The sequence below is a fragment of the Saccostrea cucullata genome, unplaced genomic scaffold, assembly GCF_032062105.1.
Source record: "Saccostrea cucullata isolate Sc308-1 unplaced genomic scaffold, CSIRO_AGI_Scuc_v1 ctg1201, whole genome shotgun sequence".
Lineage (NCBI taxonomy): Eukaryota > Metazoa > Mollusca > Bivalvia > Ostreida > Ostreidae > Saccostrea > Saccostrea cuccullata.
The window spans coordinates 192713-254602 of NW_026932430.1; the positions used below are offsets into that span (position 1 = coordinate 192713).

General features: G+C 34.4%; 3 protein-coding genes and 1 long non-coding RNA gene across 5 annotated transcripts; 3 read left to right on the forward strand and 1 right to left on the reverse strand.

Moving 5' to 3' along the window:
- The first annotated feature begins 5328 nt into the window (after positions 1–5328).
- On the forward strand, positions 5329–21434 carry LOC134235096 (transcription elongation factor B polypeptide 3-like). The gene is made up of 9 exons (XM_062717186.1): positions 5329–5426; positions 6723–6779; positions 6985–8664; positions 16656–16884; positions 17235–17335; positions 17668–17769; positions 18304–18382; positions 19029–19199; positions 19479–21434. Exons 1-9 carry the CDS (start codon positions 5355–5357, stop codon positions 19541–19543), a joined length of 2556 nt encoding a protein of 851 aa, XP_062573170.1. The 5' UTR covers positions 5329–5354; the 3' UTR covers positions 19544–21434.
- LOC134235098 (uncharacterized) lies at positions 10121–13838 on the forward strand. Its single transcript, XR_009985330.1, has 3 exons — positions 10121–10259; positions 10378–10533; positions 11941–13838. It is a non-coding gene; the product is annotated as an uncharacterized LOC134235098 (long non-coding RNA).
- A 1333-nt stretch (positions 21435–22767) lies between the features above and the next one.
- On the reverse strand, positions 22768–23983 carry LOC134235126 (putative peptidyl-tRNA hydrolase PTRHD1). Its single transcript, XM_062717235.1, has 2 exons — positions 23741–23983; positions 22768–23013 (listed from the first exon to the last, which is right to left on the reverse strand). The coding sequence occupies exons 1-2, from the start codon at positions 23924–23926 to the stop codon at positions 22846–22848; spliced, it is 354 nt and encodes a 117-aa protein (XP_062573219.1). The 5' UTR covers positions 23927–23983; the 3' UTR covers positions 22768–22845.
- A 196-nt stretch (positions 23984–24179) lies between these two features.
- On the forward strand, positions 24180–53653 carry LOC134235099 (dyslexia-associated protein KIAA0319-like protein). Of its 2 annotated transcripts, XM_062717187.1 has the most exons (25): positions 24180–24258; positions 28436–28577; positions 32629–32937; positions 34404–34538; positions 36215–36409; positions 36821–37035; positions 37934–37976; positions 40738–40836; positions 41180–41280; positions 41441–41528; positions 42123–42212; positions 43316–43448; positions 43633–43697; positions 43895–44055; positions 44331–44454; positions 44937–45069; positions 45252–45403; positions 45679–45830; positions 46128–46266; positions 46490–46658; positions 46972–47120; positions 49296–49418; positions 52593–52689; positions 52818–52915; positions 53164–53653. In XM_062717187.1, exons 2-25 carry the CDS (start codon positions 28481–28483, stop codon positions 53307–53309), a joined length of 3213 nt encoding a protein of 1070 aa, XP_062573171.1. In that variant the 5' UTR covers positions 24180–24258; positions 28436–28480; the 3' UTR covers positions 53310–53653. The 2 variants fall into 2 exon arrangements, with proteins under 2 accessions (XP_062573171.1, XP_062573172.1); XM_062717188.1 differs by lacking the exons at positions 24180–24258; positions 28436–28577; positions 32629–32937; ... (1 more) ...; positions 36215–36409; positions 36821–37035 and adding an exon at positions 37267–37321.
- Positions 53654–61890: the final 8237 nt, after the last annotated feature.

Genomic DNA, 61890 nt, shown 5'->3' on the forward strand with positions numbered 1-61890 from the left:
GTCAATCAAGTTCCAGCATCCAATGATGGACCTTCACACACTTGATTGACAGGGCTACCCAGACCAGGTATTTTTGAAGGCGGTGCTTAAAATCTCTGCCTTTAACTACGATAGTTTGAATGGATGGCTATTTATCAACACTCCCAAGTACACAAACAGCCTTGCCCCAGGAATTTTGCCCTGAACCACTGTGTCCTTTTTATTAACAACCCTGACAGCCAGGTATGCTATTTCTTTTAATTCAATATTTCAACCATGATGGTTTACTACGAGGTTGTTGATTTTTCAGTCCTGATACATTGACTTAACCAAATCATTTAACTACTTGAATCACATAATAAATACAATTTTAATTTTAAAAGGAAAATCATATCGATGTATTAATTGTAGCATCCTTAATTTTATACACTGTATTTGTAAATTCACATAATTTGTTTCAAAATATTTAAATCTTTTTTACAGGATAGAAGCTGCGCGTGATCAGTTGTACTTGTCAGCAACTAATGTCTTGGACAAGTCAAAGAATTTTCTCCAGTCTTTCAGAGAAATGACAGTTGATGAAAGAATGGTGGCCACAAAGTAAAAGTGTTCAGGGGCGTGTTTCACAAACCTTTCCTAAGATATGTCGTAAGATATAACTTAAGATATGCCTAAGTTATGACTTAGGAAATTCTTAAGATTTGTCACAGCTGTTTCACGAAACAATCTTATCTTAAATTTTTCCTAAGTCATTTCTTAAGTTGTACCTTAATGAAACTAGAGGTACTGTGAGCAATGAGCTCACTAAATAATACCCTCGCCTCCCATATGTATAAAATGTCCATGTTTTGGTATGTGAAACACAAAATATGTGTCCGATCAAAAAGTAAAATAGGAGGTGCACAATGGCAATATGTAATAAAGATTCTGTGAAAGTTTCATCAAATTTCATTCAGTGGTATGAGAGGAGTTGCGGATAACAGATTTGTACCCCAAAGCGTAACAGACAGACTGACGGACGGACGTACAGACGGACGGAGGACGGACGGACATACCGATTACTATATACCCTCCCGCTTTTCGAGCGGGGGGTATAACTTCTCCGCTCTATTTACAACTCTCAGTAGATCAGTATGTTTTATATTTTTAGCTTCAAAAAAGGGAGGGGCGGGAGGACTAGGGTTTACCCCCACTATCAAAGGAATTTGACAGAAGTATGTTTTAACTTTTCGAAGTTTGCTGCCAGAACTAAGCATTCACAGACACACCCTTTCAAGCCCTCTTCCCTTCCGGGAACACGATATTTGTATTTTTTAAAATTTGTTCTACGCGTTATACGTTTACTTTATTTTGCTCTTTATAAGGTATCTATTTGTAAATGAAATTTAAAAATGATTGCTACGTAGCGAACACATGTGAGGGCATTTTGTAAAAAAAAAAAAAAAGTTCTTTGCCAATGACCACTCCACGTTAGTTCTGTGTAAAGCTTTCTCATGTATATAAAATCAGAATGCATGCCAGAAAAAAAATCCAAATTCGCGACTACAGATACGAAAATACTAAAAGAAGTAAAAAAAGGGAAATCTATTGAAACCTCATACATATATATAGCTATATATTGTATTAAGCGGAGGGGAAAACTGGTTGTAATTTCATGGCTGTAGGAACTGGAGGAGCACAGGAGGGGGGTTAATTTTACCGATGTATAGAATACAATAGTTAACAAAACTGCGTTATGCTTGTGTCCCCTCAATAAATACTTCATAGAGGAGATAAGATGCAACTATTCTTGAGAGTAACATCTATATTATCCGGAGCTTTGTTGGGGATTCATCAAGAATCCTGCATTTATAGAAAGTGCATGAACAAGTGTTTCCATTTATCTAAATTATCATTTTTAAAAATTCGAATTAAATATCGATTAAAATATTAGTAATATAAATAAATATACATGTACATGTAGATAAAAACATAATAATACTGTATACATGCATGTCTAATAATGGATCAAATCGTATGCTATTTTTTTTTTTTGTTTACAAAGGCGAGCTCTTCAAATAATGGGGAATTATTCCAGCATGTGTACATCTATTTCGCCAGCTTCAGTTTTGTGAACAGACATTTTTATATACCTTGGACTAATTTTGACACACGTTTGCCAGTTATTGAAATCTGAGTAATTCTAAGCTAAGTTGCAGTTTTAACATGGAGAGAACACAACCATCCATATACTAGTCGTCCATTGGAATTTCTCTCCCCAAACACATTCTTTCTCTCCATAAGAAATCTTGGATATGCAGCCGTAATATTAAGTTTCTTCCTAAGTCATCGATTAACCTGTCCTAAAGTTACGACATAACTTAGGAATATCCTAAGATAAGACGAGGTTAGTGAAACGGATAAGTAATGAACTTAGGAAAAAGTTCTTTCCTAAGATAGAACTTAGTCCTAAGTAGGCTTTGTGAAACGAGCCCCTGGTCTTCAACATTTTGTGGAAGATTAAATCAGTTTGATATGGAATTCAGCTTGCAATATTTCTGGATATGTATATTCGTGAGGAAAAAAAACCCATCAGATTTTCAACTTATTGACTTTTAAAACAGTAAACAGTAAATATTGCTATTGCCATCCATTATTGTTTTTCCCCTCCAAGATGACAAGTCAAGTCTTTATTGTACCCCTTAAACTCTGTCAAAAGAAAAAATCTTGTAATGAAATCAGTTAGTTTATTTTTTCTTGTTAGATGAAATCTATGAAAGAAAAGGTTCTTTTAATGGCATCAAGAAAATGTATTTGTTTTTTGTAAGTAATAAAAAGATTGTGTACAAGTTGTAGTTTACTGCTATGTATTTTCAGACAGACTTTTTAGCTCACCTGAGCCGAAGGCTCAAGTGAGCTTTTCTGATCACATTTTGTCCGGCGTCCGTCTGTCCGTCTGTCTGTCCGTCTGTCTGTCTGTAAACTTTTCACATTTTCGACTTCTTCTCAAGAACCGCTGGGCCAATTTCAACCAAACTTGCCACAAAGTATCCTTGGGTGAAGGGAATTCAAGTTTGTTCAAATGAAGGGCCACGCCCTTATTCAAGGGGAAATAATTCAGAAAAAGTGAAAATTTGGTGGTATATTTTTAAAATCTTCTTCTCAAGAACCACTGTCCCAGGAAAGATGAAACTTATGGGGAAACATGCTCAGGTAGTGTAGATTCAAGTTTGTTCAAATCATGACCCCCGGGGGTAGAGCGGGGCCAAAATGGCCGACCAAAGTTTTACATAGAAATATATAGGAAAATTCTTTATAAATCTTCTTCTCAAGAATGACAAAGCCATAATTCATCATATTTATATGGAAACATGCTCAGGTAGTGTAGATTCAAGTTTGTTCAAATCATGACCCCTGGGGGTAGGGCGGGGCCAAAATGGCCGACCAAAGTTTTACATAGAAATATATAGGAAAATTCTTTAAAAATCTTCTTCTCAAGAATGACAAAGCCATAATTCATCATATTTATATGGAAGCATGCTCAGGAAGTGTAGATTCAAATTTGTTCAAATCATGACCCCCGGGGGTAGGGCGGGGCCAAAATGGCCGACCAGTGTTTTACATAGAAATATATAGGAAAATTCTTTAAAAATCTTCTTCTCAAGAATGACAAAGCCATTATTCATCATATTTATATGGAAGCATGTTCAGGTAGTGTAGATTCAATTTTGTTCAAATTATGACCCCCGGGGGGTAGAGCGGGGCCAAAATGGCCGACCAAAGTTTTACATAGAAATATATAGGAAAATTCTTTAAAAATCTTCTTCTCAATCATTTTCTAAAAAATAGCAAATCCATGATTGGGCGTGGGACTACTTTTGGATTTAAACTTTACAATAAAAAGCCATTTTATACTAGTCCTACCCTTGGTGCTCAGGTGAGCGATGTGGCCCATGGGCCTCTTGTTTGTATTTTTTTTTTTTTTTTTGAGTGAAGAAAAAATTTAAAACCTGTATTAGCCACATCTTTCAGGAAATGTACAGAACCTGTGGGACTGTCACTTTAATTTGCTAGTAAATATGCATGATAAATTGGAACAAGGTTGCAGTTATGGAAAGTACTGTTTTTTTTAATTTACTTGATATTATGATTGTGATTTTTTATTTGAAATTAGAACACAAGAAACCATGCTTGCAAATTGTTCTTCAAATTTTTGACATTTTTTTTTTAATTACATGCATTGTCAATTTATTATTGCCTTTAAAGACCAAGTCAAATGTTTCTGTTCATAGTGATGGCATATCATTTAACATGAAGATTATGTGCACATAATGTGATCTAGAACCTATATTGCAGATAAAGACTTGCAAACTTCCTAACAAATAAACACTTTGTATAAATGCTCTTTATTTCTGAGTGATGCAAGCTCTGATTCAAGTTCAGGTGGCGTAAACAATCTCGACAGCATAATAGGCTAAGTTATTAATTATTGAACGAATCTCTAATTTTGCAGATAACAACACCTTTGAAAAGCAATATTAAAAAAAATATTTTAATTTTTGTCTACTTGACTTAATGATTAATCAAAATTCTAGTACAACATAAATATTTTGACTTAAGCTTAAGATGTTTCATGATCCTGGGGCCAGACTCCTTTGCTTGCAAATTTTGTTGTTCACCATTTTTTACGTTAACTATTAGATGATTTATCCATAATGATGCAGCATTTCATAATTGTTATGTACTTGCAATTTAAAACAGAATTCTGTACTGATATGACCTTGACCCCCCTAAGAACAGAAGTGTCAAGGTCAAAACTTAATTCAATAATGTTCTTTACATTATTTTGGCCAATATCTTACTTACAATATCATGGAATGTACAAAAAAGTGTCAGGAAGGAACAATAACAAACATACAATGTATACAGCCAAAAAATTGAAAACGTTGTTGCTTAGCAACCACTTAAAGTTCATTAAACAAATATTTGAACCAAAATGGTTATGGATCTTGCAGTTCTGATGCTTTCTTGAGAGTATATTGAAGAATTTTCTATTTCAGTATCCATTGTGTAAAATTTTAGCAAGAATATTGAAAAGTGCTGAAAAAGTTGATGAAATTACAAAATAAATAGGCCTATTTTTCGCTTTTTTACGCGAGACGATTGCGTTATCTCGAAGTGAATTGAACCCAAAATCCACGAAATACACTAAAATGAACCAGAAACCATATTTCGCTTGATTTAACATGATCATTTTGCAATTTTCCGGAAAATGTTATCCTTTCGATTTTGACTATTATGCTTAGTTTGCTTATTTCCGGTAATTTTTTTTAGGTCGGGTACAGAATGCAAGTGTCGTGAACGGTGAACGAGTGACAGCTGGTGGTTTTTCAGAGATGGCAGATGATGTCGAGAGTAAAGTTCTTCGATACAAGTCCCGATTACAAAACAGCACAGATGAAGAGAAGGTAGGCCTGGAATTAACTGATGACCTGTTGGTTTCGTTTACTGTGCACTTTGACTTTTCTATAGCTTTACTTGGCTAGATCATGGGAGTCGGCGTATTTATCAATACAGTGAAAAGAATGAAAAGCAATTAGAAAGCATAAATTCTACTAGTGAGCTGTAGCTATTAAAAGCTACGTAGGTAGAAATAGTATTTGGACAAGATCTGTCTGTAATGATAAGCTATATATGGTTGACTTCATTGGTTAGATCTCAGGCACTGGAAATTAGTGTAAGAAGAATATGTTTTTTAAGGTGTGTCTGTTTGGGCAAGTGCAGTCCTATACACAGCTTACAGTTGTATCGTTGATCTGCCTTTTCAAACGTCAAACCGCTGAGACACAGTCTAGCCTGTGACGTCACATGACGTTGAAATTTACGGAGACAGTCGAGTGGTTGAACAAGTCTACAGGTCTTGTGCAATATTGCAACTTTGTAGAGTACATGAAAATATTTTTTGTTTCATTTAATCTCTCTGCAAATAAAGAAAAGTATTAACATATTGAGGTAAAGAACAATCATTTTTGTTCTTTTGTATGTTTTGTAATAATTTCGCATGGAACCCTGGTAGTGAAGGAATTCTGGGAATGTTGCACAGGAGAATTTGCCTGACATATGTACAGATTTTATTCGGAATTTCCTCTGTTCTTACACATCATTCTATTGAGCTTTTATGTAGATATAAAAGGAAGAGTTGGATACCCTTTGTTAGGTTAATTTATGTTAACTTTTAGGTATTTTTATAATGGCCTGAAATGAAAATTGTTCCTTGTGCTCATACCTGACAATATCTGAATATGTACAGATAGACAATGGTATCTAAACACAAGCAAGACTATTGGAAATATCCAGTTGTCAAAGATGTAAAGATATAAAAGTTGAGACTTTACATCCAAGATTTCACTGCATAGCAAAATAAGGACTACAGATATTTTTTTGCACTTCATAAACTGACTAATTAACTATATTCACTATGTCAGTATTTGGCAACTTTTTTATTCAAATTAATATTTTAGTACTGGTGATAATTATTTGCATATTCTGATATTAGGTCAGGTCTAGTAAAGTTGAGTTCAGATCAAGAAAAATGTATAGTTTTTAAAAATTCACAAGTAATCAAGCCATACCAAAAAATGCTATTGAAAATCAAATGATTAGAAATGAAGGATTAATGGCTTCCTATTGACTGGGTCATGCTGAAGACATTCTTTGTGACTTATTTGTCTGATACCTTTATGACAATATTGTTCTACTTACAGTTACAAGAAACACTGTTTAAGATAGCAGACATTCCTATCACAGTGGATATCCTGCAGGTTTGTAGCACCAAACAATGTCTTTATTAGATGTATATATTTTGAGATTTCATTCAAGGTTTTATATTACTTAACAATTTTATTTCTCTGAATTTGCTTTTAAATAGTACATGCATGTACCTATATTTGAATAAGGATTAAAATCTAAAATCTTCATTTTAAGATGCTGAAATGAAAACAAATTTCTTTTATCAATGTTGAACAGAAAACAAAAATTGGAAAAGTTGTTAATGGACTCAGAAAAAAAGGTGGGGACTTGGGGATTCTTGCTAAGGACATTGTGACAGAATGGAAGGCCATGGTGGCTCGTGTACAGTCCCAGGAAGAAGAGGAGGAAAAAAATGATCACACCGAAAAGTCTCACTCCAGTCCTGAGGTGGAAAATAATGGAGAAAGCCCGGAGCACAATCACATAGAGAGGGATGATAGCCCAATAAAGGAAGAGGTAAGATCACCTCAGGAGAAAAGTCGAAGCAAAGACATCAAAAAACACAGAACAGATAGACATTCATCCCATCAACCCTCCTCACACAGCAAGGCTAAAGAAGAAAAACACCAAGAGTCAGAAAACAGGCATAGTTCTAAAGATAGTCGACATTCATCAAACCGAGAAAAAGTCAGAAAGGAGGAAAAGAAGAACGAGGAAAATAGAAAAAGTTCATCATCTGGAGATGGCAAAAAGTCTTCTAGCAATGATCATAAACAATCAAAGAGTGAGAGGAGCTCAAAATCTCATACTGAACACTCTAATATAAAAAGTGACAAGAGTGTGGAAAATCACAAGAGTCATAGATCTCATTCCAAGATGAAAGAGAGTCAACCTAGTAGTAAAAAGGAAAGTCAACACTCCGTGACTAAGCACTCTGAAAGCAGCAGATCTAGTAAAGACAGTATTAAACACTCTGATCATAAACATTCTTCAAGCCATAAAAGTGAAAGTAGAAAGTCTGGGAGTAGGCATTCCAATAGTGAGTCTGGAGGTAAGGACAGGAGTCACAGCAGGCATTCACACAGTGGTCACTCAGAAAGTCATGCCAAGCATTCTAGTAGTAGTAGCTCAAAAACTAAAAACCACAATGACAAGAAATCTTCAGATAACTGTGATAAAGTTATAAGTAATACAAAACATTCCAGTAGTAAATCTAGTGATAAAGGCTTTACAGGCATCAAAAGGTCAAAGCATACCTTGTCTGAGAGTGAGAGTGAGAATTCAGAGGAAGATAAGGAGGATAGGAATCAAAGTAAAGTGTTGGGTCATTGGGACGGGCTGAGCTCGGATGCGGAGATGGAGGAGGAACCAGGGGGGTTCTTTTTTAATGATGAATACGTGGACCATGAAGCCCTACTAAATGAGGCCCTCAATAAATATCACATGGGGCCTCCATCATTACCTCCTTCTAGCAGCTCAGACAAAAAGTCCCAGGAAAGATCAGAAAGGGAAGTGGGAAAAGATCATCCAAAGAAAGAGAAGCATTCAGATCCTAATAAGAAGAGGAAGGATTCTGATGAAAAAGAGAGGAAGGAAAAGAATAAGAAAGATGATTCCCACTCATCACATAAATCAAAGTCAAACTCGAGTTCAAAATCTAGCAGTCACAAGCATGATAGAGAAAACAGAAAACGTAAGCATGACCAGGATGGAAAACCAGAATCCAAAAAGTCCCGCTCCAATAGCACAGATGTTGCTTCTTTTGAGGAAAGCATCGCTATCCCTGTCAAAAAACCCAAAGCTGATCCAAATTATGAAAAACTTAAATCCAAGTTTAAGATAAAAAAGAAAGGAGAAGTACCCAAAGAACCAAAACCCAGAAATGAGAAGTTAGTGTGTGATACATCAGAGGCCGAGAGCAATAAGAAACTAAAGGTTCCTGTTCCAGGGTCAAAGGTCAGAACACTGAGTTAAAGATATACTTATAATCTGTTATCAGCTTTCCAGGTTAAAAATGCTATATCAGTCTTTTATTTTCCATGCCAATTGTCTTTAATATTTATAAATGAAGACTTTTCATGGAACCATTTAATATTGTAACGTTTTCGCCGTTACGAGTTCGTAAGATAGGATAAAATAATTATTTTATTAGAAAATTGGTATTTGTAATGTATATGCCTGGTCGCGGCTAATATCTGGTCTTATAATTTCTGGTAGCGAAATTATGAATAAACCTGGTAGCGGTCTTTTACTAAAGAAATAAACTCAAAGATAATAAAGTTTTCAAAAATTATATTCTGTTATTCCAAAATTTAATAATGATAGTCAATAAATTAACAAACAATTTATATTTCAAAAATATGGTCACACGCGTACAACGTCACTTGCTAGATTCAAATAATTCCCCAAATTTCAGATAAAGTTAAAGTAAATTTCTAATACGAAATTTCCTAAATACAATTAAATAAATTATCACAAATTCCAATTAAATTACCTGGACATTTCACAAATAGTCTGGTAGCGACCACAAAATAGGTAATATAAATCCACAAGGGCTGACACTTCAAAATAACTCTTAAAATATTTTTACGTCCGTCCACTAACATCTGAAAATCCCAACTCACTTCTAAAACTAAACGTTAACACAAAGTGACGTCGCACGACCTAACGTGACGTTATAAACCGCGAAATCGCGACACATTCTAGGTAAGACTTGTACATAATTTCCCGCGACCGGAAGTAATGGAAAACGAAAGTAAACATGTGAAATGACAGAATGACTTATAAATAAGGTAAAACAATGATGTACAACATGTTTAAATGTAATATAAACATACAATAATAATGAATGAATCTTCCGGTCGGAATAAATTAAAACCACAACATATTTCAATGTAGATAAACACACATTTCAAATATATACACAGTCAAAATCGTTACATCACCCCCTCACTACAAAAGATTCGTCCTCGAATCTTGGGGATAAAAAAAATGATTTTACACATTTAATAAATTCATCCATAAATACAATCTTCATAACATTTACAAATATGAATAATTTGTGTTACCATGAACCCAACTTACCAACTGTTCAACAAGAGTTCAATAACACATACATACAATGTATAATAAATAAAACATGTAGATCCTTTTTCACGAAAAGTCCGTCTGTGTAGCTGCATTAACAGTGATCTTGGCAATGAAGCACTGGTTCTTGAAGTAGAAGAATGGACTGTCTGGCGAAAAGGAAAACTCAGCAGATGTGGAAAGTCCTACAGGTCCGTCAGAGCAGGTACTGTTCCTGGCAGCAGATGGTAGGCTGAGGTCCAGTGGCTCTTCTAGCGTGGTGACTGCAGGAACGGGGGATGCGGGTTCCACAGGAGCACAATCAGGAGTGTTCAAAGACTCATGGACAGGTTCAGGAACAAAGGTCTTGGGATCCTGAAATGACAATAGTTCAGGAAAAGACAGCCCCGGAAAATCCAAGTCGAGTAGATCCAAAGGGTCCTCCTGATGTAGCGACTCCACAGAAGAAACATCAGAATAAACAGGTGAGGGCGGTTTCACAGATGTTTCTGGTAAGTGCATCTTGGTTGTTGGTCTTTTATTTTCAACGACAGGCTTCCCATCTTTACTACGGTGTACATTTTCCTCATGTTTCTTAAGTAGATATTTCCTGGTTTGGGGCACTGAATAATAACAGAAGGAGCAGAAGACTCTGTCACCATGGGCATTCCTCTGGTGACGAGACAGTTTGTGTTTGGAAAAGAACCTCCGTCCACAGTCATCACATTGATGCAAAGGTTCCTCAGAGGGAGCAGCAAGGTATCCCAGATATCTATTAACACTAATAATAAATAAAAATTGATTAAATACAAAAGTTCATTAACACAAATTTACATGTATAAACATTTCAATCTTTGGTCTGATATATTATTGGGCATTTTGGGTCCCCTGGGCACGGGTGTTTCTATCACTCGGCGGTACAAACCACTTTCTCATTCTCCCAAAATATGGTTTCAATCTATTGACATGTACAACTTTTGACTTGGAATTTGAAGAAGTCTTAATTTCATAAATCAAATCTGACACTTTTCTAACTATAGTGTAGGGTCCCTCCCATTTACACATAAGTTTTGGTGATTTCCCCTTAATTTTCGCTGGGTTAAATAACAAAACACCATCCCCTAGGGTAAAAGTTTGGTCATTGGTCTTAAGGTCATAATATTTCTTTTGTCTGTCACTAGCTTTCAAAATATTTTCACGAGCACATTCATGCACATTCCACAATTTTGTTACAAGGTCTTGTACATAATCGGACACTATTTTGCGGTCTGGGGATTTTCCATACAACAAATCAACCGGTAAAAGGGGTTCACGACCGGACATCATAAAACACGGAGATTCCTTAGTGCTCTCTTGAATAGAGGACCTGTATGCTAGCATCACAAATGGTAATTTTCTGTCCCAATCTCTTTGACTTTTGTTAATGGTTTTACTAAGCATATCGATAATTGTCCTGTTTATTCTCTCTACAAGTCCATCACTTTGAGGGTGGTAAGGAGAGGTTCTTGTTTGATCAATCCCAAGGGTTTTACAGAGTTCTTTAAAAAGATTAGACTGGAATTGTCTCCCTTGGTCGGAATGAATTTGTAAAGGCAAACCATAATGACAAATGAAATCAATCAAGAAATCGGCAATAGTACTTGCTTCCTGATCTATCATAGGGTAGGCTTCTGCCCATTTCGTGAAATAATCAGTAATGACTAATATATATTTATGTCCTTTTTGGGTCTGTGGCAACGGGCCCATTATATCAAGAGCTACTCTCTCTAGGGGTGCACCAACATTGTATTGGGCCATAGCTCCTCTAATTGGTTTTGAAGGGGTTTTACGCTTTTGGCACACAGCGCACTTCTCAATCCATCTTCTAGTGTGGGACATATAATCGGACCAATAGAATCTTTCCCAAATTTTGTGTATGGTCTTGGTTATGCCTAAATGACCTGAAAGTAAAGAGTCATGTAATAAAGTTAAAATTTCACTCTGCCAACATTTTGGTACCAACAGTTGCAGTCTTTCAGAATTTTTATCAACATCCACCCATCTTCTGTATAAAACACCATTAACAATTTCAATTCTTTTCCACTGTGACCAATATGATTTAAGGGCTGGGGATAGGTGAGAAACTTCATGCCATTTAGGGGGCTCATCTTTGTATTTTTCTTTCAGGGAGAAGAGATGTTTCAAAACAGGATCTTGTCTCTGGGCTTGTGAGAGTTCATCATTGGACTTGGACTGGAACCAAGAAAGGTTATCGTCAGACTCCCCTGAAACTAAACTGGCTTCCACTGTAGACATGGCATTGACTTGATGCTGATCATCGACTGATTCGAAGTTCAGACAGGAAGTTTGGGTTGACACATGAACAACAGCTTCACTGGAATGAGTGATTTTGTCTTCTTGTTTCTCGCAAAATTTACAAGAAATGCATGGTCGACGAGACAAACCATCAGCATTAGAATGTTGTTTTCCAGGACGATGCCGAATATCAAAGTTGTATGTATCGAGAACTTGGATCCACCTAGCTAGCTGACCCTCAGGATTTTTAAAACGTCGTAACCAGCTAAGAGCACCATGGTCTGTCCTGACAAGAAATTTTGTTCCAAATAAATAGTAATGAAAGTGCTTAATCGCTTCAACAACAGCTAAGAGCTCTTTCCTGGTAATACAATACTGTCGCTCATGCTTGGACAGGCACCTGCTATAATATGCAACAACATGTTCTCCGTCTTCATGAACCTGGGACAAAACAGCGCCGATAGCTGTACCACTAGCATCAGTATCTAATATAAATGACTTGGACATATCTGGGTAGGACATTATAGGTTTTGTCATTAAAGCAGATTTAAGACGCTGAAAAGCAATATCACATTCTTTGGTCCATCTGAACAGGGCTGTTTTCTCGGTCAATTTATGCAAAACCTTCGCAATGTCAGCAAATCCTTTGATAAAACGGCGATAGTATGAAATGGTTCCAAGAAAGCTTCTTAGGTCTTTCACATTAGAGGGTATGGGCCAGTTCTTGACTGCTTCAATTTTACTGGGACATGGTTCGATGCCATGTTCAGACACTATATGTCCTAGAAATTTGACCTTTCTTTGAAACAAATTGCATTTCTTTGGAGATATCTTAAGTCCAGCATGACTTATACGTTTCAAAACATCACCAAGACGATCTAAATGGGTCTCAAAGGAATCAGAAAAGATGATGATATCATCGATGTAAACAAGACAAGTCTCCCACTGTAATCCAGCTAGGACGCTCTCCATGAGTCGCTCAAAAGTCGCGGGACTATTACAAAGACCGAAGGGCATTTTGGTAAACTCGTATAGTCCGCTATTTGTTACGAAAGCTGTTTTCTCTTGGTCCAACGGATCCATTTTTACCTGCCAGAAACCTGACTGTAAATCAAGTACAGAAAACCACGAAGATCCGCGTAAAACATCTAGGGAGTCATTGATTCTGGGCAGAGGATAAGAGTCTTTTATTGTGACTTCATTGACTTTACGGTAATCGACACAGAATCGTATGGAGCCGTCTGATTTGCGCACAATGACAATAGGGGAAGCCCAAGGAGATTTTGAGGGCTTAATAACACCAACATCTAACATTCGTTTCAATTCCGTCGAAACTTCCTCTTTTTGGTTTATGGGTATACGTCTAGGGGCTTGTTTTATGGGACGAGCTTGACCCGTATTTATTTTATGTAAAACACAATCTGTTTCTCCTAAATCGTCTTTAGAGGTTGCAAACACACTTGAATAGTTACGCAGAAGATTGCACACTTTCTTCAATTCTACATCGCTTAAATTGTCTCTACATGAGTCAAGAACAACTTTGATATGGTCAGGAACAGACACGTTGTCCTCTGGTACCTTTAAAAGGTCAAGGTTATTTAAAGTATGCGCATTCATTTTATCACAAGATTGATTTTGAAATGATACTACATCACTCTCAAGAACCACCTCACACTCTGACGCAACCGTATTTTTGTAAATGGTTTGTGGAGTATCAGAAACATTGACAACACGCACAGGTATTTCAGATTTATTTGGGTCAAAAACACTTTTCCCGACTAGAATTCCTTTCTTGGACACAGATGGACTTATATCCGTAACAACAGCCGTTTTGCCGAATGGCTGATCACCCAAAATTCTCGTTGGAATTATCATTTCGCTTGACGGAGGTATCACTACATTTTCAGTCAACGACAGTTTGAATAGGGTCTGAATTTGGCTGTGAAGTTTACAATTAACCGATTCACCATTTAACTTGAGCGTACCCTCACCAAGTTTCATTTCACAATTATTGTCCCTCAGGAAATCATATCCTAGTACCGCGGGTACCTCAATATCGGCTACTAACATCCTATAGCTATAGGGTTTACCATCAATAACAAAAGTCATCTGGGCGGCTCCCGCCGGGGTAATCATTTCACCATCAGCCACTTTCAATTTCCCACAATTTCTATTCAAACTCGGTTTCACATTCCCCGAAATTTCATCAAAAATCCGTCTATGTAACACAGAAACTGAGGCTCCAGTATCAATCAAACAATTTATTTTTCTATCATTCAATTTTGCAACAACAAATAAACTATCACTGCGGGCCTCTTTGATTTCAAATATTTGCTCTTTAGGTCTATCATTGTCATTCGGTTCACAAGTTTGGGTTTTAGCATCACAGGCTGAGACTTGACCTACAGGCTCAGCCTCTGGTCGTTTAAAGGACCGTTAGCGCAATCACGTGCACGCATAATCTCAGAGGTTTCGGACCTCTCCGCAAAGTTTGGTTTGTCGTTCATTCTTTGGGAGGAAATGTTTAATTTTCCCGATTGTAGATCATACTGGCGTTTTCTACACTTATTTTTAAAATGACCCGGTTTCCCACAATAGAAACATTTCTTTGTCTCATTTCTGTTATTTGAGAGGTCTGATCGCGAGACATTGGTCTGGGAATTTTCACCAATTACATACAGGTCTTTATAGCTTTGGTCACAAATCTCTTGCTGGTAACGCAAATGTGGAGAATTTGTGTACTTCCGATTTCTGCTTATTTTGAAAGCCTCAAATTTCAACGCGAGGTTTAACGCTTCGTCAATATTTTCGGACGCGCTCTGACAAATTGCCCATTCCATATCTTGGTCATGTAAGGCATCGCGGAAACATTTATATGCCAAAGTATCCCTAACTTCACCCGGGGCTGTGGGATAAGCAAGTCTGGCTAATCGTTTTATATCTTGGGCTAATTCAGGGAGGCTTTCGTCTCTTTTCCGATACCGGCTATTCATTTCTGCGCGGTACATTTCAGTTTGATTCTTTGGTTCGAAGCGAGTTTGGAGAACAAATTTTAACTCATAATAATCTTCAAGCTGATGGGGTCTAAGATCAGTCAGAACACTTCTGGCTGAGCCTCTCAAACAAGCTGCTAACTGTAGGGCCTTAATCTCACTGGACCAGTTATTTAACCGACATACAATTTCAAACTGAGTGATAAAATCTGTCCAACTAGATCTGCCGTCATAAGTGTCGGGTTTTGCTCTGACAGTCTGTCGAGTCTGGTTTTGATTTTCATAATTTGGTCTGAACGGATTAAAATCCGATGGTCTATCTAAAACATTATGAGGGTGTACCTGTGTTCGCGTATCGAATGAACGAAAACGTGACTGGTTTGCGTCACTGGGCAGAGTATGTCTATGGTCATCAGGCTCACTCACTCTGTCAATCGTTCTGTAATCACTGTACTCACTTCTACAGTCTGTCATGTTATGGTCTTTGTCAACCAAACGATCTAAAGTCTCTGTAAGTTTCTGTAACACAGTAGAGATATCACAAATCTGGGACTGCATAGAATTCACTTTAGTTTCCATATCAGGGCTTGGTTCACCCCCACCCTGGTCATTGGGGTTTACATTACTATCACGGGATTCTGCCATTTTATTTCACTGGGGAGAATCTAGCAAGTGTAAATTAAGAATAACAAATTTTCCTGCACAAATTAATTTTATCCTATCCCACCGCTGCCACCAAAATGTAACGTTTTCGCCGTTACGAGTTCGTAAGATAGGATAAAATAATTATTTTATTAGAAAATTGGTATTTGTAATGTATATGCCTGGTCGCGGCTAATATCTGGTCTTATAATTTCTGGTAGCGAAATTATGAATAAACCTGGTAGCGGTCTTTTACTAAAGAAATAAACTCAAAGATAATAAAGTTTTCAAAAATTATATTCTGTTATTCCAAACTTTAATAATGATAGTCAATAAATTAACAACAATTTATATTTCAAAAATATGGTCACACGCGTACAACGTCACTTGCTAGATTCAAATAATTCCCCAAATTTCAGATAAAGTTAAAGTAAATTTCTAATACGAAATTTCCTAAATACAATTAAATAAATTATCACAAATTCCAATTAAATTACCTGGACATTTCACAAATAGTCTGGTAGCGACCACAAAATAGGTAATATAAATCCACAAGGGCTGACACTTCAAAATAACTCTTAAAATATTTTTACGTCCGTCTACTAACATCTGAAAATCCCAACTCTTCTAAAACTAAACGTTAACACAAAGTGACGTCGCACGACCCAACGTGACGTTATAAACCGCGAAATCGCGACACATTCTAGGTAAGACTTGTACATAATTTCCCGCGACCGGAAGTAATGGAAAATGAAAGTAAACATGTGAAATGACAGAATGACTTATAAATAAGGTAAAACAATGATGTACAACATGTTTAAATGTAATATAAACATACAATAATAATGAATGAATCTTCCGGTCGGAATAAATTAAAACCACAACATATTTCAATGTAGATAAACACACATTTCAAATATATACACAGTCAAAATCGTTACAATATTTTAGCTGAAGCTTTCTGAAAGAGACCTTGCTGGCCTCGTTCGTAATAATGTCACAGCCACTTACCGCAACTTTGAGGAGGTTCCGTCCGCGACTGCTCAGTTTGACGACTCTCTGATTGGACAGAAAAGTTACGCCAAGACCCAGGTGTACTCAGGAAAGAGGAATAATGCTGTCCCGAAGGTTTACTCACTTCAGGAAATCTGCATTAATCTTCTTATGAACTACATCGATAGTAAGTGTTGTAAAACTTGTCAAGTTTGAAGAAAAAAGAGAAATTTCTGAGTTTACATACCTGTAATTTTTTTTATCTCAAAGTGAAGGTTTTAACAAGTTTATTCAACTTTATTGAATGGATGCAAATAAAACTGTCACCTTGAACAAAAATATTTATTATGAAAACCACCATGTTTTCAGATTAAAGTACAATATGTGGATTCATTTTAAGCATTTTGAAACTTATGTATTGCTGATTCATGAACTTAGTTGTGGGGTTACTTCTTATATGTATGGACTTAGAATAAACCCTAAAGTATTAATTTAATCTGATTAATAAACAATATCACGTAAGTATTTTTTTCCCAGGTATTGAAGCTGTTGGAAGTTCTGTGCCATTCTACATACTTGAACCAGTGCTTAAAAAATGTACCCCAGCCCAGCTGTATAGGATAGAAGACTTCAACCCTGTGAGTAATTTAGTTCTGGTTACTATAATCTATATACTGAAAAAAATGCTTTATTGTCATTCTCTTGCCATATGTTCAGCAGGTGAATTCAAAACATGACGAATTAAACAGTATACCTGTATTTATTTAAAAAATACAACTGCAATTGGGTGAATTTAAAAAAGAGTGAAATAATATACCAGTGGAAACAGGGCCAAATTACTTGTACCCTGTGTAAAGTATACTCTGAAATTCAGAATAAAATTCTGGTAGAACTCGGCATTTAAATTATATTTATTTCTACACCATTGTAGACATTACAGCAGAACTGTGAGTGTTCTTTGTCTTTTCAGCATTTCTTGGAGGAGAGTGATGATCTGTGGAAGCTACACTGTGAGCGAGAATTCCGTGACTCCAAGCCTGACGAGTTTGAGACGTACCGGGAACTATACCTGGTACATTAAATCCTGAAACACTGATCACTGATATAACTATGACTTAAAGCTCTGTAAAATAGACTGCCTGTTGCTCTTAATGGTTCTCAGTAGTGAGAGCATTTTTTTTAGATATCTTATTATGAATGACAAAGTTGAGCAGGGGTACACACAAAAATTTTCAGTGCTTTTAGTCAGAAATCTTGAAGTTTCAGATTATTATAAATGAGAGGGTATGATTACAATTTTATTTTACAGAAACATATGATATCAATATTTCCCCATTTTGCCATCTTTTAAGCTTTAAATTCCAGGGATACAGGACCTGATCCAAATAATGTCAGTTAAAATGTGAAAAGATTGTTGGAGAAGGGTCTGATATCTTGTCTAGTATTTACTTATGAGTCGACAGTTTCTTTACTGTTCAGGGTTTTTTATCACATCATAAAATGATCAGATTACTAAACTTGCCAGTTATCAGTTTTTATTTGTATAGATTGTATGGTAGTCATTGATCTGAATTGCAAGTTAAATTTTTTGGAAATGTCTTTTCAGAGGAAATTTGATGAGAAGGAGAGGAAGTTTAAGATGATTAAGGACAACATATCACAATCTATGGCTAAGGCAGCACCAGGTAAATAGTATACATACTAGTATATATGTTGTGTTTATCAGGATTGTAATGGACAGGTTTTCATGCTCTGATTGAAAATTGTGGGTTTTTTTTTTCTTTTTTAATTTCTTACATTCAATTTGATTTTCATCAACAAAAGCAGTAACTTCAAATGCAGAATTGCTGGAAGTATGAAAATGTGCTTACTTTTTCAGAACCCAATTTAATCTTATAATGTGTAAAAATGACCTTATTTTAAGAATTTAACAGTACCAGGTTTAGCACTGAATCATACACAGTATGCAGTGTTTTCTCTAAGAACTGGCTAATGTCCAAATTGACCGCTACAATTGATAAAAAATGCCTCTTAGAAATTTAAGGTGGACAGAGATTTTGTTCATAAACATCAACCCGTAACCTGTAACAATTGATCTTTAAACTTTTACTTTAATAAAAGGAAAAACACTGTGCATGTTATATTTGCCAAGTTTTTTTGTATGTTCATCTCAAGTTTAAAATGGTTAACAATAAATATTTAATAGATCAAATTACATTCAATTGGCTACTGAAAAATGACTGATTTAAAATTGGGTGTTGTGTATACATTGTTTTAGTACCAAGTGAATTATCATTAATTTATATGAATCTTTTTCAATCTAATTTGTAGAGAGGACAGCTAAACTCGCCTATGTAGATAGCTATGTCAAACCGCCGCGCGAGGTTCGCAGACAGCAACTAAAGTACGGAACTGCCGGTCCATCATCTGGAGAAAGATCCAAAAAGTTTGCACATCTCATGGACCCTATTGCTATTGGCAGGAAAGAAAAGGAGGAAAAGGGTATTAATTCTTCTTTTTTTTTGGCCTTGTTTTAATGGTAGGTCTTTAAGGTCATCAAGGGACTAGGGATTAAGTCAAGTCAATTTAAAGGCACTGAGCCCCCAGAAAATGTTTTATGACATTTAGGAACTTATATTACACATTAGAAGCCAAAATCACTTCATATATGTTTCTTTTAAATACTACTTGGGAACTAGTTTGTAACTTTGTATGTCAAAACTTGTATCTAATGGAAAGAAGTAGTTTCATTTTTCCTGTTACATTTACGTGTATTTTCAGCTGTAAGACAGAAAGCTCCGATGATGCAGAAAACCATGATGATGATAAAGAAAATGCGGAGATAAAACATCCAAGACAGGTTAATATTCACAGGGAGGAATTAAGCCATAAAATAAGAGATGAACAATCTATCAAAGATATTTTTAAGAATTTGTAAATGTAGTTTTCTGGGACTTTGTTTTTATTGGTGCTAATTAAAATTACAACCACTTGTTGCAAGTACTTTGAATTCGAAACAATATATTGATGTTTTTGAAGTGTTATTGACTTCTTCATAAAGAAAGGAATTGCTGTACAAAGTTTCTTGACTAAAATATGGATTGTGTACAAAATTGCAAATTAATGTAAATGTATGTACCTGTAATTATTTATGTAATGTGTTAATTTTCTGATGTATCATCAGTATAAAGTCTTTTTATATTGGCTACAAATCAGGATAAAAGGATTATTTTAATTGTGATCCTAAGGAATCACATTTTCTGAACATGTATTTGAGTTAATTTATCTGTACATAGAGTGTATTCATAGTCCCACTCATATACTGCAGAGTAGGACTTTAATTCTTTTTAACAGTCGGAATCTCGAAATGAAGACAGAAGATAGTTGAAGTGCTCTTGCATGCTTATTTAATGGGATTTGGCATTGACAGATTCCTTAAGTGCTTGTAACTTGAGACTAGAGTCTTTATATTTATGTGGCTACACTGTTAGATGATGTACACTACAATTAAAGTCTCCTCAGTCACAATGGTTTACAAAATCAAAACCAAAATATCTTCTTTTTTTAAATTAGAAAACTGTATCATCTTGTTTATTATTGTCCATTAATCTTTTTGTCCATCCTAATTCATAATTCTGTATGTAATGCAGAAGTTTGAAATTTACAGCTTACATTTTATACATGCCTGCTATTGACATCTGACCAACATGTAGCATAAAACTTAGCAATTTAAAACTCCAAAGAAAAAAGTGAAGATTTAAGAGATTATAAAAATGGAGCAGTCTTGCATTTTAAAACACTCAGTATCATAGAGTGACATGAATCGGACCAAACAAGAGAAGTCTAGAGAACTTCTAAGAAAAATACCATCACTTTATGACTCTGAAGGTTAAAAACAAAACTGAAGGTCTAAATTACATGTATAAACAGTATCATAAACAAAGTTGAAGGTTTAGATGAGTTTACAAAAAAAAATCCTTCATATTGAAGGTATTATAAAACCACATATGTGTACAAATTATTTTGAGAATATTTTTCATAATTTTGAATTTTAGTTGAGCTAAAAATTGAGAAAAAATTAAACAGCTGTAAATATTATAGTTTTATACATGTTTAACATGCAGGTTTAACCAAAATAATTCAGAGAAACCTACGGTCACAAAGAGTACATATAGATCATTTTTTGCTCAGAATGACAAGTATATTAGTTCAGATAAGAGCACATGTATGATTTGAAACCAGATTTGCTCTTTTTTGAGTGTATTTAGTTATCATTGTAGTCTGAAAAGGACAGTGCAAGTTAAAATTAATATATTCATAGTGTAATTTATTTTTTAGCAGCATATTTCAATTTGTTGATTTTCACAAGTTAAAAATGTAATATATGCATTTGTAGCTTAATTTATTTGTTGATTTTCTCTTTTGTCATGTTTATTTTTTGTTTGTTTATATGCTAAATCATTTTTTTCAAGATAAAATTAATGTTTACTGGGATTTTTCCCCCAAAGTAGTATTCTTATCAAATAAGGTAAAACACTAAATACTTCAATTGCTGGTGCATGTACAATGCTTGGATTATTTTCCTATATATATATTTGCTTATGTACATGTACATGTACATGAGTTGATTTTGAAGATAGCCATGTATTGACTGTGGTGAGGGATTGAATTTTATAGTATGAAGTTATGAAAGTTTTATTGTTGATGCACAATAAATTTAAAGTTTTTTAAACCTTATGAATGTATCATTTTTGTGAATATAATTCACACACAGAGGTGTCGAATACTACTTTTTAACATCCGTAATATAGTGTACTCAGATTTATGGACAATCTTCTATCCCATCTTTTAATCACTTACTTAGATGTCTCACAACCTCTCAGCTTAGTTTGACATTACAGTCTACAACAGTAACATAAAGAGAAATGTAATAATCAGAAAAATTGTTTTATTGTTGGATATGGAATTTATTTCACCCATGAGGCAGGACTTTTAGACAATTTCACTTGACAAGTTTCAACCACATTTCCCTCGAAGCATCAGACTGAGTGTAGGGGAATCAAATTTTTGCAAGTGAAGGAATGTGTCCTTTTGATAGAAAATATAGTCAAGAAAAGGCAAAAATAGTGGATATCTTAAAAATTGATTTATTCAAGAATAACCGAAAAACAAGAGGCCAGTGGGCCACATCGCTCACATGAGTAATTGGCCATGCTGTTCTTTACCAGATTTCCCCTTTGTAATACCTATTGTGGCCCCACCCTACCCCCAGGGGTATAATTTTGAAAATGTAGAATTTACACTACCCCATGATGCTTCCACAAAAGTTGCAGCTTTTCTGGCCTAGTGGGTCTTGAAGAGAAGATATTATATATATATTTTTATATATATATATATATATATATATATATATATATATATATATATATATATATATATATATTTCAATTTAAAACTTGGATTCCCCATTGTGGCTCCGTCCTACCCTGGGGGTCATGATTTTAACATATAGAATCAACTCTATCCCATAATGCATCCACATAAGTTTCAGCTTCAGTTTCAGTTTCTGGCCCATAAGAAGAAGATTTACATATATTTTTCCTACATATTTCAATTTAAAACTTGGATTCCTTATTGTGGGCCCGTAATTCATAAAATCTGTATAAGGAATTTGTTAAATCTATAGAGCTGGGGATCCGAGATAACTTCTCTACATCCATAAACTCGCAATATTGTTGTCATGTTGTTGTCATGACTAAACAAGTTTTATTGTATTTTATGAAATAAAAGCTGTTACCATAGATTCAAGTCTGACAAAGTTCCAACTTTTTGCTCAACTTTTATCAAATAAAAAATCCAATAGAGCTACATTTTCTTCAGACACTTCTGGTTTTTGGCATATTCCACAAATCCAAACAAAAAAAGAAAGAAAGAAAAAGAAACGTCAGAATTTCTAAATTACATTCATATCATTGTGCTTTTTAGTATCTGATTTAGATTTCAATTTGGACAACAATACATTGATTAAAGAAATGACTTTTAAAATATCAATAAACAAGAAAAAAATGAATCTGTGTAATCTCAATTTATTACACAGGATTATAGGTGTAAAGTTTATAATAGAATTCATAAGAAACTAGTATCATGATTAGAATAATTTGAACTTTTTAAAATGTTCTTGAATGTTTTCCTTTATGTAAGGTCTTGTTGCTACACATGTCGGTGTATTTTCTGGCTGTTCTATCCAAAGTTTATGCTCAATCCCTTTACTGGCCAATGTTTCTGACAGCTTTACAATACTCTCTTCATCTGTTGCCTGCAAAAAATAGGATGAGATAAAGCCATAGCCATGCAAACATTTAATGATCAGATATTATGTGTAGTTCAATTTTAATGCTATAAAACTTGTCAGAAAGGCAACTGAAAATTTATAATCATTTAAATGAATTCTAGATTCAAAGCATACCATTAACACGTTGGGACCAATCGCCCAAATGGGAAATAATAGTCCGTTTGGGATATAATATCCCAAATGGGCTATAAATTTACAGTGCAAAAATTGAAAATTTTTATTTTGGCAATCAATATCATAAATCCGCATCAAAACACTTAAAAAGGAATAACTTTTGGTAAGAAAGTTTTTCTGCAACCCTAAAGTTTGGAAGATTGATCCCCAAGAAGTTAAGGAACTTCCGAGGGATCAATCTTCTAAACAATGGGCATACAGGAAAACTTGTCAACCAAAAGTTATTCCTTTTTAAGTGTCCTGATGCGGATTTATGATATTTATAGCCAAAATAAAAATTTTCAATTTTTGCACTGTAAATTTATAGCTCATTTGGGATATTATATCCCAAACAGACTATTATATCCCATTTGGGAGATTGGTCCCAACCTGATTAATTGTGGCAAATAATTGGGGGGGGGGGGTTCTGAAAAATCATCTCGTTTATTTTGTAAAGTATGAATTTTGTTTACACATTATCTGGTTGAAAGTTTCAGCAATACTGTATAAAATTAAAAAAAAGACATTTGGGACCTACTTCTAATGTTACTTTATGCATTCGGTCTATATCGTTGAGGTATTTCTTGGTGTCTTCCTTGTCGTAAAACTGATGTATGACAGCAACACAGGCGTGACAAGCCTGTGTAATAAGGGCACCTGTCGGCCATCCGGATTTTAACAGATCCTTCCGGACGACTATATACTGTACCAAGTTTTGAGCCATGTTACAATTTCTCACATTTGTGTTATGATGGGCGCAGCCATTTTGAAAGAAATATCAGAAATGGATAAGACATACGTATACTGTTTCGAAACAAATGTTATGACACCTGAAGTAAAGTTTAAAAGATTTTATTTTTATCAGAAATGCTTAAATAAACTCTTAATAACTCTTTAAAAAATAATTACTTAGCCGTGCGAACTTTTTTTCTTTGGAAATGTCTCCTCGACTCACAACTTGAACAGTTTACCCTTTCTGAGAAATAGTCGACCAATGAAATTTCAGATACGATGACGTTTACATCAAGAACAAAATACACAGTCACAGGAGAATTAGTAAGTAAACACATTTTAATTTTAATCAATTAATACATAAGATCAGTAATAATAAAGAATAAAGATGTCGAAGTTTTAACCAGTTTCTCATTTGAACTGTCGAGATTGTCCATGTTGAATGTTATGTCTCCCTGTGCATGCTGTTCTGAAAATGAAGGCTGATGCGAATATTCTCTGTCCTATTGTATCCAGTAAATATCTTGCTCATTTAATATCTACATAAGGTAAATCATCCGATGCAGTTTTTACATAATGATGTGCTCTTGACATAGCATTATCGCATTTGAAAACTCAGTAAAGAATTTCGCGAAAAAAGTTATTAGCACTTGTCTCTGTTGGTGAAGTTTTAGTTCAAATCAACAAAAAGTACTAGAGTCTGGACAATCAGAGAGCTACAGAGCCACCCATTGAAAAAAGTGTGTATTTGTGCACAAAATGTGCGCTGATTTTCGATTTATTTCTCCATATAACTAAAAATATAACTAACTGTGTGTTCCTTACATATTCCTTTATGTCTTCAACAACGAATCTATACATATAAGTCATATACAAAGTGCCTCGGATTGTATTGCCTTGACACCCAAGATGGTGATATACTGTAAATGTATCTGTATTGTTACATCACAGTAACCCCGTTGGGCTTTGATGTATTTTATTTAGTGTGTACAAAATTTGTCGGAAATTGATTTTTTAACAAGTTAGTGTTGATTTGAATTAGCGCTTTCTGAATGTGTTTTATATGAATATGTATGTAAATAAGACAGTAGACTAGCAATGTACTTGATTAAGCCGAAGATGCTTTCCACAAAAGGTGCTAAATAGAATACACAGCCAAATGTAATACGTTCACATTATATTTGGAAAATTTTCGGAAGTCTCAATTTTAGACCCAGGAGGGCTTTAAACAACAATTTTGACAAATGTTTTATTATGGAAAAAGTGAAAATATATGTTAGGAACACATGGTTTATAATATTTGTTGAAGATAACTTGTATAGAGAAATGAATTGAGAAACATCGCACATTTTTGTAAGCAATAAATATACCTGGTATTTTTATTTTTTCAATGGTAGCTTTCTGGTTTTCCAACTGGCAGTTTTTTCAGACCAGCAAGGTACAAGCCTGCAGCTAAGTCAATTTCATATTGCAAGTGTAGTGGTCAGGAGGGTTCAAATGCCAAGGACCAGAAAACTCGGTAGGGCAACTGACTGGTTATTCAGGGGCCTGGGTTTCAATCCCCATCTGGTCATTTCACATTTTCCTCCTCTTCCTGTGATATGAGCACTGAACGTTGACAGGAGAAAAAGAAGATAACAAACAGTAATACTGACCTCCAGATGAGATCAGGTGCCATGAAGGAGTATATATCCCTTGTAAGTTGTTGATGGGTCATACCTGTGGTGTGCACATTTCTAAATTGAACAGCAAAAAAATCCATAGACAATAAATTGAATCATCACTAAAAAAATTTACATGATAAAATTGGTGAATGTATGACTTACCGGTAACAAAGGTTTTATTTTTAAACAATCAATCATAGAATTTGATAACTTGTGTCCCACCATGATCTGGTGAGTGGTATCAGAAATATATGAAATGTCATACATATTATATGTACCTGTACATGTGTTCAGTTACCATCGGCTAGCTATCACACCCAAATCACACAGTGATTTTATGTAGCTTATATTGCTCTATTTGGAGTGCGTCTTTTTACCACATGGAACCACAAGGATACCACTTTTTTTAAATTTCAGTGATTTATGAAGTTAATACCTGTAATGGTAATACTTGAACATATTACTGTATTGCATAGTTTGAATTTACTAGTTTTAAATACACTGCATGTAATTCTATTATTAAAAAAAAGAATTTTGAAAGAACAGCTTCTCTGATGAGTAATTTGATTCTAGAAGGAACTTGGTGTGAAATCCCACAGCTTACTTTCTTCTTTTTGTAAAAACCAATTCTGACCATAGCCATGTTAACAATGCTCTAGTATTGAATTTTACAATATGAAAGGTTTACAATATGAAAGGGTGACTGATGCTTATGACAGCTATAGCAATCCTGTTAACATTTTTTTATCTGTGTTATCTCAGTGGATAATAATAGACTTTAGTTATTTTCTGTAGATTATTTAGTTTTAATTAATTTGACAGAAATGTTTGTTGAAAATTAAGATGCTTCTAATAAGACTTCTTTGCAAAGGTAAAGAAAATTCTTTTGATCATGATACTTTTTATTATTTTAATTAAATCTCGACAATGTAAACGGAGAAGCTAAAATATACTAGTGTAGCACGTGAATTGACTAACATCAGCAATGATCAGGTACTGACAGGTAGTTGTACTGAAGTAGGAAGTGAAATGGTTGTAATGCCTTATCAGACATGTAACAATGAGCTGATAACAGATGTAAAGAGAGGTAAGAACACTAGTCAACATTGTGTAACATTTGACGGAGTCTAATTAGAAAAAGGATGTAATGATTGAAAGATTTAAAAACAAGAACAATTACATTTAATTTTTTGGTTATTCAAATATGTTTAAGATTTAAAATAGGAAAACTGAAATTTAATGGCCAAAAAAAAAATACAGGAGAATTTTGAAAAATACCCGAACCACCAAGTAACGTTATCTTACCAAAGGAGTTTATATTTTTCTGCCGTTGAATTCTTGTGTTTGGCTAACACTTCTCATAGAGTAATCTGAATCAAGAGTTTGCCAATTTGAACTAAGTCAAAGGTCAAGGTTAAAAAAGATTTTGTGAAAAATTCATGGAAGAGTGATTGTTTAAAGGTTATGTTCTGGTACTTTAGGCTTTGCATTTATTCAATACATTAAAGAATTGATGATCACAGATAATAGGAAGGACTTTTTACAAAAAAATATGTGTAGCAAATTCTTTTCTTTACCTTATATCTTATTAAATTAAATGCACATTTATAAAATGTGTCACTTTTGAGATGGTCACCATCTTAATAATGATTTCTAGCTCATTTTAGCTTGTATTATAATTTGATACAAGATGTCTTAATTCACTTCACAACATGGTAATAGACAGTTTGGCACATGTTTGAAAAATAACTTTTTAACTACATTTGAGCATTGGAAATGGTAAGTGTAGTATGATGTTGGACAGTCCAAGCAATGGTTACAAGCAATAATTATTGATTGCTAAAAATTGGAGCTAGTGGCGAGTAAACAAGAGAAAATGACACAATTCCTCTGAAATCAATAGAGACATCACCATGTGTTTGACCAAGTTCTTGCATCATACTGAAATCTTAATAAATTTTGTGGAACAAAATTGTTCTTCGATCATATCTTGGATCATGAATTGGATTTTGGTTTTTGGTGCTTGAACAATTTGATACCATTATGGATTGTGAGGTATTAACTGTTCTGCAGCTAGCATATTGATGCAGCAAAAATATTTCATGACACAGATGTATAATATTCATGTATGACTTATATAATGTGATATTATACCAAGATCTATTTCATGATGATCAGCTGTGTTAGTTTAATAAATGCACAAAATAAAGAAATCACTGCAGTATAAACAGGTCATTGCATAAAAAGGCTGTTCATGCATTATTGCATTTTAATAAAGTATACATAATTTGCATGATATGATTTATCAAAGGTACAAATCATTTAAATCCCCAGATCACATGTAATTAAGGAGAAAGTTTGTCTGACTTCATGAATTGTAGGTTACACTTTTTTGCAAAATGATACTGTACAGCATGATTTGGTCTAATTAGCATAGTTCGTTTAGCAACAGTTGAATGTACAAGTATCAGGCATAACTGTCACTGGGGAAATCACACATAGCAGATTGATTTTCTTGTCATATAATGCTTATCTGGTGGAGAACTGTGAGGTACAGGCAGTAGTCCATCCTAGTTATCTCTCAAAGTAGCTTCCCAATTACAGCAATAGCTGCTAGTAGCAAAATACACTTTTCCCTTCAGATTTCAGTTCTTTTTAACAAATCTTAGATAAATTTTTGTCCAAACAGAGTTCGTTTCTCCCACCAAACAACATGAACTAATGATAAATGATATATTTCTTTATTGTAAATCAGCTGACATTATTATATATTTATATTTATCTCTGGCTCAAATCTTATACAAACTTCTATGAACATTTTGTTATATTATTTGCAGATTTTGTCCCTCATTAAATGCTGACCACAGTCATTATGGGCTAGGATGTGTACAATGATCTCAAAGTCCACAGACATTTCACGTGTAAAATGGATGTCTGCTACAAACCTGATTATAATAATCATTTTCCTCGCCATTTCTGGTAAGTTTTTTAATTTTGACATTGATTAATCTGAAACCCCAGCATGTCATGCAATTGTGTATTGTTAGATCCTAAATATCCATCACAGTTTCACAAGTAAGGCTTCTTGTCTTTTATGTAGACATTCCTGCAGAACAAAGTAATCTCTGCAGAACCATTGTTGTCTTAAAATCATTATTTTTATTGCATACTTAAAGAAATTATCAGGAAATAGGCACAGAATTGTGCATTAAAATTCCCTCAAACTGTGATTGAAATGCTTTGATCATCACTAACATATTTCCATATTAATACATTTATATAAAGACTACTTAAAATATTGTACTTAGAGTACATAAAGAAATGAACATGATGAAGTAGATGGATGCCCTCTGTGTGTATTTTTTAAGAAGTTCTGCGTAATCGTGTCATTACGGATCATTTATTAATGATCTATCAGTCTCTAATGCAGTAAATTTAAGTAGTTAGAGGCCTGGTGTTATTGATTTCTGAGCCAGCGTTAAGTGGTGGTCAGCACAAGACCTTGGGTCTCTGGACACTAGGATGTATTAGGTCAATTGTTAATGACATGGTCTAGAACAATACAACATGCTTTGATCTAATAATAATGTGTCAACCTATAAATGGCTGAGACTCTAATAGTACACTGTATATATATCCTAGAAATTCCCAATTCCTCTTATAATGCCTGATATTATTTCTTTAATCAGGGCCCAATGTCATAATACATGTATTCCTTTATCTAGGCAAAGAGTGAAATCTTTGTAAAAAACACCTTTTTTAATAAACCTTTACCTATTCTTTTGTGGAGGGCTGGGATAAGGTGTGTTAATGTCTTTCTTTCTGTTCACAGTTATATGTATCTATGTCAGAATCGTGGTGGTATTGATCTGAATCATTGTCAGGTTTGTCAACTTCGACAGTTTGTCACACATTGGGATAAAGCATTAAAGAGAGCCTGAATTTGTGTGATTTGATATAGTATGATTTGTTTTCCTAAAAATTTCTTGATTATCCTCTGACAATGGACTTGGTGAGGACATAGTAACGTGCTTGCTTGTGTGTTATATACATAGTTTGTTCTCGTGCAAAACAGAAATTACGTATTTGCATCGATTGGGATTGACATCAAATGCTGTCTTGATTCATAGATATGTTCTTTGTGAGGGGATTCTCTTCTTTGCCATGCCCTAGCTTTTAGTGTTTCTCAAGAAGACATTAAATTCTTATTGTACGATTGATTAGCTGTACTATACAGCCAGTTTTATTGTTAGTGGACCAAAAGCTAGAATCAGATGGTGAATTTATAATTATGAAACAATTTGGATGTCCTCTCAAAACTGTCAATGAATACATAAAAAATGTAGAATATGTTTCCTTCCAGAAATTAATAATAGTAATTGATTTGTCTCGCTGATTCTTAACCCCTTTTGTCTGATTCAAGGCTTATACTTATTAAAAATCCCCATAATAGGCTGAAACTGCTTGAACCATAAAGAGAAACCAGTTTTTATGAGCAACTCAACAAACACAAAAAAGCACCCACAATGCCAGATTGATGTGCAATTAAGAGAGATTGCGTATTGGATTTTTATGAATTATTGCGATTGCGAATTAATTTGGAGAGCTTAATGGGTAGAACATTGATTACAGATAAATGACTGTCTACTTCCTGATAGAGGCAGGAAGATTTTTAGCTCACCTTAACAAATTTGTTGGAGATATGTTCTCTTGGCATATGCTTAAGTGTAAGCATCCAAGGTTAAAATTTTGGAGCAGAACAACTTCTTTTCTAGTACATTGTACTTCTATGCCCTTTATTCAATATTGATCCGAAATGCATGGATGATGTTTCCCTGTACCACTTCAGGTTTCAGATTCTGCCGTTTTAGTTTAAAAATGATCTGGTCAACATTTTTGGGGGGGGGGGGATGGGGGTTGAGCCAGTTAAATATACAGTTATGTATAAGGCCAATCCACATTTGCCAAATATGAGAGAATGAACTTGGAAACAATAATACTTCATTTAGGTGTTAGATCATGCAATGTTAGACCAAAAAAGAAAAGTACATATCTTTTCATGTGCCATTCAACAGAGCATTTATATCCAGTGGACATAAGTCATCTGATATATATAAGGCACAATGGACTAAAAGTTTATTGTGATGTTGAAATTTCATTACATTGAATGAAAACATGCACTTGTTATTTCATGGGATCATATAGAATAAAAGCGTCATGCAGAACTTTAGAATTACCTTCAGGTGAAAGGAATGAAAAATAAGATTTCTGTGTGAAGCAAACCATTCAAGTGTTGAACGATGTACTTGATGAGCTTGATAGAAATCAGAGGGAGTTTCTGGTTTGTGAGGCTTTTTACAGGGATTATTTACAGGGTCTATGGTGGTGATCAGATTAACACCAAGCCTAGGGTATCTCAGTCGTTTTGTGTGAACAGTCGATGGCTGCCATCTGGTGTCTCCTAGCCTGCATCTAACCCTGATCAGGGACTTGTGACTGAAAGCTGACAAAAGCTTATGTTTAGTATTTGTCATGTCAATATGGATTAATTATTTTAGTTCTTATTGATCTATCATAATGATATTGTACTTCAGCTGTTCACTGTGTAATTGTTATGTTAAATTTGTAAATCATTAACTGGTTTTATAATACTTGAAATATTAATTTAATTTAAAAAGTCAATTAATATTAAAAGTTAGTTTCATGTAAATGAAAAATTCAAATTATCACTTTTGATGGATAATATAATACATATACACTTTAACAGTGTTAACATAAATCTTCCCATGTTGGATATTTTTTGACACCCCCCCCCCACCCCCACCCACCCCTGGATATGGTGGAAATAAAAAAGGGTTTGTCATTAAAGAATCTGTTCAAGATATATAATCAAATTTTATACACTGTTGCATATGAGTGAGAGCTATTTTAGTATTTTACAGTGGTATGGCTGTCTGGCCTTTACCCTCTCTGTGACCTTGAACTCACAGTTTTTTGCCTCCCCCCAATTCTCTTCAAAGAAGGTAGAGCATATTGCTCTGCTGCTGTCTATAGGTCTGTCTGTTGGTCTATAAAGTTTCTGTGCATTTTCTTTGCAGAGCACTAAAGCCTAAAAAAAAAAAACGTTTGTTTCCTGTAACACGACCGACCCATTCAAATTATCCCCGGGTGGATTTTTTTTTTCTGACAAATGGCAAAACTTCGTTTGATCAATCAGCTGATTCCATTTATTAAATAAAAAAAAATAGCTTGTAGCTTAATTTGAGACATAAAATATGTCAACTTAGTGTACATTTACCTTAAATATAAAGAGTAATCATTATTGGAACAACAGTTTCCCCCTACAACTTTCTGAAGTTCGTTTTCTGCCGCTTGGCAGCCATTTTGGATGCCATATTAGGTGTCCACTGTAAATATAACACCTGGTATTTTCGGTCCGGGGATGTTTGACAATTCATAAGCAAAAAAAAAAAAAAAAAAAAAAAAAAAGAATTTCCGACCTACCGACCCTTGATTTTTTGGGAATGTTACAGGAAACAAACTTATTTTTTTTTAAGCCTAAAATGAAATTTGGTGTACAGATTTATCATAAGAATATCTAGGTCAAGTTCTGTTTTGGGTATGATGGAGCAATTTTTGACAGAGTCACGCCCCTTGAACTCGGAAAATTCCAATTATTTGCAGTTTCTGTTTACTTTCTTCACATGTATGTCCGGAGGGGGGGGGGGGGCATAAGTGTTTCACAAACATCTTTTGTTCTTATTTTGTGTTAAGCTAAGTTTCAGACTGATTATAGTAGATATTTTCTACGCACCTGAGTCATTCAGATGAAATATTGGTCTGTGTTTGTTCTTCACTGTCCTCCATGCTTTTTGGCCAAATAAATTACGGTAATGCAATTTTTAAGAAATGTCCACATCAATCACGGATATTGACCTCCATAATTTAAAATGAAAAACCATAATTTAAAATGAAAAATATTAGTTTATCACTTTATGTGTTTTACAAACATGTTTGATATTCATTTTAGAATCATTTGGTGCAGACATTTGTGGAAAAGAAGTTAAACCCAGTTTTCTTAAGAGTCGGATTCACAAAAGTTCTCTCCCAAAAGGAGGGGCTGCAGCAGGGAAGTATGTCAAGGATGCCAAATCGACCAATCGCTGGCTTTGTGTCGTGAACTGTTGTCAGGACCCAGATAATTGTGACTCGGCTTTATTTCATGGTAATACGTGCTACCTCATTAAATGTAATGTGACTTACGCTGGAGGGTGTGAAGCTGTTCCTAAGACTGATGCCAAATATAACGATACGTTCTACATCAACGTCAGGGATGTAGGTAGGTTGTATTTATAATGGTACAATATATATATACTATTTACTCTTTACAACTTACTGAACTGTTATGCAACATACACTTAATGTTAACATCATAGAAAGAGAAATTTACCTTTTCCCTGCAAGCACCTTTTAGCGTGGTACACGTTTCTCTAAAATTTAGCATAAATAATGTTATGACGTTAAATTTTGATACAAAAATAACTTTTCTTATTTTATGAGATTTTTTCAAGTATAAAGTAGAAGAACATTGACATTAAATTTAAAATTAAATTAACATTTTAAGGTGCGTGAAAATGCGTGATTGCGGGAAACGGTATATGCGTGATTTCGCGTTAGAAATGGGAAATGGTTTATGCGTTAAAATGCATGACTGCGGGGAAGGGGGTTAATAATGTAAGTGATATAAATATAAATGTTTATAACAGCAACTTGATCCGAAGAGCTTTGTCACGTCAAGATGACAGGTGTGGATCACCAGATCGAACGAAACGTGAAGCATCTAGTTTGATCTGATGATCCGCGCATGTCAACGAGGCGTGATATGGCTCTTTGGATCAAGTTACTGTTAAAATGATAAATTTATTAAATACCCCTCTACAATTAGCAAAAGTAATGAAATCAAAACTTATGGGGCCAATGATATACCTTTGATAAATCAAAACATTTTTTTCGAGGAACTTTAATTTTGATCCGCAAAAAAGTCAATAAAACAATGTAAACAACAATAACCTGTTAGCTACGGTCACAAAGCTGTGGTGTATTCAGCCAGGTCAGAATGTAACAGTTGTTGAACAATTTAACCATCACACTTCAATATTTGTCATTTAAATCAATAAGTTTTATTTATTGATTTTGGAAACCCCTCAACCCCACAAACTATTTCAGGTATTGTAGCCAATTCATAGAATCATTGCCAAGATTAAGAAAAAGTGTGGTGATCTGGAAACTCCGAAAGTCGGATCACATCACCACATGATCTCATAAATTCAACAGTAAAATTGAGTGAACACACTTTGGAATATAATAAATAATTTTATTGTGAATGTTTTTATTTTAGCAAAAACAACAAAATAGCTATTGTGCAGTTGACATCTCTGTACAATTCATTTTTTTCCCCAATATCCAAAAAACTAGATTCATAAGTGCAGTGTAGGTCCTAAAATATACAATGGATAATATCATTTAAACAGTGTATTGCATTTAGTTTATGAAATAAATAGATTTTTTTCATTTTTACCGGGGGTATTTATGGTCTGTCTTGATAAATAAGATAATGACATTTTGCTAATTCTGCAGTAGAGATTCTATAATCTTGCTTGCAAATACAAACTATCATTAGGTTAAATTTTGACTTACGTCTTTTATACGTATTGTTAAGCAATTTATTTAACACCAAATTGTCTATGGACTTCAAGTCAGAAGTGGATAAATTATCATTTGTTAATTTATTGTAATTTTTTTCAGTGTATCAACAGTGTGACCTGTTGAATAACAATGGGTGTAAGGAGGGGGAGGAGTGTAGATTTATCTCGGAGGGCGGTGTCACACAGTGTGTCTGTAAATCAGGATATATACAGGATCAGCTAGGGAACTGTGTGGGTATGTCAACATTGTCTAGAATAATTCATCATGTAGTCTCGCTGATAAAGATTGTAGTAAATTGAAATACATGTAAATGTTTGTACTTATACATTGCTTTCAAACAAAAAAAAATTATTGTTCATTTGGAATTTTTTAGCTCTACTGGTCAGAGACCAGAAGAGCTTATGCGATAGTAATGCGTCCGTCATCCGTCCGTCTGTCTGTCTGTCTGTCTGTCTGTCTGTAAACAATTTTTCAAAATGCTACTCCTCCTACAGTTTTGGTTCGATTTCAATATAACTTGGCACACAAGTAGACTACACTAAGGTTCATAATTCTGTGCATCGGTTTTTGATTTCGATGAATGGTGTTGCCATGGTTACTAAAAATAGAAATTTCTGTGAAATTCTTTCAAAATGCTACTCCTCCTACAGTTTTGGTCTGATTTCAATATAACTTGGCACACAAGTAGACTACACTAAGATACATAATTCTGTGCATTGGTTTTTGATTTCGATGAACGGTGTTGCCGTGGTTACTAAAAATAGAAATTTCTGTGAAAGTCTTTCAAAATGCTACTCCTCCTACAATTTTGATCTGATTTTAATATAACTTAACACACAAGTAGACTACACTAAGATACATAATTCTATGCATCGGTTTTTGCTTTCGATGAACGGTGTTGCCATGGTTACTAAAAATAGAAATTTCTGTGAAATTCTTTTAAAATGCTACTCCTCCTACAGTTTTGATCCGATTTCAGTATAACTTGGCACACAAGTAGACTACACTAAGGTACATAATTCTATGCATCGTTTTTTGATTTTGATGAATGGTGTTGCCATGGTTACTAAAAATATAAATTTCTGTGAAATTCTTTCAAAATGCTACTCCTCCTACAGTTTTGGTTCGATTTCAATATAACTTGGCACACAAGTAGACTACTAAGATACATAATTCTGTGCATTGGTTTTTGATTTCGATGAACGATGTTGCCGTGGTTACTAAAAATAGAAATTTCTGTGAAATTCTTTCAAAATGCTACTCCTCCTACAACTTTGGTCTGATTTTAATATAACCTTGCACACAAGTAGACTACACTAAGATACATAATTCTGTGCATTGGTTTTTGATTTCGATGAACGGTGTTGTCAGGGTTACTAAAAATAGAAATTTCTGTGAAATTCTTTCAAAATGCTACTCCTCCTACAGTTTTTGTCCGATTTCAATATAACTTGGCACACAAGTAGACTACACTAAGATACATAACTCTTTGCATTGGTTTTTGATTTTGATGAACAGTGTTGCCATGGTTACTAAAAATAGAAAATTCTGTGAAATTCTTTCAAAATGCTACTTCTCCTACAGTTTTGGTTCGATTTCAATATAACTTGGCACACAAGTAGACTATACTAAGATACATAATTCTGTGCATAGGTTTTTATTTTGATGAGTGGCAGGGATCTTTTTTTTTTTACTTATTGCTGTTTTAAAGTCTCAAGTCCCAACTGCTACTTTTCTCTTCCTTTGTTTTAAGTATAAACCAGTAGAGCTACAGTCTCGACAGAGACTTCTGGTTTATTATCTCAATAATGCTGTATATTTTTACTCTAGTCAGATGAAAAGTTGCAGCAAAATAAATGTAGTATTTCATGTATAAGAATAAGAATATTGTGTGATGGTATTCTGTGTAGCCCTGTTGTCTTCCCCTGTGGATGACTCCTCACTTACTGACGTGGAGTGTGAGTTTCCTCTAGACAACACATGTCCTCACCAGAATGAGGAGTGTTACCTGCCCCTCCACACACACAGAAGGGTGGGCACCTGTAGGTGTAAGAAGGGGTACCACAGGGATAGCAGTAAAGCATGTGTGGCCACCGAAACTAAAGGTACAGTATAACATGGCTATAGCAAATGACAAGGGAAGGTGATATTGCTTTCTTATATCCTAATATATAGTTAGTTAGTTAATACACACCTGATGAGATCAACATGGTGAAATAAGACCTGAGACCAGGTCCATATGGTGACCTGGCCTGGGTAGCGCAGCCAAGTTCAGGTCAGCAAGTGAGCCAGGTCAACGACCCTTATTTCACCATTTGGAGCTCATAAGGGGTAATCAATTGAGTTATTAAACTGATATAAGTATTTTATGAAGGTATAATCAATTTCTTTTTTAAGCCTTAGATATGATGACCATTCACTAATATAGACATTAACTGGGTTAGGATTTTAAAACAGTGAAGGAAAAAAGATTTTCTTTTCAAAAGGTTATTTATGATATTATCCTTTTATTACAGCTACAACCAGTCCCACCACACTAACCACTACTACCACCAAGACGGACATTGAGAAGTCAGTCAAAGTGTGTGAGTATGGTTTGAATTCCTGTGGGGAGCATCAGGAATGTTACCTCCCCAAGAACTCCATGAAGAGGTCCGGAATCTGTGTCTGTGTCCAGGGCTACTACATGGGAACGGATAACATCTGTGTTCTTAGCACCAGTACCACAGTGGTAAGTTATAGAAATGTCCAGGGCTACTACATGGGAACAGATAACATCTGTGTTCTTAGCACCAGTACCACAGTGGTAAGTTAAAGAAATAAAGGTGGTTACCACAGTGGTAAGTCAAAGAAATAATGCTGGTTACCACTGCAATAAAGTAAAGAAATAGTGGTGGTTATCACAGTGGTAAGTTAAAGAAATAAAGGTGGTTACCACAGTGGTAAGTTATAGAAATGTCCAGGGCTACTACATGGGAACAGATAACATCTGTGTTCTTAGCACCAGTACCACAGAGGTAAGTTAAAGAAATAAAGATGGTAACCACAGCAGTAAGTTAAAAAATAATGGTGGTAACCAGAAATGGTGGTTACCACAGTGTTACACCAAAGATATCATGGTCTTAGCCAAAGTGATAACATTTAAGAAATAATGGTGGTAACAATCACAAAGGAAAGTTTCCTGCTTGGAGTGAAAGTTTTACAGTCACACTACTGTATGGTTGTAGGTTGGATTCATTGTTTAAAAAAATCTGATTTTAGATAGAAAGATCTCATGTTGGCTTGTCATTACTTGTTAGAAAAATAAAATTTAAAGTAGGCTGTTCAAAATGCTTTTTCTTATCCTCATCTCTTTAAATGTAGGCCAAATGCACTGACTAAAGCTCAACTTTTTTGTATCCTCAAATGGAATAACTGTACCAGTTTGATCATTATTTTGCTTACAATTTTTTTTGGGAGTTAACCTTTTAAAATAGCTTATTACCGTAGTTTTGAAGAATAGAAATCTTTTTGGTGATATTAATAATGGGGATTATAAAAAGATAGGAAAACTAAAAGTCTTGTTTTCCATTTTGTAGTAGTAAAAGTCCTAAAGTTTTTTTTTAAATAAATTTCATTATTATTTTCAGATTCCAAGTACAACCACTAAGATGGTCAGTACCACACCAAAAGGTTAGTAGTATCTAAGTACTGTATTCACCAGTATTCACCTATTCCCTTTGCAGTATAATGATATTTTACATGTACCTTAGTACCTAAATACTGCATATACCTATTCTCTTTAATGTTAAACAATACTAAACAAAAAGTACCTAGTACTTTAATTTATCTGTTTCGTTCTCTGTAATAGAAAACCATACACTGTACTGTAAAACCTAAGTATTCACCTGCTCTCTGTATTTGCCTGTCTTATTTACTGTAGATTCCTTATTTTCTGCAGGTACTTGTTAACGTGAAATGGCTCTTTAACGTCAAATTGTGAGAATATTTATTTGTGATTGGACTGTAAATCAAGAGAATTTACATGGATTTGATCACTTTAAAAATAAAAGTGGGTAATTTTATTTCGTGAAATTACACGATAATGAATTTTAATAAGGAATTTACAGTACTGTTGAACAATACTTCACTATAGTACCAAAGTATTGCATTTACTTGTTCTGTTTACTGTCAATTAATATTAAGCTGTGGTACCTATAGAGGCTTATACTGCAATCACTTAATTTTCTAAAAACCCTGCATTTGCCTGACCTCTACTATCTACTTGACACAATTCCTAAATATTTCCTTACTCTCAAAAAAATCAAGGGGACTCTCTTATTATACCCCCCGCAAACAAAGTTTGGGGGGGTATATAGGAATCACCTTGTCCGTCTGTCCATCTAGCTGTCTGTCCGGCTGTCCGTCTGTCTGTGCAATCGATATCTTTCTTACAGAGGGACATAAGAATCTACTACTCCACACAAAGATTGCCCATGACCTAAGGGTGTGTCATGACCTTGACCCAAGGTCATTTGGGGAACTTCAAGGTCACTGGAAGAAAAATTTCATAATTTGTGTCCGGTCCATATCTTTCTTATAAATAAACTTGGTAGGTTTTCATTTCACACAAAGATTGCCTATGACCCAAGGGTGTGTCATGACCTTGACCCAAGTTCATTTGGGGAAGTTCAAGGTCACTGGAAGAAAAATTTCATAATTCGTGTCCGGTCCATATCTTTCTTATGGATAAACTTGGTAGGTTCTCATTTCACACAAAGATAGCTCATGACCCAAGGGTGTGTCATGACCTTGACCCAAGGTCATTTAGGGAACTTCAAGGTCACTGGAAGAAAAATTTAATAATTCATGTTTGGTCCATATCTTTCTTATGGATAAACTTGGTAGGTTGTCATTTCACACAAACATTGCCCATGACCTAAGGGTGTGTCATGACCTTGACTAAAGGTCATTTGGGGAACTTCAAGGTCACTGGAAGAAAAATTTCATAATTCATATTTGGTCCATATCTTTCTTATTGATAAACTTGGTAGGTTGTCATTTCACACAAACATTGCCCATGACCTAAGGGTGTTTCATGACCTTGACCCAAGGTCATTTAGGGAAGTTTAAGGTCACTGGAAGGAAGAATTTGTAATTCTTGTCCTGTCGATATCTTTCTTATGGATAAACTTGGTGGTTGTCAATTCACACAAAGATTGCCCATGACCCAAGGGTGTGTCGTTACCCTGACCCAAGGTCATTTGGGGAACTTCAAGGTCACTGGAAGAAAAATTTTATAATTCATGTTTGATACATATCTTTATTACGGAAAAACTTACTTCTGAAAAACCCAGCGGGGGGTATTTTGTCCCGTTTGGACAGTTCTAGTGTTCTCTTGTTATCCAAAGGAGACTACTTATTTTAGTACAACATGTATTAAGTTTTGGGTGAAATCAAAAGGCTCTCAATGATATAATTCCTGCATCCTATATTTATGATTATCCTGTATTTTATTTCCTGCATGCAGAAATATGTTTTCTTGCATCAGTAAGTCGTATAATAAAATAATGATTCTTTGATGAAGTGTATTGTTTTAAAGAAGCAGGTCGTCGAAGTAAACGAGGACGGTTAAATGAGACAAGTGAGACATTTTGTATTCATCGCTGGTGTGTCTGTCAGTTGTGCACTGGTTCTCTCAATCTCTTGGTTAACATTCATTGTTTAAATAAAATTACTGGTATTTAGAAAATTCATAAAAATTAAAGATTCAATAAAATTACATTTAATTATCTCTAAGAGAGGTGTGGCAATGATGATTATTTCATAGGTTTTAGGCAAAAAAGCATTTCCTATAAATTCTAGCTTTCTGTTCCAGGGACAAAGGGTTTTTGCATGATAAATTTCATTTCCCATTTTATTTTTTTTTTATCTTGGTGAATTTCATCAGTGGTGCTCAAGAAGAGATGTCAATATGGCATGCTTGTGGGTAACTGATGGACAATGCATGCATGTGCTGGTAAAATCAGAAGCATTGAAAGGGATTTACATATACTTACTTTGATCTTTTCAGAAAATTCTGACCAGTTTAACTGCTGTTTAAACTTCAAAAAAACTATGTTTACATCCTAGAGTAAGACACCCTGCATTCATCAATATAATCCTAGCTTTTGATCTTTTGAAGTGTAATGAAAATGATGCACTCAATCTTATTGAAAATACAGTTGATATTTTAAAAAAAGAGATAACAGCTGTTAAAATGTATTTGGTATTTTTTGATATTTGATATGTTTAATTGACAAATGAAATACTGTAAAGATCCCATGGACTGATGTTCAAAATAGCAAATAAAGTTGCCATTTGTATTTATAATGCGCAAATCTACTTCATACACTAGTCACAGTTGACATAATAGAAATCCATTTTAACCTGTTTATCATTCTTTTTACTTCAGTTTCCAAGTTAACGGTATCAGCGGGGAGCAATGTAGAGTTACAACTGCCCAAAGACGAGACTGTGCTGACCTGTTTTGTACTAGAGAAAGAAAACAAAGGTATACTCAGGTCACAGGTATCAACATAACAAGGGACAATCAATACAAAGTGATAGAAAAATTAAATAGAAACTATATATGTGTGCAATACTTTGTATATAAAGTTACATATAGTTGTACCTATAGCAAGCTCATCCATTGATAACACAGACACAGACAGACCCTCCCCCTTTCTCTTCCTCCCTGACCCTCCCCCCCTCCCCTTACAGAGGGTAAGATTGGACATTGACTAAAATATTTTTAGGCAAGAAAAGGAGAGGTCTGCATGTAGAATTTCTTGAAAATAATCCTCTCATACATATCTTTGTAATGTAGGCACTCTTATTTTGTTTTCTGTGGACAGGTGAAAAATTCCAATATGAGTGGTCATTGGTAAACTCTCCTGAAGGTGCTGAGAAAGGAACCATGGTTGGGAAAAACACAGACAAACTGACTATCTCTAAGGTAAGAAACGCACTAGGCGAAAAAAAACAAGAAGGTAAAAAAAGTAGTGTGACTTGTATAGCAGAAAAAAAAATGGAGAAGAAAGAAATTGTCTTGTTTATTGTAAAATATATGCTAGAATATGTGGTATACTTTTATTGTGTATAAATCTTTTTTACAGTTGATAGCAGGGCTTTACACCTTCAAGATTGAGGTCACAGGTGAAAACCGGGCAGGAGAGGCGTATGTTAATGTCACAGTCTCACCGCGTAAGTTTACTCACATTTCTGTTATATGTATCATGATAGTTATTTAGACAAAAAGAATTTAACTTTAACTTTTAATACTAAGTGAAAATCTGTAATATTTTGGGTGAAATAAAATTTAAAAAAATACTCCTCTGTATGAGAGGAGGAAAAAAAGTTTTGGGCAATTATTGGGGAAATTACGACACACATTGTCTTTACTTACCTTCTGTTTTGCCAGATCAAGTCACTAACTTCGTAATATAACAGATGCATTGAAAATGTGATCGATATCAAGTACATTACATTAAAAAAAAAAAAAAGAACTTCAATTCAGAGCAGTCTTTTATAAAACTGACTATAATATACCTACCGGGTATTTCAAATTAAGCAAAAACGCCCTAAGTTTCACAATATGCATATATCTTGTGATGTAGTCTAAGAATAGATGACTAGTTATTAACTGTGCAGCATATTTGTGAAACTAGAATCAAATTAAAGCCTTTAGCATTCAAGACTGTTTTATCCAAGTATGTGGCATCAATGATGGAATAAACATGAATATCTCTTTGAATGTCCTTGGTTTTGAATTTACATGAATGTCCTTCTTTATTTTAGCTGCCAGGAAAAACAGTCCTCCAGTTGCGGTCATAAAACCAACAAAGCAAATTGTTAAACTTCCTAATTCTGCCATTTTGGATGGCTCTGGTAAGCCACTTTGGAATGTATGATAGGTTGTCATGTCATTTAAAAGTTTAGACATCATTGATTTCTCAGTTACTGTATAGGGGATTAATTTCACGGGTTGTAATTTTCACGTTTTTCTTTCATCTGACACGATCGCGGTTTCTTAAATTCGCGGAGTTGATGTAAAATAAAAGTTACCTCCCTTGTCTATATCCGTTTAAGCTACATATAAACGACATCAACAGGGTAGGTTACGATAAAATTGTTAGATTTAATAAATAATTGACGATTTATTAAAACAAATGCAGTTATAAAACGTCCTTGATTATAAACATTTAACGACTTTCCTAAATGCAATTACGATGAGTGCATGTACACCCCAAGATCTTCAATACAAGGCGGAGAAAAACCACTGGACGGTAATAAATGTGTTAATGTAGGTCAACGAAATATTATCCTTCCAAAATCTTCAGTAAGTTCGATAGCTATTTGAATGTTTTCAAAATGTCGATTAAAATTAATTAGCTGCAATAATGTAGCCCTCTCCGATTTTTTTTAATCTGATGTAATCAAAACCATGGCCCACATGTTTTGATTGACGAAACATGTAGCGTTGGCTATTAAAACAGCTTTTTAACAAATACAGGTTATTATCTGCTGATAAGAATTAAAGTAAAGCGTGATAATTGAAATAATTGAATGACAAGTACTACTCGTAATTACTTAAATGACCATGTACTGCACGTATATGTATATAAACCTTTCGTAGTTTATTCTCAATTTTCCAAATAAAACGTGGAGATTATTGAAAAGTTATTCACTGTTTCTTGAATTCACGGATTTATGAACACCGTGAATATAGCCAATATTAACACCGCGAGTTATTTTCCCCCTATACAGTAATCACTTTAAACAAGCATTCTGAAAATTTAATACTAATATTATACTCATTTAGAAAATGTTGTTTTCTCTCTGTATCTCTCTGGTTAACATGTTGATGACATTTTCCATGCCTGTAATGTTAATTATGTTGTGTTTCTGTGTACAGACAGTTCTGATGATGATAAGATTGAAGTACTTTGATGACATTTTCTATGTTAGTTATGTTGTATTTCTGTGTACAGACAGTTCTGATGATGATAAGATAGTCAAGTACCTGTGGGAGGAGATGAGCGGCCCGCTACAGGACCACAAAATCCAGGATGACAAGAACATGCTGACCCTGAAGGGACTCGTACCAGGAAACTACATATTTAAGTAGGTCCCAGATCTAACAATGGAGGGGGTTTATCATATTTCTCTTGGGAATTTTACTTTTGTAAAAGTAAACGTAATTCAGTAACAAATTGAAAAACATACAAGTCACTGTAAATGGTTAGTTATTATGTGTTGACTGATGGATATTGAATAAATCTGTTAAAGGAGGCTGCTATCATTTCAGACTGACAGTCACTGATTCTGATGGTGCTACAAATTCAACTGTTGCCAATGTAACTGTGATAAAAGGTGAGAGCACAATTTTTTTTATTTCTTAAAAGAAATTGTGTTTATCATCAGAAAATACTTTAAAAATTTTACTTGTCAGTTTGAAGCACCACTTGTGAGAAATAAAAATTGATTTAATGTAATTTTAATATTTATTTTGGCAAATTTACACAGAGTTTCTTCCCTTGATTTACTTGTTGATTTTTATCTTAACATAGAGACAGACTATCCTCCTAAAGCTGATGCTGGATCAGACATGGTGATTCACCTTCCCCAGGACTCGGTTATTTTGTATGGGAATTCCAGCACTGACGACAAGGGCATTAAAAGTTATGAATGGATCAAGTCTCCTGACGGCAAACAAACAGCTGATATGACAGTAAGTACACAAACACTCATATGATCAAAGTACACTGAAACAATATGAAGGCAAGTACAAACCACTTATTGATCAGAGCAGTTAGGAATGGATCAAGTCTCTTGATGGCAAACAGACAGCTGATATGGTCCATCAGATTGTTAAAAATAATCTTGTTACAAGTTTTAAAATTGTGTTACCTGACAAAACTTGAGAGATGGCATTTACTTTATTTGTGAATTTACATTTATTTGTAAAGGTCTAAGTATATAAATGAATTATTGTTTTTCTTTTAGGGTACTACATCCCCATTCTTGCACCTGTCCAAACTACAGGAGGGGGACTATGCTTTTACCTTGAAAGTCACAGACACAGCTGACCAGGTGTCTCAAGCCACAGTACACCTGTTTGTGAAACCAGGTATAAAGACCATTAGCTATCTTACATCATTTCTCTTTAATGAGAGAATGAAAATTTTTTTTACATTTTCAAACAAATTTTGATGTAATATGTACACGTATGCTGTATGTGTACTTAAAAAAGCGGGCTTCATATTTTAGCAGCTTTCGCGCAACAAGCGATGCGCTAATTCATGAATACTGCAAAGTAATCATTCATAAATAAAATATACCGTGTGTTAGTGTGTAGCACTAATTCATGAATATGCCAATAACGCAATGCCCAGTGATTCCGCTGAAATTGAAATATGCCAATTTATATACACATACAGTATATATGTGTGATTTACAAATTTAGATTTTTATATCAGTTTGTATTTATTCAAAATATTCTTAAAGATGACTTTACTTGACTTATTCCCATTCGCTCCTTGGGTGGCACAGGGACACTTAAAGATATGCTGCAAATAAACCAGTTACACAGACCTTTTTTACTCTCTCTAGATGTTAACACAGCCCCTGTTGCTGTCACGGCACGTAAGCTCACTAGGATTCTACCTCTAAAGGAACTGGTACTGGATGGACGAAACTCGACAGATGATAAGAAGATTGTCAGTTACTCCTGGCTACAGACAGGGTATGACAATAGATACACTTGCGAATATTAAATCCATAATGACATCAAAGATTTCAATGAATAACACATATTGATGTCTTTTCTTGCATTATCTTAAATTCACTGTTCATTAGAAACATGGATTTGTAATATGCTTACAGGACTGTTAGAGGCACCTTAATATTTTCTTTGTTTTCTGGCAGGGGCTCACCCACTCTCAAGATACAGGACAGTAACTTGTCTGTAGCCAAGGCAGTAGGGGACATAACCCCGGGGGAGTACACATTTAAACTGACCGTCTCTGACCAGGAGAAGCTTCAGTCCACACAGAAACTGACCATTGTGGTCAAGGAATGTAAGTTTCTAAGCCAGTAAAGTATATACATGTACATTGAAACGCATTTGTAAGGAAGTGCATAAGACAATTTTGCTTCATTATGAAGTTTAACATAGTTTGATGCATCTGTTAAGAAGTACTTCACTTCAATTTGGTTTGAAAAATATTTTTATGGTGTGGTTATAGTATTAAGAATAGTTAGTAAATTTCTGAATTTACTAATTAAAAAATGAACTTCAGAAATCATAGGAATAATCCTTAAGTAATTAGATAAAAACAATATGTAAATTCAGTACCAAACAAAAAGCCAGTCAGCAGAGCTGGAGGGGATAGAATTGTTACCCTCCCCGTGACTTTGGTGGAAATTGATGGATCCCAGTCCTCAGATGACAAGAAGATTGTCCGATACAACTGGGAGAGGGATGCTAAAAGTCTAGCCGCTGGGGTAGGTTTTGGTTTTTCTACTTTGAAATTTTCTTGCTATTTTACCACCAATGGGAGATGTTTGAGTTTTGGCATGGCTGTCTGTACGCCTGTCACAAAATCTAGTCTGGACGTTAACTCACAAACACTTACTGGGAACTTGTTTTGTATATGTAGAATATAATCTTTTTTCTTATATTTTTTTTTTTCATTTTTTTTTTTTGGCAAAAAATCATTAGAAGTTCAGGAATATCTACTTGAAATTTTATGATATTAGTCTAGTACACAGAAACATGTAGATGTTTACCTTGATTTACAGGATGTGTTAAATGGCTCAGAGCACAAGGCTGTTTTACAGCTGGTTAATTTAGTCGCTGGGAAGTACATCTTCAAACTGACTGTGTTTGATGCTGAGGGTTTGTCAAGTTCAGACACAGCCCATCTGCTGGTTAAAGAGGGTAAGGAACAAAAATGGAAAACATCAAACATAAGGTTCATTCATACATGTTTATTTAGATTTTTCCTTGTAATTTAGTTCATGAACTCTATATGTGAATGTGTGTCTAGGAAAAACTAATATCATTGTACTGCTGTTTTTCAAGTGAATATATATGATGTCTTTAAATTATTAAGAGATACTTGTTTAGAATTGTATTCAATCTTGATGTCTTGAATTTTCAGACTCCCATAAAAATGACTTGATGGAGTTGACTCTGGACACAAATCTTAAGGAGTTCACTGAGGAGGATAAGGAGAACCTGCGGAGTCAGCTGGCCTCCATGTTACCTGACTCGACTGAAGGGGACGCCAATATACAGATACAAAATCTCCATATGTCTCCCCAGTCACTGTAAGTTTAAAACGATTGTAATGTTAGGGTAGAGCTACAAAATCTGCAGCCTGTACCGTATACTGTCTTATTACAGGGTTATAATTCCATGAATTTTCATTGTAATCCACAGACTTAAAATTATGCAGATGTCTAGAGTTGTGATTTAATTTTTTTAAATGCACTGAAGTACATTGTAATTAATTTTTGTGGAGATATGTGACTGCATACATACCCTAAATTATTCCCACAGGGAAAAAAAAGAACTTTTACATTACATCTCCAGACAGACAATATTTTAAAGAGTATAATGTGTGTTTATCTTTTTTTGAAGGTTACATGTCAGTTTCTATGTGACGACTGTAAAAAAAGAGACACAGGTCTACAGACCAGGCCTAGAGACCGCTAAACTTCTAAAGGAGCAGCTGGAGTCCTCAAATAACCATATACTCAACTACAAGGTCCTGTCCATAGACACAATAGGTCAGTATACCAATCATATACTTTACTACAAAGTCCTGTCCCTACACACAATAGGTCAGTATACCAATCATATACTCAACTACAAAGTCCAGTCCCTACACACAATAGGTCAGTATACCAATCATATACTTGACTACAAAGTCCTATCTCTAGACACAATAGGTCAGTATACCAATCATATACTTGACTACAAAGTCCTGTCCCTACACACAATAGGTCAGTATACCAATCATATACTTGACTACAAAGTCCTGTCCCTAGACACAATAGGTCAGTATACCAATCATATACTCAACTACAAAGTCCTGTCTTTAGGAGCAATAGGTAATAGATATAAAAATTATATACTTGACTACAAAGTCCTGTCCTTAGACACAATAGGTCAGTATACCAATCATATACTTGACTACAAAGTCCTGTCCCTACACACAATAGGTCAGTATACCAATCATATGCTTGACTACAAAGTCCTGTCCCTAGACACAATAGGTCAGTATACCAATCATATACTCAACTACAAAGTCCTGTCCCTAGACACAATAGGTCAGTATACCAATCATATACTGTACTACAAAGTCCTGTCCCTAGACACAATAGGTCAGTACACCAATCATATACTCAACTACAACGTCCTGTCCCTAGACACAATAGGTCAGTATACCAATCATATACTTGACTACAAAGTCCTGTCCCTAGACACAATAGGTCAGTATACCAATCATATACTTGACTACAAAGTCCTGTCTTTAGGAGCAATAGGTAATAGATATAAAAATTACATACTTGACTACAAAGTCCTGTCCCTAGACACAATAGGTCAGTATACCAATCATATACTTGACTACAAAGTCCTGTCTTTAGGAGCAATAGGTAAATGATATAAAAATTATATACTTGACTACAAAGTCCTGTCCCTAGACACAATAGGTCAGTATACCAATCATATACTTTACTACAAAGTCCTGTCCCTAGACACAAAAGGTCAGTATACCAATCATATACTTGACTACAAAGTCCTGTCCCTAGACACAATAGGTAATAGATATACAAATCATATACTTGACTACAAAGTCCTGTCCCTAGACACAGTAGGTCAGTATACCAATCATATACTTGACTACAAAGTCCTGTCCCTAGACACAGTAGGTCAGTATACCAATCATATACTTGACTACAAAGTCCTGTCTTTAGGAGCAATAGGTAATAAATATAAAAATTATATACTTGACTACAAAGTCCTGTCCCTAGACACAGTAGGCCAGTATACCAATCATATACTTGACTACAAAGTCCTGTCCCTAGACACAATAGGTAATAGATATACAAATCATATACTTGACTACAAAGTCCTGTCCCTACACACAATAGGTCAGTATACCAATCATATACTTGACTACAAAGTCCTGTCTTTGGGAGCAATAGGTAATAGATATAAAAATTATATACTTGACTACAAAGTCCTGTCCCTAGACACAATAGGTCAGTATACCAATCATATACTTGACTACAAAGTCCTGTCCCTAGACACAATAGGTAATAGATATACAAATCATATACTTGACTACAAAGTCCTGTCCCTAGACACAATAGGTCAGTATACCAATCATATACTTGACTACAAAGTCTTGTCCCTATAGACACAAAAGGTCAGTATACCAATCATATACTTGACTACAAAGTCCTGTCCCTAGACACAATAGGTCAGTATACCAATCATATACTTGACTACAAAGTCCTGTCCCTAGACACAATAGGTCAGTATACCAATCATATACTCAACTACAAAGTCCTGTCCCTAGACACAATAGGTCAGTATACCAATCATATACTCAACTACAAAGTCCTGTCCCTAGACACAATAGGTCAGTATACCAATCATATACTCGGCTACAAAATCCTGTCTTTAGGAACAGTAGGTAATAGATATACAAATTATATACTCAACTACAAAGTCCTGTCCCTAGACACAATATGTTAGCACTTTAGAAATGATAGGTACCTTTGTAACAGTGTATCCATTCTTCTCTTTTGAATTGTAGCCAAAATCATTTATGTGTATTCATAAGCTAGGTGAATGTGGGGTTGGCTTATTTCCTAGACACTTTTTTCATTAGTTGGTCTTGTTACCCTTTTTATTCTATGTATTTTATGAACTGTTGATATTTTATCTTTCAGTTTGCCAAATTAATTGTTCTGGACATGGCTACTGTGATAATAAGTCCAAAATGTGTGTGTGTGATGCCTTCTGGATGCAAAATTTCTTTATTTTCCACGTGTTGAATGGCGAGAGTAACTGTGGTAAGTGTATGTAGAGATATTAACTAGATGTTCCTACAGATCCCCTGTATAAAAAATACAGCAAGGAAACTATTTAAACTATGTAAAGTCTAACCGTATAATTCTAAGATAAAACAGTCAAGGGACACAGTGCCTTCTGCCTAGTTATATTTATTTAAGGAACGAAGCTTATTTCAACTTTTGTTATACAATATAACATAACTTGGGGCAGTTTATGCTGTATAAACCGCAAAGCATGTTTTTTTTATCTTCAGAAACAGATCTTTCATTATGTATAAGCATATTTTGGATCAGAGGTTGTGCTCTATATGAAATATTGAAAAAATACTTCAACATTAGGCCATTTAGAAATGAATTTATAGGCTATAAGGAAAATAATGCATTTATGACATCATAATGCTTTGACTAGAGGGAAAATTATGTCATGATTAATAGATACGTGATTACCAACACTCCAAGTGAGAAATACTGCATTTTCAACCTAAACGGAGCCCTTTTGATTTTTCAAAAATTCTCAGGGCCAAATTAGGCCCAAAGTGGCTCTTGCTTTTTCCATTCACCTTTTGCATTCCCTTTGAAGAGCACTGTTAATTACTTGTATACACTAGACAAAATTGCTAACGCACCACTTGTAAATTTTTATTTGTGAATTGAACATTTGCCGGATCGGTTCTAGTGAATATGATATGCCATTATTTCAAAAGCAGTGGGATTGACAAATGTCTTGGCATCATAAAAAACCCTTGAATGACCTTCTTGTCCGAAAACCAATTTCCAGCTGTGCACTGCGCACCATTTTTGCACAGATTTGAAATTCTTGATCACTAAAGGGGTCTGTGAGATTGCCACAGGAGTAGTCCCTAAGTTAAAAATAAAATAACAAACAGTCATTGACTCTAATATCTCCTAGTAATCATCTGATACCTTAGTGTTCATACCAAATCCACCCCACTTCCGGTTGACCCAGTTTTGTGGAACAATTTTCAACTTATTGTATGCTGCTAACTTAATGCTGTGGTTTTCTATAGTAACATTTTTATGTTTATTTAGCTATTTGGAACAATTTTTCAAGAGTGGAACTCATAAGTTTTTTATTGTTTTAAGTTTTTACAGATTTTTCTAAGGGAATCCCCTGCAGACGCCATCCTGTCTGCTTTTGCATGCTCTTTTAGCGTCAAACGCTGCATACGGAGTAACTTTCTCTGAGTTTTCAATTGGTACAATTGGAAAGAACACAAATACAAAGACAAAATTGAATTTTTTTTTCTTCAAAAATGGAATAGACATGATTTTATCTTATTCAATGAATTGGTTACACTTCAATAAACATTGTAGTTATTTATAAGGTTTGAAATTAATATGCCTTATTTTCTGTTAAAGTAACAATATTTATATATCAAATGCATCATAAACAGGTTTTTAGGTCACCTGAGTCACTCAGGAGACCTATTGCTATCCGTTTTCGTCCGTCGTCGTCCGTCGTGCGTTAACATTTGAACATTTTCAGCTTCTTCTCTAAAACCACTGAACCAATTTAAACCAAATTTGGCATATAACATCTATGGGTGAAGGGGAACAAAAATTGTGAATTTCATGGTCCCTGCCCCCCTGGGGCCTGGGGGGGTGGGGCAAAAACCACTAAAATTAGTGCAATCTTTAAAAATCTTCTTCTTTACTCCTGGACATCAAGCAGTCAAACTGTTGGTATGATTGTAATCAGCAATGAGTCCTCTACCAAAATTGTGAAATTCATGGCCCCAGGGTCAGGGGTTCTGTTGTTAGGGCGGGGCTCTATTGATTATATAGTGAAAATGCATTATTTCTTTGAAAATCTTCTTCTCTGCTCCTAGGTATTAAATAAACTAACTAAGTGAATAGTTATGATGAGCAAGAATGCCTCTATCAAAATTGTGAATTTTATGGCCCCAGGGTCAGGGGTTCTGGTGTTAGGGTGGGGCTCTATTGATTATATAGTGAAAATGCATTATTTCTTTGAAAATCTTCTTCTCTGTTCCTTAGTATTAAATAAACTAATTAAGTACATAGTTATGATGAGCAAGAGTGGCTCTACCAAAATTGTGAATTTTATGGTCCCAGGGTCAGGGGTTCTGGTGTTAGGGTGGGGCTCTATTGATTATATAGTGAAAATGCATTATTTCTTTGAAAATCTTCTCCTCTGCTCCTAGGTATTAAATAAAATAACTAAGTGCATAGTTATAATGAGCAAGAGTGCCTCTAAGAAAATTGTGAATTTTATGGTCCCAGGGTCAGGGGTTCTGCTGTTAATACAGGGCTCTATTGATTATATAGTGAAAATGCATTTATTCTTTGAAAAGCTTCTTCTCTACTCCTGGGTATTAAATAAACTAATTAAGGACATAGTTATGATGAGTAAGAATGCTTCTACCAAAATTGTGAATTTTATGGCCCCAGCATCAGGGATTATGGTGTAAGGGTGTGGCTCTATCATGATTAAATGGTGATAATACATTACATCTATGAAAATCTTTTTCTCTACTCCTGGGTAATAAGCAGATGAAATATTTATATAGTTATGATGTGCAAGGGCTCTTCTTTCAGAATTGTGAATTTCAAGGCCCCTGGGTCAGGGATACCAAAGACGGGGGGGGGGGGGGGGGGGGGGGGGGCTCTACTTCTATATACTGAAAATGAATTGTTTGAAATCTGCTCCTCGGTATTAATTGAACATTTTTGATAAGCAAGTGTGCCTTTTCAAAAATTGTGCAATGTGTAGACCTAGGGTCAGTCAGGGGTTCATGTCTGGTAAGGGAACTCCTGATTATTGCTGAATATTACTGATTAGTTGACATGCATTTTTCTTCCCCTACCCTGCTTATGGGTATTAAGTAAACAAACTAAGCAATTGCTAAGTGTATAGTTATGATAATCAATGGTGCCTCTTTCAAAATTGTGAATGCCATAGCATCTGGCTTAAAACATGAACCAAATTCAATCATTTGAAAGTTGTTGCATGATGCTCAGGTGACCTATAAGGCCCATGGGCCTCTTGTTAAAAGTAAAATAATAATTCTCTTAGGTGGTGCGTTAGCAATTTTGTCTAGTGTAATCTAGCTAAATCATAAGACTTTCAACCCTTCAGTACACCCATTTTCATTGATAACAAGTACACTAATTTGTTTGCCTTGATTTCAGATTGGAGTGTTTTATATTTTATCATTGTGCTATTCCTTGTGGTGGTATCCCTGGCAGCTATAGTATGGGGTACAATCTGCTGGATTAAAAAGCGCAGGTACGTGTAAATTAAATCATACAGGATAAGTATAGCTACAATATTTTTACATTTGTTATCTTTGAGACAATTTTTTGCACAGTTGGGCAGTGAAATTAAATCTGTGATTCATTACCTCTTTACTTCAGGTGTAAATGCTACAAGTGGAGGACAAAGAAGAGACATCGCTACTCACTGCTACAGGAAGTGGACGATGCTAAGGATGAAATCAAGTTGTTGCCAAAAGGTATGCTGTTTTTTTCTCACAAAAATATTTTTATTTAGGAAGCAAAACTTTGTCACAAGTTAGATAAGTATATTCATATTGATTATCAAAATCTCATTTTTTACATATTTGAAAACATAAAAGTTGAAAAAATTAATGTGAAGATCCCCACACCCTTCTCAATTCAAACAGTGAAATGTCTTTTTTTTGTAAATATACATGAATACCTTAAAAAGCGTAACTGTTATAAGTATCAAATCTATTTGAAGGGAAAACCCAGAACAGTAGCGTAATGATGTCAGAGTCCGATCTGAGCAGTGAAGAAGAGACTTTGTTTATAAACCACAAAAAGACTAACGGATTCATTCAGAAGAATGGAGTATCAAAGCATATTAAGACAAAACTTCGGGCTTAACTCCGCACAGTTAGAGCTGCATTCCATTATCTGTTATATGTATATTGAATATACAGTAAAGTAGGTTTAAATTCGAGTACATTATATAGCATATTGACTGTTACATGGTGCAATATCCATCATGTGTAATAGATGTGATATTTTATCAACTCATGTGGGACATATACATATGCATATGTATCATCAATTTTTTTTTTATAAAAAAAATATTTAGATAATTTTAATATATTATTTAATTCAGTTATTAATTTATCTTGCTCATATCAACAAACATTCCTGTATTAAGTGTCAGAGTTAATCTGAAAGGTTACATTTACTTAACAATTTGGGACTAAAAGGTTTTAGTGCTTTAAAAAAAAATCAGAAGTCCAATTCAGAAATGGTTAGTGAAGGTAAAGCACAAGTCTGCGATCTCAGCTCTCAGCTCTCAGCCTATGTATTAAAGCAATCAACTTTCCCTGTAAATATATCCACATGTCCAGTCTGTATATATTTAATGCAGTGAATATTGTACCGAATAGTGAGCTCAAGAACAATGGCATGTCACAGCATTTGGCTTCAGTATTTAGATAGACTTTTTTGTTTGACGTTAACTTGAGTTGTTTGAATCCCTCACCCTGTAAATATGGTGAAGTGCACCATGTTTTGTGTAAAGCAGTTGGTGTCTTGTAATATGTGGTTTATTTTTAAAATTTGGGGGAAATTTTATGTTACAATAGATTTACTTAAAACAGTGTATATAGATTTAGACCATTTAAGTAAGGATTTTTATTTATATGTTTAGTTCAATCAATGGGAAAATTCAGTGCTAAATAAGTTTAAAACATTGATTCAAATACTTTTTTTTTTACTTCAACATGGCAAAGATTCAGTTTGTTTGTATTAATTAGACTGACCATTCGTTATGGGAAGATCATAAAAAAGTGTAATATTTTTTTCTAGGAATGTTTGAGATGCTTATGTGAGCATTTATAATTATAATATGTATAATTTAAATTTTATTCTTAATTGCCAACAAAATGGCTTGACAAGGGAGAAATCAATTTTAAATTATTACCAGATTTCATCATAAATTGTCACATGAGAATGCTTATAAACTGAGATGTCTCCTTATAATACATATATTGATAAGTTATACTAATGCATTGTGCAATGATTTGCAAACAAATACTCTTTTTCACCACTTATGAAGATGATATTTAAAGTTTTATCCAGGAAGTTACTGACTTAGACTACTCAGTATTCATATAGACTTGTATAAACAAATTTAGGAAGTGGTTATGGTTCAGAGAAAAATTGAAACATATTGTATGCATAAAGTCTACATTGATGCAATAAAATTTTTACCCAGCATGTTAGCAATGGAAAGTCTACAAACCTGACCATATTAAATAATGTTTTTGATTAAGAAAATAATTGCAGCACTGATTGTTGTTACATGCACTAGACCAATCAACAAAAATGCTAGGGATCTTTCAGCAGCTTTAGGCCAAAATAAAATTATATCATTGAAATGCCCCCTCCTCAAAAAATTTTATTGATCAAAAGTAAGAAGATTTTTTTTTTATTTCATCAATTTATTTGCCCATTACGTGTATCACATGAACCATACAAAACACTGAAATATAGTGTCAGATATATGTTAACTTAGGTTTTTTGTTGATGGTAGATACTTTTTTTTTAAAGTCAGAAAATGTATTTACTGTTTACTGAGATTTTATCAAAAATTTAAAATCTTAAATTAAAAAAAAAATAATTTCCCTCCCTCCCTCCTGTGTCCGAAACCATTCAGGCGGCAATTCCAAACAAACATTTTTTTAAGGATGGCCTTATGCATAATGCATATTACGTGCAATTTATATTTGCTTTTGAGATTAACCATGCATGTACAATGTTATATCTTTGATATTAAGTCTGGTGTATATGACTTTTTGCATATCTGTTCAAATTTATAAAATCAAAAGATTTTTATAAAAAATAACAAACAATAATGTGTTGATTAAATTTTATAATTTGTTTTTAATTTAAGAAATAATTCTGTTAAATCTTTGCTGACTATGTACAATTCTGTGTTGATGTTTTAATGTTTGTATTCCCAGCTTTGGTTTTTGCAAGGTTTTGATTTTTTTGTTTAACCAAGAGTATTATTCCTTGTAACTGCATTCCAGTTTATACATCACACAGTGTTGTATAAACGTTTAAGAAATCCAGAAGTCTGAACAACAGACTATATTTATATATGTATAACATTGTAATTGTTGAATTTTGTATATATTGTGGGGATTGACTATTAGCTGATTTGAGGACAAAAGGTACTATTAACCTATATTCAAATTCTATTGATGTGGGAAATTTTTTCAAAATGTATATAGTTTTGTCTCTTGACTTAAATCCAGTGTGTTTTTATTTTGCTTGAAAAAGTATTAAACGTGGCATATTTTCGTAAATAATATAAGAAAATTACTAGTTCAATTTAAGCATAGATATTGTTTAAGAAGATTAATATTCATTAAATATGGAGTTTGAAACATTTATAAGAATATTTGCTGTTAATATTTTAAATTGCTGTATTTTATATGAACTATGTGTATATTATTACAGGCATGTTAAATAATTTATAAATGTCTCTTTACATATGGGTTCAGGGTTTATTTTATAATTGGGACATATCCGATTATCCATAAATAAAGCTTTGTCATCCAGCTCATCATAGAGAAATACTGTAAACCAACTTTTATTCGCGTGTGAGAAATTTTCGCCAAATTCGCAAGAGCCTTGTCATCGCAAATATTTCTTGCTGCCAACCAGTCCTTAAATTCTCTATGTCTATTAACAACAGATCAAAAGAGGCTTGATCATGAAAATTAAATGTCGCGAACTAGTTTAACCCCAGTAAATCGCAAAGTAAAGTCTTCTTGAATAAAAATAGGTTTACAGTAGTGTACATGTATTTTGCTTCAAAAGGAGATCTCATATTTATGTTTTTTCTACTATTTTTGCCATGACGTGCATATTGCTTTCTGTAATGAATCAGGTACCGGGGGACATTCCAAACACCTTATAATTGTCATTTTAACAAGTTTACAAAAATCAGTAGATAATGTTTTGAAACTTTTCTAATTTCATTTGAAATTAAAATCCCATACTTCTTCTAAAAGAGAAAGGAATTTCTTATAATCCCTAAGAACGAAAATGGAATTTTATTTTTATTTATCCTATAATTATTTCAAGTTTATTCATTTCAAAAACTTATTATTGTTCATTAGAAAATAAAATTTAGTAAAAAAGTATTAAATGTATGATTATATATTTGACTCTTTCATATGTTAAAAAGGTTCCTTAGATTATAAAGTATTAATTTTATAATCTAAATATGTCCGTAATTTTCTTTCTAAAATGATTAGGTTGTGACATTTTTACAATCATGTTTTGGCTGTTATTTTCTTATATATTTATTTATCAGTTCAATGAAGTACGTAATGCAGAGATTTTAAAAAAAAAAGATGTCATTTTAATGAGAATTGAATAATTTTCTTTATGTGCCTTTAAATACATGTAAAATGCTTTTCACATTGAGTATTAACGTTTCTTGTTTTAAAAGTAGTTTTTTTTTCAAGATAGAATCTATATTTATAGCATAAGATGTATGCATGTATTAGATCAATCTCAACAAAATCCTGCAATAGGTTTTTCATGTGATGATAAAAAATAACTCCATTGTTTGGATTTTCTTTTATTAAAAGCTGGGTTTGTTACTTGAATAAGTTTTGTGTGTGAGCCAATGAAATGACAAGAGAAGTAAATAAACTCTCTATACTGAGCAATTGTTTATTTGTTTTCAGTGAAATAGAAATTTTTGTGCAGTATGGCACGTTTTCGCTGTATGTACTTTTGTGCATTCATACAGGCCTTTGTGTCGCAAGTATTATATGTAGTGTAACATTTTATCAATATACAGGATATAAAATATCTCCAAGTCATGTAGGTTTAATCATGGTCTGATTATGAATTGATATGCAGAGTCTATGGGGTAGTTGTACTTACGTAATTAACAGTATCTAGGTCTCTATAATTATCAATCATATTTTTACCTATATACAATATCTACATACTTAGTACACGGGTTGTGTATTTATATCGCTGATATCTTATATAACACATGGAGCGGTGAACACACCTTACAGTTAATGTCTTGTTTATGTTTAAAATAGCTCACCTGCCAATCCCCATGTTCACAATGTTCAGAATTTCAATTTTTTTTTAGAAGAAATTGCCATTAGAAATCATTGAAGACGTCATCAAACGTGTGTTGGAATATTTCTAGACTCTCTTAAGATTTGCCTTGGGGTGTAAAACGAAAGAATCTTCTGATGCTAAGACGTCGTTATTTTTATGCTACTTTTTGATGATACAAATATAATGTGTAGATCGTGTTTGAGTACATCTTATGAATGACGGATTGTGGGATTGTAGAGCTCCGGATCAATTGGAACTTTATAATCTGAAGCGCCCTACCCCACCCCCTCGTAAACGCGGGCGCCTGGTAAATGGCAAGGAAAGTCGTTTCCTTATAAATGTTCTAGACAGATGTATTGAATTAATTCATAAAATAATTAATATTTTACAAAATAATATTGAATTTAAAAATTAAACGAAACTTAATTCTACAACTCCTAATCGATTTCCTGGCACCAGCGCTTCTTAATTCCCATAGGATATGTCAGAAAAAGCTCGGTGTCATCTTAAAGCTAGGAGTGATTAGGACGTCTTATATTTTCATATAATAATTAACTTAAGCCCAAGACCCATCCTCGCAAGCCAGGTCCGTTATTCGAGGACCCCTGGCCTGCGAGAATGGCCAAAAACTTTCTGATAGAAATTGTCCAACATGAATGTTGTCATAAACTTTATAAGACTGCATCTTCATCTCTGGAATCATGACCAATTTCAGTCGATTTTTTCATGAAGCATCTTGGATAAATGGACTTAACTTTGTTTAATTGGTCAATAAACGAATTGAATTGAATTGTTTAAATAAAGGGCCATACCCCTTTCAAAAATCGAGAAATAGCAAAAAGAGTAGCTTAAAAATAAAGAACTATATGCGGTATATTGCATATATTTGCCCCCCACAAAAGTCAAATTTTGAAAACTTCCTGAAATGTGCTGAATTCAATAAATTGTATGAGAAATATAAATTAACAGAAAATATTATAGTGTCAAAGCAGTGTATTCACAATTTTTGTTTTTATGACGTCACAAACTAGTCCGATTTTATATCCTTTTACAGAAAGAGGACAAAATGGACAAAATTTCAACAATTTTAGCTTTAAAATTTATAGAGCGCAAGTTTGTTCAGGAACAATATCGACATATTTCATTGATATTATCATTCTACACATTATATCAAAATATTGATCCTGAACACACACGCGCTCGGTGACTTTTACTCAAAATATCGACGAAATATGTACATTTTACTGTAAAATTCATAAAAAACTGAAATTTACGTCATGTTTGTGACGTCATTACGTACATATGGCGTCACTACTTTTGAAAATATTCAGTGCTTTGAAGTCAGCATGTACTCCCCTGTTTAATAATTTGATTAAATATATCTCCATCAAAGTTTGATTTGGGGGCAAATATTGGTTATTACCGAATAAAGTTCTTTAAAACAATAATTAAGAAATAAATAACAAGTTTATAAACTTCAATGGGAATTGAAGTGGGTCGGTCACGTGATCAAATCCTGTGAAGGCCGAAGGCCTTCTCAGAAGATTTGATCACGTACCGACCCACTTCAATTCCCATTGAAGTTTATAAACTTGTTATTTATTACTTATATATACATTTGAGACAGACAATTGAATATTTTCGAATTTAAATTATTGCACTAACCGTCTGTCGTAGATTTTGAAAAATGACGCAAGGTGTAAATCGGCTTGCATGGCGGTTACGCTTCGAATTCGTCAGGCTAAGGAATCTATTTCGAAGGGAATATTTTGTGAAAGGCTACTTGCGATCAGTAATAGTGAACAGATTGTTGTCTGGGAATATTCTATTCGTGAAAAATGATAATCGATGCTGAAAAGACACAAGAAACACGTCCGAAGTTTGATGATAAAAAGTTGGAGGAATTTCGGTCGCTGGAAAGGGATGGATGGATCTGATGGACTGAGACACCTGTCCGAGCCAGTTAATTTGCAGTTTGATCAAAAACATTTCACGGTTTCAGTAACTAAAGGCATACTTATCGTAAAACACTGATAAACATGATAAACACGGAGACAATGGCGACAGCTTTACATTGAACTACGAAAACGCCCAGGTGTTTTGCAGCTGTTCATGGCATGATTGCAAATATATTTTCCAAGAGATTTACACATTTATCGTGAGTAAAATTTAAAGATAAAATAAAAGTTTATCATGAAAATTTAATCAAAGGTCTGTCCAAAAAATAAGGATGAACGTTAGAGACTGTGCAGCTGACAAAAGTACCCTAAAGAAAAATGTAAACAAACGCTAGGCTCCTAGTTTTCTCTATGTTCACAGGTTGAATCGATAGCCCAAAAACTGTATGAAATACTTGTTTACATTTAAAGTAAAATAATTAATCATTTTACTTGCTTATTTTATTCATTTTTATACATGAAAAGCAAGTAGAGCAGGTCGTTTTATAATTTATGTACCGGTAGATGTTATTGCGCCGTGTGATTAGGTCACGTATTGACCTCTGACCTCTGACAAACTTCATACAGAATTGAAGATATTTTCTCTCTGTATGTTTATATAATGGAGAGATACCACAAATGTATATATTCACTATTAAATAACGTTCACTTATGGCATAAATACCGTATATCAATAGTTGTTGTGATTTCTATGTGGTTTCAATGAAGTTTATGAAATGCCTTCTTAATCACTAATAAAACTATTATTTCAATAATTATTTCAATAGTAGGTGTTATTTCAAAAGTGGCCACAAAACGCACACATATTGGGAAAATACGATACAAGCACGTCTTAGCTTATATTCATTTCTCCCGGTTCCCCATCTATTACAGCACATTAACATAACAATCCCCAATCTGTTGAACAGAATACATCACTGATTCATGTAAACCATTGGTCGATGACCATTGCCCGTGGCTAACATATAACTGGTCCAGTTTAGCCCTGTATTCTTCAGTGACCATCAAGATGGAAACGAGAAAGTGTAGTATCGCCTTTCTCTGCCTGGCCGCCATCTTAATTTCCCAGGTCCAGGGACAGCTGGGATTCGACCCCTCCCTCGGGTATCCCTATGAAGGCGGATCTGACCCCTACACACAGAGCATAGGCGTCTACAATCAACAGTTCCTGAAGAACCAGCAGATCTCTCAAATGACGAGAGAAGTTAAAGAGACCCAGTTGTTAGCCATCTTTGCTTTTCGTGAGTACTTGCTTTTTCTCTGAGGTCAGTTTGCCAATGTATTCCTGGATTCTTAACGTCTTCGATCCCTAAGTATCAGTGGCCATATATTCGTAATATCTTGATTTTATAAAGATTTTATAAAGATTCGAAGATGATCTTATTTAGAGGGGTCTTCTACTGGTTGATAATGAAATTAGGTTATTTTACTAAACCTCAGAACGAGGACTGGAATTACAATCTCAACTCATTACAAAGGGTGCCAGCTCATTACAAGGGGGGGGGGGGCAACCTCAACTCATTACAAAGAGTACGATCTCAACTCATTACAAAGGAGACTATCTCAACTCATTACAAAGGGTGCAATCTCAACTCATTACAAGGGGGCAACCTCAACTTATTACAAGGGGGTATTCTCAACTCATTACAAGGCGGACAATCTTAACTCATAAAAAAGGAGACTGTCTTATCTCAACTCATTACAAAGGGTGCATGCAATCTCAAATCATTACAAAGGGTGACAACCTCAACTCATTACAAAGGGGGAAACCTCAACTCATTACAAAGGGGACTATCTCAACTCATTACAAAGGGGACAATCTCAACTCATTACAAAAGAGACTATCTCAACTCATTACAAAAGAGACTATTTCAACTCATTACAAAGGGTGCTTGCAATCTCAACTCATCACAAAGGGGGACAACCTCAACTCATTACAAAGGGGGCAATCTCAACTCATTACAAAGGGGGCAACTTCATCTCATTACAAAGGGGACTATCTCAACTCATTAGAAAGGGGACAATCTCAACTCATTACAATGGGGGTAACCTCAACTCAATACAAAGGGGGACAACCTCAACTCATTACAAGAGGGACAACCCGAGTTATTACTCAGCCTGAACTCTCATTTTTGACCTCACATCATACTAAATACTATACACAATGCACCCAGACAGTTATCTTGTTATGGTAAGGGCATTAAACTGCACACGACGAACCTTTGGTTTCTATATCACACCCATGTTATGATAACTGCCTACTGGAAACTAGTAATAAAACCAAGAAGGTTCTTTAATGTGACATACACGAACGCCACATACTGATTACTGAAGAAGGCAAGCTTTTTCTATTTCCAGTGGCTTTTGGCTTGTTGCTGGCTTTAAGA

Bases quoted from the DNA above. Each gene is read 5' to 3' on its own strand.
- LOC134235096 (XM_062717186.1), top strand. From the start codon at position 5,355: ATGGCAGATGATGTCGAGAGTAAAGTTCTTCGATACAAGTCCCGATTA. The intron at 5,427-6,722 runs GTAGGCCTGGAA...TTCTACTTACAG, and splicing joins ACAGCACAGATGAAGAGAAG to TTACAAGAAACACTGTTTAA. The intron at 19,200-19,478 runs GTATTAATTCTT...GTGTATTTTCAG, and splicing joins GAAAGAAAAGGAGGAAAAGG to CTGTAAGACAGAAAGCTCCG.
- LOC134235126 (XM_062717235.1), bottom strand. From the start codon at position 23,926: ATGGCTCAAAACTTGGTACAGTATATAGTCGTCCGGAAGGATCTGTTA. The intron at 23,014-23,740 runs GTAGGTCCCAAA...TATTTTTTGCAG, and splicing joins TGCATAAAGTAACATTAGAA to GCAACAGATGAAGAGAGTAT.
- LOC134235099 (XM_062717187.1), top strand. From the start codon at position 28,481: ATGTGTACAATGATCTCAAAGTCCACAGACATTTCACGTGTAAAATGG. The intron at 28,578-32,628 runs GTAAGTTTTTTA...TATTCATTTTAG, and splicing joins CATTTTCCTCGCCATTTCTG to AATCATTTGGTGCAGACATT. The intron at 37,977-40,737 runs GTTAGTAGTATC...TTTTTACTTCAG, and splicing joins GGTCAGTACCACACCAAAAG to TTTCCAAGTTAACGGTATCA.